Source organism: Pongo pygmaeus, chromosome 13, assembly GCF_028885625.2.
Source record: "Pongo pygmaeus isolate AG05252 chromosome 13, NHGRI_mPonPyg2-v2.0_pri, whole genome shotgun sequence".
Taxonomy (NCBI): Eukaryota; Metazoa; Chordata; class Mammalia; order Primates; family Hominidae; genus Pongo; species Pongo pygmaeus.
Window position 1 is genome coordinate 43651664 of NC_072386.2, and position 72089 is coordinate 43723752.

A 72089-nucleotide genomic window follows, 5' to 3' on the forward strand; every position below is an offset into this window, starting at 1 on the left:
TTTAGCTTCCCCATGTAAGTGAGATCATATAGTGTTTGTCTGTCTTTTTCAGGCTTATTTTACTTAGCATAGTGTCTTCCAGGTTCATCCATATTGTCACAAATGATAGGATTTCTTTTTTTTTTTTTTAAGGGTGAATAGTATTACATTGTGTAAGTATACCGAATTTTCTTTATCCATTCATCCGTTGATGGACACTTAGGTTGATTCCGCATCTTAGCTTTTATGAATAACGCTGCAATGAACATGGGAATGCAGATGTCTCTTCAACATACTGATTTCAGTTCCTTTGGATATATACCCAGTAGTGAGATTGCCGGATCTAATGATGATTCTATTTTTAGTTTTCTGAGGAACTGCCGTAGCATTTTACACAATGGCTGTACTAATTTACATTTTTGTCAACAATGTTCCAAGGTTCCTTTTTCTGCACATCCTTGCCAACACTTGCCATATTTCGCCTTTGAGAATAGCCATTCCAACAGTTATGACATAATATCTCATTGTGGTTTTAATTTGCATATCCCTGATGATTCATAATGTTGAGCATTTCTCCTATGTCTGTTGGCCATTTGTATGTCTTTTGAGAAATGTCTATTCTGGTCTTTTGCCTATTTTTAAAGTAGAGTTATTTGATTTCTTGCTATTAAGTTGTTTTAGTTCCTTATATATTTTTAATATTATCCCTGTATTTGATATTTGGTTTGAAAATATTTTCTCCCAATCTATGGGTTGTCTCTTTGCTCTGGTAATTGTTTACTTTGCTGTGCAGAGGCTTTTTAATTTGATATAATCCCATTTGTCTATTTTTGCTTTTGTTACCTGTGCTTTTGGGGTCATATTGACAGGATTATTGCCCAGACCAATGTTGTAGAGCTTTTGCCTTGTATTTTCTTGGAATAGTGTGGCAGTTTCAGGTCTTGTGCTCAAGTCTTTAATCCCTGCATTAGGTATGAGATAAGAGTCCAGTTTCATTCTTCCGCATGTGGATATCTAGCTCTCCTAAAACTACTGCCCTTTTTTCCATTGTGTGCTCTTGGCATTTTTGTGTCTGTTTTTATGCCACTATGAAGCTGTTTTGATTACTAGAGCTTTGCAATATATTCTAAAGTTAGGTGGTATGAGGCCTCTGGCTTTATTCTTTTTGCTTAAGACTGCTTTGGGTATTCAAAGTTTTTGGTGCTTACATACAATTTTAGGATTTTTTTTCTATTTCTGTGAAACTATTACGAGTATTCAGATAGAGATTACATTGAATCTATACATTGCTTTGGGTAGTATGGATATTTTAACAGTATTAATTCTTCCAACCCATGAACATGGGATATTTTTTCATTAATTTGCGTCTTATTTGATTTCTTTCATCAATGTTTTATTGTTTTCAGCATACAGATCTTTCACCTCCTTGGTTAAATTTACTTCTAGATGTTTTATTTTTATTTTACTTGATGCCATTCTGAATGGGATTGTTTTCTTAATTTCTTTTTTTAAATTATTATTATAAATATTTATATTTATATTATAAATATCTCCTAATAGGAGATATTAGGTATATCTCCTAATGCTATCCCTCCCCCTCCCTCCACCCCACAACAGTCCCCAGAGTGTGATGTTCCCCTTCCTGTGTCCATGTGTTCTCATTGTTCAATTCCCATCTGTGAGTGAGAACATGTGGTGTTTGGTTTTGTGTTCTTGAGATAGTTTACTGAGAATGATGATTTCCAATTTCATCCATGTCCCTACAAAGGACATGAACTCATCATTTTTTATGGCTGCATAGTATTCCATGGTGTATATGTGCCACATTTTCTTAATCCAATCTATCATTGTTGGACATTTGGGTTGGTTCCAAGTCTTTGCTGTTGTGAATAGTGCCGCAACAAACATACGTGTGCATGTGTCTTTATAGCAGCATGATTTATAGTCCTTTGGGTATATACCTAGTAATGGGATGGCTGGGTCAAATGGTATTTCCAGTTCTAGATCCCTGAGGAATCGCCACACTGACTTCCACAAGGGTTGAACTAGTTTACAGTCCCACCAACAGTGTAAAAGTGTTCCTATTTCTCCACATCCTCTCCAGCATCTGTTGTTTCCTGACTTTTGAATGATCGTCATTCTAACTGGTGTGAGATGGTATCTCATTATGGTTTTGATTTGCATTTCTCTGATGGCCAGTGATGATGAGCATTTTTTCACGTGTCTTTTGGCTGCATAAATGTCTTCTTTTGAGAAGTGTCTGTTCATATCCTTCACCCACTTTTTGATATGGTTGTTTGTTTTTTTCTTGTAAATTTGTTGGTGTTCATTATAGATTCTGGATATTAGCCCTTTGTCAGATGAGTAGGTTGTGAAAATTTTCTCCCATTTTGTAGGTTGCCTGTTCACTCTGATGGTAGTTTCTTTTGCTGTGCAGAAGCTCTTTAGTTTAATTAGATCCCATTTGTCTATTTTGGCTTTTTTGCCATTGCTTTTGGTGTTTTAGTCATGAAGTCCTTGCCCATGCCTATGTCCTGAATGGTAATGCCTAGGTTTTCTTCTAGGGTTTTTATGGTTTTAGGTCTAACGTTTAAGTCTTTAATCCATCTTGAATTAATTTTTGTATAAGGTGTAAGGAAGGGATCCAGTTTCAGCTTTCTACATATGGCTAGCCAGTTTTCCCAGCACCATTTATTAAATAGGGAATCCTTTCCCCATTGCTTGTTTTTGTCAGGTTTGTCAAAGATCAGATAGTTGTAGATATGTGGCATTATTTCTGAGGGCTCTGTTCTGTTCCATTGATCTATATCTCTGTTTTGGTACCAGTACCATGCCGTTTTGGTTGCTGTAACCTTGTAGTATAGTTTGAAGTCAGGTAGTGTGATGCCTCCAGCTTTGTTCTTTTGGCTTAGGATTGACTTGGTGATGCAGGCTCTTTTTTGGTTCCATATGAACTTTAAGGTAGTTTTTTCCAATTCTGTGAAGAAAGTCATTGGTAGCTTGATGGGGATGGCGTTGAATCTGTAAATGACCTTGGGCAGTATGGCCATTTTCACGATATTGATTCTTCCTACCCATGAGCATGGAATGTTCTTCCATTTGTTTGTATCCTCTTTTATTTCATTGAGCAGTGGTTTGTAGTTCTCCTTGAAGAGGTCCTTCTTGTCCCTTGTAAGTTGGATTCCTAAGTACTTTATTCTCTTTGAAGCAATTGTGAGTGGGAGTTCACTCATAATTTGGCTCTCTGTTTGTCTGTTATTGGTGTATAAGAATGCTTGTGATTTTTGTACATTGATTTTGTATCCTGAGACTTTGCTGAAGTTGCTTATCAGCTTAAGGAGATTTTGGGCTGAGACAATGGGGTTTTCTAGATATACAATCATGTCATCTGCAAACAGGGACAATTTGACTTCCTCTTTTCCTAATTGAATACCCTTTATTTCCTTCTCCTGCCTAATTGCCCTGGCCAGAACTTCCAACACTATGTTGAATAGGAGTGGTGAGAGAGGGCATCCCTGTCTTGTGCCAGTTTTCAAAGCTTTTTCAGGTAGCTCATTGTTAGTGTATAGAAATGCTACTGATTGTTGTATATTGGTTTTGTATCCTGCAATTTTCCTGAATCTACTTACCAATTCTAACAGTTTTTTTTTCTTTTCTGGTGGAATCTTTAGAGTTTTCCATGTATAATATCATAACATCAGCCAACAGTGACAATTTCCCTTCTCCCTTTCCTACTTGGATGCTGTTTATCTGTCTATTTATCTGGCCTAATTGTTCTGGCTATGGGCACATGGATATTTTGATTAGCCCAAAAGTTCACAGATTTCCAAAGGAGTAGAATTTGATTGGTGAAGCTGATTCTTTCACTGGTATTTTCATATTTTGCATGCGATGGAGACTTTCATATTATTATTTGTCATCTGAGATATGACAAACCAGGAGGGTGTGGTATGAACAATATGGAGTACTGAAATGCATTAAAAAACTAGAGCAGATTGATGCTTGCAGTTCCAGAAGATCATTTTGGGTGATTTGTGGAATGGCAAATGGAAATTACGCCACCTCAGTGCTTGGTTCCCAGGCTAGGGCAAGCCTGTTATAGATGTTATTCACATTGCTTTCAAAGTTGAAACTTCAGTGCTAAGCAAATTTTGGATTAAAATAAGATATTAGTGGGCAGAAGAAAATATGTCATTCATTGGGCACTTACTAAGTACCAGACATTGCTCTAGGGCTTCAAGGTCCAATGCAGTAGCCACTAGATACATGTGGATATTAGGCACTTAAAAGGGGGCTAGTGTGGCTGAGGAATTGACTTTTAAATTTTGTTTAATCTTGATTATTTTAAATTTAAAACACTGATATTTGGTTCAGTTTTTGGAAAACTTTAAGTACTTTTGGAACAACTTGGGTATGTGAATCTGTTTTTTCAACTGAAAATCTTAAGAAATCTAAATATAGATCAAGCATTTCCTATGAAAATTTAGTGTCCAAATTGAGGTGTATTATAAGTGTGAAATACACACTGGCTTTTGAAGACTTCATAGAAAAAAAATGAATGTAAAATATTTCATTAACATAAGCTTTTCTACTGACTGGGTTTTGATATGATAATATTTTGAATATATTGGATTAAAGAAAATATGTTGTTATAATTAATTTTCCCAGTTTCTTTTTGCCTTTTTAAAATGTGGCTACTAGAAAATGACATATGTGGCTTGCGTGATATTTCCATTGGACAGTTTCTTTCTAGGGGCTTTTACATATGACATTTTACCAAATCATTAAAATAACCCAGTATGGTAGGCACTACTGTTCCCATTACTATAGGAAAGGCAATTGAGTGAGGCTCAGAAAAGTTATTTAAGTCTCTCAGGTGTTACATTTCTTACAGAGCAAAGCCAGGATTCAAATCCAGGTTTGGATAGCCCCGTTTCTTCTTTGTTTCTACTCTGTTGTGTTGTTCCTGGCTGCTTTCTTTTAGGAAAGCCATGAAGAGCTTGCAGTTCTGTCTTGATTCTTCATAATAAATAAGACTTGATGAACCTATTTATGAACAGGAGGCAGTTTGAAACAAAAATTACCTTCTCTTCAAACGGTAACTGGAAGAATATTTGAGTTCTTGCAAAATGAATGAACAAAACCCATTTACGTGAACAGAGTTTTACAAATTAAGACAAGAACATATTTGAAATGTTAGAGAGCAATTTGCCTAGCCAATGGGCACTGATTATTTAGTTTAATATCTTGGGTTGGGTTTCTTTGTTTTGGTTTTTTTTTTTTTTTTTTTTAAGAGAATTTGAAATTGTGGGACCATTCGGAGATCTAACATCTCTGATGATGATGATGATGTGATTCTTCTTCTTCTTCTTCCTTTTTTAAAATAATACAAGTAAGGTTTCATTTACAAAGATGGTGTTGATTAAACATTAGAAATTCTCAGTATTGCATTTGTTATATTAATAGCATCCAATATATAATCATTACAAAGAATGCAGAGACCTGCCTGGTTTTTTGATGTGATTAATTAAAAAATAAGCTTCCTCTGCTTTCTACTTTGTCACTTTTTCCATGTAGCAGGAGTTAAGGAAGGACAAAGCTTTCCTCTATCACTTGCACAATTGGTGATATTAAAATGGCATAGACTTGATTTGAGAGGGACTATACCCTAAATTGAAGGAACGAAGCAAACTGTTCTCTGAAGATTCCCAAGCTCACTGACCCAGTGAGGGAAAAATGTGTTCACAGAGAGTGAGACAACTATGCAGCAAATCATCTCTTCCAGGGTGTTGGGAGCCAGCTACAAAACTTGAAAACAGACTCATCTGTTCTGCACCTGCCTGAGTACTGGCCTTTCCTGGACTAGTTAACTTGCCTTGATCATGGCAGGATTAGGCAGGCTCAGAACTTCAGTGACACTTCCCTTTGAGGAAATGTCATAGGACCTATGACAAAAACCAAAAACAGGTGACTGTAGGGCAACAGGTCCTCCTCTGCCTGGAAGGTTTGCTTGTCAGCCTCCTGATGTCACCTCTCTTGGCTATATTCCCCATACCATCACCCAGGGTATAGGGGAGAAGGTGTTCTTGCCAAGACCACATGATTGGCATTCTCTACCTGGCCCTTTTATCTTTCCCCAGTGCTGGCCCTCCCCCACCCTGCCTTTGCACTCAGCAGAGCACAAGTCTGCTTGAGAGCCTTGCTATTTTTACTTCTCTGTGAGGGGATCTCAGGTTACAAATTATATACCGATGAGGTAAGTTACAGGTATGTAGACTCCTGTTTCTAATTTAGCTTGGCACTGGTTTTGAACATTAAACAGTCTCTCAGTCCAGCTCTCCCTGTTTCCACTCTCCTCCCATCTTTGGCATCACGTTCCATCCTGATTCTGAGGGTTGCTTTCCTTTCCTGCTGGATCTCCCAACGTTCGGGCTGCTTGCAAAGAGGAATCAGGGGAGTTTAGTTTTGCATAGGGTAAAGTTCTATGCTTGTTCCCCAAAAACTTGGCAGTGGCAATGCTATTTAAACACACAGGCCCCCAATAGGTGAATATTTGTAAAATATTTTAGAGGCTTTCAATTGCTTTCACACATATTGTCACAATTAAGTCTTGCCTGAAAAGATTGGAATTACTGCAATTATCTGTAATTTGCAGATGAGAAAATTAGGGCTCAAAGAGGTTAATAGATTTGACTAAGAGTCCATGGCCAAGATGAAGTTCAGAAGTGATGGATACATAAGGAACAAACTTCTGGTGGAAGGTCCTTTCCTCCAACCTCAGGAGTCTGGAAAAGTGGAATCCTTCCCTCCTTCTTCCTTTGCTTTCTTCCTTTTTTTCTTCTTCCCTCCCTCCTTCTTTCTCTCCCTCCTTCCTTCCCTCCCTCCTTCCCTGTCTTTCTCCCTCTTCCTTGTTTCTGTCTATTCCTTCTGTCTTTTTTCTTTATCTGGGTCCAGACTAATCTCTCGGGTTTTAGGTTAAAATGGCTCTTCCTGAAGCCACCCGTGTGACAAGCACACCCTAAGTTTTCTGCATCGTCTTATGAATTTGAAATTTAGTATGAATTTGGTTGGAATAGACGTGTTAGAGAGAAGGTGACATCAGCATTAGATTAAAACACTAAATGGGTTTTTAAGAATCAGAATGCAAATGCCTGCTTATTTCTGTTTCTTAAATACTTAACATGTCCACAAACACAATTAGCATTTAAACAATATTTTCATGTTAGCTTCAATAACCCATTGTGGGACTTCAAAGTGCTTAAATGGCACTCTACCTATCATTAAGGTGTTTATAATAAATAGAAGAAATATTACAGAAAATTTTGAAAATAAAGCAAAACTATTCCCAATCCGATTTTTGCTATTTTCTCAGCAGCTCAGAAAAATTCCTAGGTGGGGAGAAATGGCTTTAATTTGCATATCTAATTTCAAATTGTGGCCATTGTATTTTCATTATCTATCTCTTTTGACATGTCTGTCAGTAACCTACTTGTTATGCACACAGACACGTACTCGTACACATGCACCCAGTGTGGCATCTCATTATTCTGGAAGCTCTCAAGATGCCTGTTTTATATTGTTAGACTGTAAGATTGTGAGCTGCTTAAAGGCAGGAACAATGCCTCTTATTTCGTTTCACTTACTCATTTCGTTTCACTTACTCATTTCCTTATTTCTGCTAGGGTTGTGTTGTCTATGCTGCATAGCAGAAAGAGCAGGGGGTTTATGCATGGGTCAGACAAGTTTCTTTCTTTTTTTGTGTCTCCATTTCCTCATCTGTAAAATGGGGATAAAAACATAAGCCTAGGTGATAGGGTTGTTGGGAACACTAAATGAGAGAATTGCGGCATATAGTCACTGTTCAACAAAGACAGACATGTATGTTTAATATTTTATGTAAGCATACTTTTATATCCCCCCACATTAATTTACACTTGGTACTTACATGGCTAACTCCTGAACAGCCTCATTCCTCCTCATGCTGCCCCTAACACTCAAGCACTGAGTAAATTTTTTTTCACATGAATGAAGCAATGACTTAATAACGGTGAAAGTGTTATACTGAAGCTTTTAATTGATGGCTTTCCCTTCCACCACAGGTCAAGATAGTACTTGGGGGAAGGGAGTGTGTACTGTTTTTGAGAGAGGCTGAGGATTTGACAAAGGACCTCAGAGAGCACCAAAATAAAGATAACCCAAATGGAGAAACCAGGACTAAAGAGCTATTGAATTTCACATGATTATGTCAATGTTCTCTTTTCCTCTGAATCATTTGAAGCTTTGGAAGGAAATTTTAGACATAAATAACTTTAATTTGTACTCTTCTTATGCTCAATTATAGCATGGCATCATTTTTGATGAATACTTCATCCAGACTGATTCATTTATTTCTAGTAGAAAGAAGGAATGGGTGCGACTCTTGCTCATTCATTATTTTTTCCCTTATAAGGAAAACAAAATAGTTTCATAATTAGGGGATTTTATTGTTGATATTATGATTTATTACATTTCTCATATGTATGTTCTTAACTTTTTTGAGGTATAATTTAGATACAATACGTTGTCCTACTTTGCATTTTGATGAAGTTGACAGTTGTGTACAGTTGTGTAACCAATATCACAATCAGGTAATTTCCATTACTTCAAAAGGCTTTTTCTTGTCCATTTGCAGTTGATTACCTCCACAGATGATTACTATGCGCAGGCAGCTACTGATCTGCCCTCTTATCACCTTTGTGCTTGACTTGTTTCGCTTAGTATGATGCTATTACGATTCAATCATGTTGGTGCATGTACCTGCAGTTTGTTCCTTTTCATTGCTGAATATAGTCCTTAGTATGGATATGTCACAATTTCTTTTTGGTACTAGTTGAATGATATTTGTGTTTCCAGTTTTGGCTTCTTAATAATGCTGCTACTATCATTCATATATACGTAAGTTATTTTGACTCAAGTGACACAAAATATTTGTCTTGGATAAATGTCTAAGATAAGTAAACATTTAACTTTTTATAAGATACTGCCAAAATGTTTTTTCCAAAGTGATTGTATTACTGTGCAAATGAAACCAGCAAGATATGAGATACTAGTTGTTCTACATCCTCACCAACACTTTGTATTGTCTGCCTTTTTAATATTTGTTTCCAGTGAGTGTGTAGTGATATCTCATTGCAATTTGAATTTGTGTTTCTCTAATGCCTGGTGGTATCTTTTCACACATGTATTGGATGTTGATCCTCTTTCGTGAAATGTCTGTTTAAATCTTTTGCCCATTACAAAAATTCAGGGCTGTCTTGCTATTGAGTTGTAAATATTCTCTATATGTTCTAGATATAAACTTTTTACCTGATGTGTGTTTTGAAAATATTTTCTCCTAGTCTGTGTCTGGCCTTTTTTCTCTCTTAACCATGTTTAAGAGCTCATGTTTTTAAATTTAGATAGAATGCATCTAGTTTATTTCTTTCTTTTATGTTTGTATTCTATATGGCCTGTTTAAGAAATATTTATCTTACCCAATATCACAAAGATTTTCTCCTTTTTTTTCTTTTAGAAATTTTATGATTTGGGCTTTTACTGTTAGGTCTATGATCTATTTCATAATACTTGTTTTTTTTATATGGTGCCACAGGTGGGGGAAAAAAAGGGCTTGGGTTTTGTTTTTTTTCCTTGTGGGAAAAGTAGTTGTTTCAGCACCATCTTTTGGAAAAAACTTCCCTTCCCCATATAATTACTTAGGGGCAATTCAATTTTATTTATTAACAAAGGTACTTTGATACTACTTCTGAATTCTGTCTCATTGATCTGTATGTCTTAGGTCAATATCGTACTGCTTTTATAAGTGTAGCTTTAAAGTAAGTCCTAAAATCAGACAAGGTAAGTACTCCAACTTAAAAAAAATTTTTGCCTATTCTAGGTCTTTTGCCTTTCTATATGCAGTTTAGAACCAGCTTATTGATTTCTTCCAAGAAACTTACTAGGATAATCATGAATTGTTGCATCTATTAAAATGAAAAGACATTCGATCTAGTTAGATCTGTATTTTATGATTCATTTTTATTAATCTCCTTAATATTGTGTTCCTCTTCCTTCTTTCTAGCTTTTTGGAGATTATTTGAATATTTTAAAATATATTATTTATTTTTTTCATTGGGTTTTGACTATATGGTTGTCAGTAGTTGTGATGCTGTAGCATAGATATTCAAGATGTTATCCATTGGAGAAACAGTGATTGCAAAATAAAAAGTTTAACCTCTAAAAGACATTTTAAAACTTGAATAGGTAGATTATAGACTGAAAGAAAACATTTCAAAATATGTACTGGCAAATTATTTGTATTCAAGATTTATAAAAAAGTCCTACAATTCTATGATAATATGCCAAAATGATCTGATAAAAAGTTAGCAAATGATTTGATCAGATACTTCACAAAAGAAGATCCATGAATAACCAACAAACATAAGAAAAAGCTTTCCACATCATCAGGGAAGTGGGAAAGGCAAATTAAAACCACGATGAAATACCACTACATACCCACCAGAAAGGCCGAAGTGAAGAAGATTGACATCAAATATTAGCAAGGATGTGGAGTAACCAGAACTCTTAGACACTGTAGGAATGTAAAATGGTATGATCATTTTGGAAACAGGAACCATCATTTTCTATAAAACAAAAGATACACCTAACCTTTGATTAAAAATTTCCCAACCAGGTAATTTCCCAGGAGAAGTGAAAATATATATCTATAAAAAGACTTACAAAAATGTTCACCGTAGCTTAGCCAACAATGGATTCAGCTCGTGTGTCTGTTAATAGGAAAATGGATAAACAAACCGCTGCATATCTATACATTAGAATATTGCTCATCAATAAAAGGGAACAAACTATTGATACACACAACAACATGGATGAACCTCAAAAACATGCTGAGTTGAAGAAACCTCACACAAAAATACAAGCTGTAGGATTCCATTTATACAAAGTACTTGAGCAGGCAAAACTAATCTATAATGGTATAGAAAACAAAAACAGTGTTTGCCTGAAGGGGTGAGTGGTGGGTGAGAATAGACTTGGATGGGACCTGAGGGAACTTTCTCTAGAGATGTAATGTTCTGTATCTTGACAGGGTTTGGGGTTACATAGTTGTATATCATTTGTCAAAGCTCATTAAATGATATACTTAGAATTTATGCATTTCATCGTGTGCAAATTTTACCTCTAAACCTATAAATAACTGTACATAAAAAATCATTTGGTTAACATTCTGTGTATTTGATATTAAGGAATTATTGTTAATTTTTAATGTCTGTTTTTTTCAACATAATAACAAACAACCATAACATCTCAGTGGCATCAGCAATAGGCATTTATTTCTTGCTCATGTGTTTTTGAGTTGCTTGGAGTGGCCCTTCTTCAGGCTTTTGTTTGTTGGGGTGGCTCCAAGCTTCAGATAGGAACCAGGTTTTCTCCATGTATTTCCTATCTTTCTTGGACCAATGGTTGGAGGCATGTGCCTTTCATGTAAAAGCAGGAACATGTACAGGTAAGCCCAGTCATATAAGCACTTTTCAAGTTTTGCTCGGATGATGTCCACTAACAACCCTGTGATGAAAGCAAGTCACATGTTGTATTAGTCCATTTTCATACTGCTATGAAGAAATATTCAAGACTGGGTAATTTATTTTAAAAAAGAGGTTGAATGGGCTTACAGTTCACGGCAGAAGGTGAAGAAGGAGAAAAGGCACATCTTACATGGTGGCATACAAGAGTGTATGTTTTGCAGGGGAACTGCCCTTTATAAAACCATCAAATCTTGGGAGACTCATTCACTATCATGAGAACAGCATAGGAACCCCCCCAACCCCATGATTCAGTTACTGCCCACTGGATCCCTCCCACGACATGTGGAGATTATGGGAGCTACAATCCAAAATGAGATTTGGGTGGGGACACAGCCAAACCATAACACTCCACCCCAGCCCCTCCCAAATCTCATATCCTTGCATTTCAAAACCAATCATGCCTTCCCAGCAGTCCCCCAAAGTCTTAACTCATTTCAGCATTAACTCAAAAGTCCACCATCCAAAGTCTCATCTGAGACAAGGCAAATCCTTTCTGCCTATGAGACAGTAAAATCAAAAGCAAGTTAGTTACTTCTTAGATACAATGGGGGTACAGCACTGGGTAAATACACCCATTCCAAATGGGACAAATTGGCCAAAATGCAGGGGCTACAGGCCCCATGCAAGTCCAAAATTCAGCAGGGCAGTCAAATCTTAAAGCTCCAAAATGATCTCCTTGGACTCTGTCTCACATCCAGGTTACTCTGATGCAAGAGGTGGGTTACCATGGTTTTGGGCAGCTCCGACCCCTGTGGCTTTGCAGAGTACAGCCCTGCTTCTGGCTGATTTTATGAGCTGCCATTCAGTGTCTGTGGCTTTTCCAGGCACACAATACAAGCTGTTGGTGGATCTATGGTATCTGGAGGACAGGGGCCCTCTCTTCACAGCTCCACTAGGCAGTGCTCCAGTTGGGACTCTGGGGGGGGTTCCAACCCCACATTTCCCTTCTGCACTGCCCTAGCAGAGGTTCTTCATGAGGGCTCCCACCCCTGCAGCACACCTCTGTCTGGACATCCACGTGTTCCCATACATCCTCTGAAATCTAGGCAGAGATTCCTAAACCTCAATTCTTGACTTCTGTGCACCCACAGGCCCAACACCACATGTGTGCTGCCAAGGCTTGGGGCTTGCACCCTCTGAAGCAACAGCCTGAGCTGTATGTTGGCCCCTTTTAGCCATGGCTAAGACACAGGTTACTAAGTCCTGAGACTGCACAAACCAGCAAGGCCCTGGGCCTAGCCCACAAAATCATTATTTCCTCTTAGGCCTCCCAGGCTGTGATGGGAGGGCCTGCTGTGAAGACCTTTGACATGCCTTGGAGACATTTTCCCTATTGTCATGGCAATTAAGCTTTGGCTCCTTTTTACTTCTGCAAATTTCTACAGCTGGCTTGAATTTCTCCTCAGAAATTGGGTTTTTCTTTTCTATCGCATTGTCAGGCTGCAAATTTTCTGAACTTTTATGCTCTGCTTCCCTTTTAAACATAAGTTTCAATTCCAAACCATATCTTTGTGAATAAATAAAACTGAATCCTTTTAAGAACACCCAAATCACCTCTTGAACACTTTGCTGCTTAGAAATTTCTTCCGCCAGATACCCTTAATCATCTCTCTCTAGTTCAAAGTTCCACAAATCTCTAGGGCAGGAGCAAAATGCTGCCAGTCTCTTTGCTGAAGTATAACATGAATCACCTTTGCTCCAGTTCCCAGTATGTTCATCATCTCCATCTGAGACCACCTCAGCCTGGATTTTTTGGTCGAAACCATTCGACAAGTCTCTAGGAAGCTCCAAACGTTTCCACATCTTCCTGTCTTCTTCAGAGCCCTCCAAACTGTTCCAACCTCTGCCTGTTACCCAGTTGCAAGTTGCTTCCACATTTTGGGGTATCTTAGTAGCAGTACCCCACTCCTAGTACCAATTTACTGTATTAATCCATTTTCATACTGCTATGAAGAAATACCTGAGACAGGGAAATTTATTAATACAAAAAAACAGGTTTGATCAACTCACAGTTCCACGTGGCTGATAAGGCCTCACAATCATGATGGAAGGTGAAGGAGGAGCAAAGTCACGTCTTTCACGGCAGCAGGCAAGAGATCATGTGCAGGGGAACTGCCATTTATAAAACCATCAGATCTTATGAGACTTATTCATTATCATGAGAACAGCATGGGAAAAACCCACTCCATGATTCAGTTACCTCCCACTAGCTCTTTCCCATGACATGTGCAGATTATGGGAGCAACAATTCAAGATGACATTTGGGTGGGGACACAGCCAAAACACATCATATGGCCAAACTCAGATTCAAGAAGTAGGGAAATACTTGATGCCAAATCAAGATATGGATGAATAATACTAATAAGAGGGGGTGTGTTAAGAATTAGGACCTTTGATTCAATCTACCGAGGTGTTATCATAGTATTATGTTAAAGATTTTAAAGTAGTCTTTATTTTTGGAAATACATGCTAAAATATTTATGGGTTAAATGATAGATAGCTGGAATTTGCATTAAAATAATCTGAAGAAGAAGAGGGTGGAGGTATAGAGGAAAATATTGGCTAGGAGTCTATAATGATTAAAGGTAGATGTGTGCCCTGGAGGGTTCAGTATACCATTCTTTGTACTTTTGTATATGTTTGAATTTTTCATAATAAAATATTAAATAATAAACCAAAAGAAATCATGTGTGAAATTTGTCACTTTTATATGTGAGGAAACAGGTTATGAGAGGGTGTGCTACTTGTTCTTTGATGAGACACCTAGTTATTGGCAGAATGAAGCTAGGATCCAAGCCAATACTTTTCATTAATGTGGCTTTTGGTCATTTATTTGGTAATTTCTCTAATACTTAATACTAGCATCTGGCAAAATGTTGTGGATAAGAAGATAAAGCTTTCTGTTCCCGAAAATCCCCTAGTCTAATGGGTCAATGTAGATCTAAATAATTATAATAGAAGGATAGGAGTAGAGTCAAATGCTATAATGAGGGTATACACAAAATTCATGGGTACACAGGAGAAGGCATCTCTAAATTTTATTGAGAAAATCCAAGAAGACTTCATACATGAGGTAATATTTTGATCAAAAATCGCAGGACCGGTGAATAAGCCAGAGACTGCATTGTAGGCAGCAGAAGCAGCCCACACAAAGGTGATGAGGTGTAAGACAGCATGGCATTTTGGCACTTTAGGGGAATTATATATGACTCAGTGTAGTTAAACGTTAACTTCAGTGTATGTATCGAGGGGTTCTGGGGAAAACAGGCAGGAATGATGAGGCTGGACTTACATGCTATGCAAAAAGTTGAGAATTAATTATTTGGATCAAGGTTGCCTCGCCTAATTATAAGAATCACCTGGGGCTCTCATTAAAATATAGGACCTTAAGTCCTAGCTCTGATCTAATGAATCAGAACCTCTAGGGGAAAGAAAATTTTGGGAAACATGACTTGGGAACTACTGAAGAATTTTAAGCAGAGGAGTGATGTGTTCAGATTTGCATGTTAGAAGGACCACCCTGACAGCAGTAGAGAGGTTAGACTGGTGAAAGGTAGGTGTACAAAGCTAGAGGTATGAAGATGAATCAGATGGCTGCTGCAAGAGTTCATAGGAGGTATAATGAGTTCCTAAGTCATGACAGCAGAAATAGTGATTGAGAGGAAATGATGTTACAGAGCTAGGATTAGTAGGCTCCAATGAGTAATTGCCTCCAGAGAGTAAAACAAGTGGATTCTCCTTTAAATGTCTCACTTGATGGGTGGTAGGATAATGTTCCTGTTGACTTGCAGACAAAGAGTTCAAGGATTCAGGATGAGGTGGTATAGCAGGCTAGATAATGAACTCATTTTGGGTCTTGTACAGCCTGAAGTACTTATCAGACATATAAAGAAAAGTGTCCAGAGAGCAGGTCTTGATTTCAAGAAAAAAATGTTAGCTGCAGATAGAAATTTAGTGAGCATCAATATGAAAGTCTCAGTTAAAACTCTAGGTTTCCATTAGATTTCTCAGCTAGATGATGTAGTTTGAGAATGAAAGAAGTCAGAACCCAGGAAAGCAGCAGCATTTAAGGGAGAGACAGAAAGGAGATTTGTTTAGAAAGAGAAGGAGAGGGAAGTATAATGAAAATCAGGTGGGCAAATAATCACAAATGAGTATGGAAATATGTTCACTGGATTTGGCAAAAACAAAGGTTGGTGTTGGCCTTACCCAGGGCAGTGTCAGTGAAATATTGAAGGCAGAAACTATAGTTTTGGGTGGAGAACTGAGTAGGAGTTGAAGAAGAGGAGAACAAATGTAGTTAACTCTTTCTAGAAGCTTCTCTGGGAATAAAGTACTGTTCTACCCTTATTTGAGTAGGAAACAGGGCATTTTTGGAGAGGGGTGTGCACAATTAAATATGTTGTCCTTTTCCCTGGCAAGACCTGTGCTTCTTGACAGGTGTTAAGGTTTACTGGTTTGCATGTTTGAAATAACTGATAGGAATTCCTTTTAGTCCTTGTGTTGAAAATTCATTAGCTAGTCATTCATTTTAATTTATGGCATGGATTTAAGAGTTTAGAGTAAATTTGTATGAAAGAATCCAGGTGTGACTACAGTCTGTACAAAAGAACACATATATATTGTGTTACATACTTGGGGTGACCATTCTTATGTTGCTAACATTCATATATGTTTGTACATCTCAGGAAGGATATTTCCTATATATTTGTGTAAATTTCAAAACTAATGCTGTACTGGAGATTCATCAGGTCTTTCCCAAATTTTTAAAACCAAAATTTTGAGAGGATAGATTAGATAGCTAGCTAGATAGATATAGATACATATTTTTTAGAGACAAGGTCTCATTCTGTCATTCAGGCTGGAGTACAGTGGCACATCATAGCTCACTCTAACTATGAACTTCTGAGATCAAGCAATTCTCCTCCTTCAGCCTCCCAAGTAGCTAGGACTACAGATATGCTCCACTATGCCTGGCTAACTTAATTTTTTTTTTTTTTTTTTTTTTTTTTTTTTAGAGATGGAGTCTCACTATGCTGCCCAGGCTGGTCTTGAGCTTCTAGCCTCAAGGGATCCTCCCAATTTAGTCTCCCATAGTGCTGGGATTACAGGCATGAGCCACCACACCTGGCCTTTGAGAGAATACTGACAGTGAATTTTGAGACAAGCTGTCAGGAAAAACACATGTTTTATCTTATTTTACTTTAGATTCAGGGCATACAAGTGCAGGTTTATTACGTGGATATATTGTTGATGCCGGGGTTTGGGCTTCAACTGAACCTATGCCCAAATAGTGAACGTAGTATCCAATAGGTATTTTTTCAACCCTTGTTCCCTTCCCTGCCTCTCTGCTTTTGGAGTCCCCAGTGTCTATTGTTTCCATCTTCATGTCCATGTAAGGAAAATTATGTATGTTAATGTTAATTTTTTTCCTCTGTGATAAGATTTTTTTTAAGAGCTCCTGAGGGTCTATGATAAGGTTTTAGAATGTATGTTTATTTTAAAGTTCCATTTTATGTGTTGTCCGTTTAAATCATAACTCAAGCACTTCTTTTTGAAGTGCACTCATGTGCCACATAATGCTGTTTTGGTCAATGACAGACTGCATATATAACAGTGATCCCATAAGATTATAATGGAGTTGAAAGTGTCCTGTTGTCTAGTGATGTCATAACATCATAGCACAATGCATTACTCATGTATTTGTAGTGATACTGGTGTAAACAGATCTACTGTGCTGCCAGTAGTATACAAGTCTGGCAATACAATTATGCACCGTACATAATACTTGAGAATGATGATGAACGTCTATGTTACTGGTTTAGTATTTACTTACTATACTTTTTACTGTTATTTTAGGGTGTCCTCCATCTACTTATTTTTAAGAAATTTACTGTAAAACAGCCATAGGTTGGTCTTTCAGAAGACATTTCAGAATACGTTGTTATTGTAGGAGATGACAGCTCTGTGCGGGTTCTTGCCCCTGAAGACATTTCGGTAGGACAAGATATGGAGGTGGAAGACAGTAATATTGATGATCATGACCCTGTGTAGGCCTAGGCTAATGTGTATGTTTCTGTCTTAGTTTTTAACAAGAAAGTTTAAAAAGTAAAAAAATAAAAAATAAAAATTTAAAAATAGTAAAAAGCCTATAGAATAAGAATACAAAGAAAAGACATTTTCTGTACAGCGGAACAATGTGTTTGTGTTTTAAAACTAAGTGTTATTACAAAACAGTCAAAAAGTTAAAAAGGCTTATAAGGTAAAAAAATTATAGTAAGCTAAGTATAATTTTTCATTAACGAAAGAACATTTTTAGTGTAAATTTCATGTAGCCTAAGTGTAATGTTTATAAAGTCTACAGTAGTGTACTAGATATTCACATTCACTCACCACTCACTCACTGACTCACCCAGGGCAGCTTTCAGTCCTGCAAGCTCCATTCATGGTAAGGGTGCCCTATACAAGTGTGCCATTTTATATTTTTATACCATATTTTTACTCTACCTTTTCTGTGTTTAGATACACAAATACTTACCATTTTATTACAATTGCCTACAGTATTCAGCACAGTAATATGCTGTATAGGTTTATAGCACAGAAGCAATAGGGTATACCATAGAGCCTAGGTGTGTAGCAATCTATACCATCTAGATTTGCGTAAATACACTCTATGATGTCACACAGCAACGAAATCACCTAATGATTTCTCAGAATATATCCCCATCGTCAAGTGACCCATGACTGTACTTGTTTGGTTACAGTTGAGAGAATTTATTACTTTTCTTCATCCCCATCTATCTTAGCAGACATGAAGCAGGATTGAAAAAAAAAGAATTCTCATTAAAGTCTATTCTGAAACTTGTCAACACTGCTGCCCTCCTCCCCCTTTTCCCCACATTCATCTGTGAATTTGAGAACATCCATAGGCAGACAAGAATCTCGGGAAATAAATGAAATGCAGATGAGTTGGAGCTGTACTATCATCAAGACTTGTTGTCTGAGTAAAGAAATGTTTTAGGTCAGAGTGGAGAGAAGTGGACCCTAAGAGGAATGTGATGATCCTTTATGGGAAGATGATTGTTCCTGCTGTGGTGGCTACTGCTGTACCTGGGATGGGTTAGTGGGGCATGAAAAAGAAAAAGACTACCACAAAATGGGGTTTGGAATGGAGAGTTAAGAAAATGATTAAAAGTTTATATTTTCTACAATATGAATATTAAGAGGATCTGAAAATGCCTAGAAATAAATAATAAAGTATAAGAAATATTTTCTCAAGTGCACAGCTAAGCCTGTAGAAAGGAAAACAAGATTTTTGAGGGTCAAAGTCACAAAAAAATATGAAACTAGACTAGTAACTAGGCCGTAAATCTGCAGGTACTCAAAGGGCATTAGCCAATCTTGGTAACCAAGAATCTGTCTTTAAAGAGTCTTTTGGGGATAGAAAGTAAACCTTAGGCTGAGCAATGAAGAGTCAAGACCCTCCTGTATAATGCCAGAAGCTCACTCAGTGTAAGGGTAGGCTTTGAAAATTCTTTCTGGCAAAGGGAGATTAAAAAATTGATCTGTCCTGGTCAGAGATCTGGATAGCTGAAAAAAGCTCACCACACCACTTGCAAGGTTTCTGCAAAGTCAAGCCCAAGGCATTAACATAAAGAGGTCCTCAGTTGCAGTGCTCCTCAGACATTTGGAGAAACCAAACAAAAAGCCTTTCTTGGAAGTAAGAGCCCTTAACTTAGTATGGTAAAGATTACTACAGATAAGGCCCCATGAATAAAAACTCACTAACAGAAATTACAAAACACAAATGGGTACAAGCCATCATGAACAAGAGTCAGCAGAACCTGTAAATTTCAATAATTGACACCCAAGATTTCAGATACTAGAATTATTAATTTCAAAATGTTACGTATGTATGGACAAAATGTTGACGGAAATAGAAACTAGAGCTAATAACATGAAAAAGAAACAAGGTATTATGAAAAATGACAGGCAAACATAATAGGCATATTTGGATAAAAAATACAAAAGTAAAGGAAAATATAATCACAAAAATGAAAAGTCTGATGGAGAGTTTAAGCAGTAAATTGGTCATAGCTAAAGACAGAATTTGTGAACTGCAAATTAGATCTGAATAAATCACCAATAATGATACACAGAGAGAGGCAGAATGATGGAAAAATGACAGAAAGAATAAGAGATGGAGAAAAGAGTGAGAAAGTCTAATATATATTCAGTGAGAATTTAGAACAAAAGAGTAGAGAGTCCAGGAGTGGTAATATTCAAAGGGATAATGGTTGAAGGTTTTTAGAATTAATGAAAAATTTAAATCCTTAAATTTAGAAGGTAGAAGAACTCCAAGCAGGATAAATACAACTGCAGAATATGAGACAGAAAGAAATGTTTGAAACAACTTAGGAAGAAAAGATGAATTACCTACAAAAGAATAACTGACTGAAAACAGACTTTTGAGTAACGGCAATAGAAACCAGAAAACAGTATAATAGTATTTTCAAAGATCCTTCAAGGAAAATTTAATTCCAGCATAACTATTACTGACAAACAAGTTGAAACAAAGCATTTCTGGACAAAGAAAAATTGAGCATTTAATACCAACAGACATGTACTAAAGGAAAAAAAGGAACATTGTAGGATATACAGCAAACTTCAGGATGAAGAGAACTGAATCCACAAGGAAGGACAGAGATGCAAAATGGAGTAATGAACAAATAGATTGGGAAATCATATAAGTAAATGTGATCAAACATTAGCTGGATAAAACAACTAAGACCATCACAGTGACCGATTGTGGAAAAAAACATTATAATTAAAAATCTGGATTAGAATGCAAAAGGGAGTAATTAAGTGTTCTGAGAGCTTTTGATCATTTGGGAAGAGAGTGAGCTTAACTTTAGTTTGTGTTATGTGAGAATGCATGTTGAAATTTTAAGGTAACTCCTAAAATAATAGAAGTATTTGATAATACTTTTAATGTGCTAGAGGGAAATATGTAATAAATATGTCAGTGAATTCAAAATGAAGCACAAGATGAGGGAAAAAAAGCATGTACAAAGAGGCTAAGTAGAAACTGCAAAATAAGATGAAAAAATTAAATCCAAATGTCCTAATCATAATAAATATAACAACACACAGATTTTCACGTTGTATTTTAAAAATTAATAACGCAGGCTCAAAATATCTAAAACAAAAATTGGAGAATTACAAAGCCACTGTCAAATTCACAATTAAATTGAGAGAATTTGAGGCCTGTATCCTACTAATTGGTAGGTAAAACTAAAAAGTAAAAAAAAATAAAAACAAAAATATGGAAAAATACAACTAAGAAGCTTGATCTGATGGTCATATATTGCTGGCCCTTGAACAACACAGGCGTGAACTGTGCGCATCTACTTATACGTGGATTTTTTTCAACTAAAGGTGGATTAAAAATGCAGTGTCCACAGGATGTGAAACTTGAGTAAACCAATGGCTGACTTTTTGTATATGTGGGCTCTGTAGGGCTGAATTCTGGACTGGAGTAGGCATGGATTCTGGTATATGTGGGGGTGTCCTGGAACTAATTTCCCATATCTATTGAGGGGCAACTGTATAACAATTGAAGAATAAATTTTTTTTCTCAATCACATAGGAGATAGTTGTGAAAATTGATTATATACCAGGCCACAAAGCAAGTTTCAACAAATTTCAGAAAACTGGTATCATACTAAATGTGCTCTTTGATAATATTAATTAAAATTCAAAATCTGCTAGAATAGATAAATTGGAAAAGATTGAATGAAAAGAGAGATTAACAAATGGTAGGGACAAAACAGCTAAATTACTAAAAGAAGGTTTTTCAAACAAATGATAGTATGCTTAAAATTTTATGTTAATATTCTAAAAATTTGGACAAAATGGATACTCTCATATAAAACAGAATAATGAATAAATATACAAACATTAAAGTAATTGAATCAGTAGTTGAAAATCTACAAATTCCAAATATACACACACACTAACACACACACAAACAAGTACAAAAAGGGTGTCCAGTTTTAGGAGTGAGTTCTACAGGACTTTCATGGCAGAGATAATTACAATCTTTCACAAATACCTACTTTCAAAAATAAAAAATGGGAACCTCCCCACTTGATAGTTAAGTCTAGTATAAATTCAAAAAGCTAGAGACTGACTCTGGAACCAATATTAAAAGTAAAACAACTCAGAAAATATGCATAGCAAGGCCAAGAGATTCATTATGCTTTGAATGCAACTTTGAGAGAAATAGAGCATAAAATTCAGGAAAAGCTATTATAAGGAAAAAGAATCAGAATTTTACCTCCGTATACAAAGATCGTATTTCCTAAACAACTTAGAGAGTGAAAAAAGTCATTGTCGTGGGAAATAAAGAATAACTAATGATAAAATTTAGCTAAAAATAAAACCTCACCACATGTTAAACTTGTTTACTGATGCATTGAGACAGAACGGAAAGTAGGGAGAGGAAAAGTGTGTTTTTAAAATAACATAGTATGAATGAGGTATCTTAACTCAACACTATATGCAATTATCTCTTCTAATCTTTACTAAAGCTTTGAAGTAATTAACGTCGTAATTTTTCAGATTAGCAAAAGGAGGCTCACAGTTCCAAGCTAGCCAGTAGTAGAACCGAGGTTAACTCAGTCCTAGGCTGTTTCAGAAACACCATATTTCATTCTTGACACAAGATGACTCTTCAGAACATATCAAATTTTTCTTAACTTGGATCAAGCTGAGTAATATGAGCCCATTTAACTAAAAGTAACACTATTTTGTGCCTAAAGCAGACCCTTAAATTATCCCTCTTAAAAAGAAAACAAAATATAAAATGTCCTATTTATTAAAAAGTATAAAAATGAATATGTACTACTTGAAGAATAATGATAAAATGAGCACTTGTGAAACTATCACCCAAGAAATAAACTGTTCTTGGTACCTTTGAAGATGCCTGCACATTCCTCCTTCCCAGCACCTTCAACACCTCCCAGAAGTAACCAGTATACAGACTTTTGTGCTAGCCTCTATAATTTCTTTATAGCTTAACCATATGTAAAGATATCCTAACAAGATACTATTTATTCTTAGGATGATATGCAATGCTTAATTCTGTGTTGGATCTCGATCCAGAAAAAAAAGAAGCTTATAAAGAACATTTTTTTGTGACAACAAGCAAAATTTAAATCTGGAATATGTATTAGATAATAGTACTGCATCAACAATGTTCAGTTTTCTCATTTTGTTAAATGCACTGTGATTAAGTCATAGAAAGTCCTTGTTTTAGAAAGCACTCTTGAGTGTTTATAGAAAACAAAATTAAAATAAATACATGGAGTACAAAGCACAAACCTAATTCCCTCCATAAGATGAAGGTTCATCCCGAGAAAAGATGAATTGAACAGAGTTGTTCCCTGGCAACCCCTTTCTGAGAGTTTACAAGACTCTATTCTGGAAAAGTTGATGCAATTATGAATGTGTCCCTGCCAGGGTGAAGGAAGGGGCAGTTTCATAGGCAGATAGATTGGGAGGGGATACAGGGACTCAAGGTTCTTGCACATGGCTATAAAGCTGTACAGTTTTTCTACTGCACAAATCTGGTAGAATGGCAACCAGATGGGAGTTGGAGGGTGTGCCGAAATTCAGCCTAGAAATTTTCCCCAAGAAGTAGGCAATAGAAGGGGTTTATTTTGCAGTGTATTTATTTTGCAATGTATCTGTTTGAGGAGGTATTTTTTAAAGAATTTTCATGAATGCTAACTTCTTGCTGAGCTAGTTCTGCTAACCTCTTATTAGCTCTCAAACAGCTTTCAGAAAGTTGTTATTTTAGCCCTTTCTGACTGTTCACTTCTAGATTCAGGGATCCCTTCTGCTTCTATATCCTGTACCTTTTGAAGATTGTTGGGTGGCAGGAATGACACTGGTCCTCTGCTTTCTCCACTGTCAGCTCAGGGTTTGGCTCTCTTGTGTTGGCTAAGTCAGGGGCCACTGGACCGCCTGATTCCAGTTACAAAATTTGGTTGCTATGTTTGCTCTCTTGTTCTCCCTGTCCTTGAGATGTGTCTTTAAAAAAATCCTTCAGTGAAGTTTTAGATGAAGCAATTGGAGAGGCACATTTCAGCCTTACATCTTAACATGGAAACCTCTCAGATATCTAGTACAGAAACATAATCACTGGTTTTTATTCTTCCTTTAAAATCTGTGTGTCCTGCAGGAAATAAGGTGCAAGAAGGTGAAGAATGGATTAGTAAAGCTCCAGTGATGAAGTCTTTAGATGGAAAAAAACCAAATTCTCGATGTCTGTCTCTGCCTTTCCGGGTAATAAATGCTCAGTTGTATATTTGACAGCCCCATGGCTCTCTAGTGCAGAGCTGATTAGGACTGGAAGCAGCCCAGGTGCTCCACTCTCATCAGGAATTAGAGTCTAGAATGATCCGGGTTATTCTAAACCTGTTATATGTGGGCAGTGTAACCTTAGTGCTATGGTTTGAATGTTTTCATCTCCCCCAAATTCATATTGAAATCTTAACTCCCGAGGTGATTATATTAGGAAGTGGGGTCTTTGGGTAGGTGATTTCCTAGTCAGAGCCCTGTTATTGCCAATTTGAAATCATATGCATTTGATGCACTAAAATGTGAAATCCAAAAAGACCCCTAAAATTTGTTAAAGTGAACCTTATCCCAAGAACCTATAAAATAAAAACTTTGTATTAATTTCTTTAGCAAACAGCTTATTAATATTTTATAAACTTTATAGGGCCAGTCCACAGTCATGAAATTCAGTGTTAGTCTAAAAGCAATTGAGTTCAGTGTCAGAGGTGAATGATCTCAGTTTACCACTGAGAATTATTTATACTTTAATAAAAAGTTTCTCAGTCTAGATTAACCTAGTTGATTAGAAAGTTATGTTAATGAAGGAAAAATTAGGAGTTTAAAAAGTGTGTAAGTTAGTTTTCCTTGCATTCACAATCTTAGCTGTAACTTCTGGAACTGGCCAACCTGGCTGGATTCTTTTACAGTTATTAAACTGTACCAGCTGTGGTGAGGCTAAAGGTGGAGAATGAGTGTGAGCCAGTGCAAGAAGTTCATGCCTTGCTGATGTAAATCAAAGGTTTTATTCATTCCTTTCTTTATTCACTCATTGCTTTATTCAGTAAACATACTGAACAACTTTTCTGTGTTGAGTAGAGTTTTATACCATGATGTTATATAATTCTCACAAGAATTTCATTATCTCCTTCCTCAGGGTCTGAATGATTGAGAAAACCCCAAATCTGTGCTGTATGGCAAAAGGTCAAATAAGAATTCAAAGCCAGGTCTTCTGACTCTAACTTCAGGATTCTTTTCCCTATATAATGGTAATCAGCTAGGAGATCACCACTGAAATAGCTTGATTATTTTATAAAATACTGTAATTCAGAAAACATAAACAAAATTTGTTTTATACTGATATATATTTTATTAGATTTACTGAAATATGTTTAGAAATGTTTTGTTAATACACAAAGGAAATTGAAATTCTAAATAATTGCCAACAGAATAGTATTTTACTTTAGTCTCTGCATTCGTTCATTTTGTGTTGCTATCAAAGAATACCTGAGGTTGGGTAATTCATAAAGAAAAGAGATTTATTTGGCTCACAGTTCTGCAAGCTGTAAAGGGAGCATAGTGCCAGCATCTGCTTGTGGTAAGGCATCAAGAAGCTAACAATCATGGCAGAAAGTAAAGGGGGAGCCTGTGTATCACATGGTAAACAAGGGAGCAAGAGAGGAAGGGGGAGGGTCCAAGACTTCCTTTAACAACCAAATCTTGCATGAACTCATCACTATGGGGAAGGCACCAAGCCATTTATGAGGGGATCCATCCCCATGACCCAAACACCTCCCACTAGGCCCCACCTCCAGCACTGGGGATCACATTTCAACATGAGGTTTGGAAGGGAAAATGTTCAAACTATATCATTTCACCCCTGGCTCCCTAAATCTCATGCCTCCTCACATTGCAAATTATAATCATCCTTTCCCAGTGGTCCCAAAGGTCTTAACTCATTTTTAGCGTCAACCCAATCAAAAGTCCAAAGTCTCATTTGAGACTCAAGGCAAGTTTCTTCCATCTATGAGCCTGTAAGATTAAAAACAAGTTATTTAAGTCCAAGACACAATGGTGGTACAGGCATTAGGTAAACATTCCCATTCCAAAAGGAAGAAATCAACCCAGAAAAGGAGGCAATCGATTCTACAAAAGTTCAAAATGGCAGATTAGACAATAAATCTCCAAAATAATCCTTGACTTCGTGTCCCACATCCAGGGCACACTGGTACAAGGGTCGAACTCCCAAGACCTTGAGCAACTCCACCCTTGTGGCTTTGCAGCGTACAGCCCCCATGACTGCTCTCACAGGTTGGGGATGAGTGTCACCTGCAGCTTTTCCAGGCTCAGAGGGCCAGCTGCCAGTGGCTCTACCATTCTTTGGTCTGGAGGGCAATGGCCCCCTTCCCACAACTCCACTAGGCAACTGCCCAATGGGAACTCTGTGTGGGGGCTCAAATCCCACGTTTCCCCTCAGTACTGCCCTACATGAGTCTCTCTGCTGGTGCTGTGTCCCCAAAGAAGGCTTCTTCCTGGAAATCCTGGCTTTCCCACACACACCCTCTGAAATCTAGGTAGAAGCTGCCAAGCCTCCTTCAGTCTTGCATTCTGTGTGCTTGCAGGCTTAACACCACATGGAAACCACTAGAGCTTATGGTGGCTTGAGTTCTCCAAAACAGCAGTCTGAGCCATAGCTGGGGCCCTTTGCACCATGGCTGGACCTGGAGTGGCAGAAGGGTAGTGGGAGCAGTCTCCCAGGTGGCAGGGGGAAATGGTGCCAAGGCTTGGTCCCTGAAACTATTCCTTCCTGCCTCTAGGCCTATGATGGGAGACTCTGCCTTGAAGGCTTCTGAAATGCCTTTGAGGCCTTTTTCCCATTGCCTTGGCTATTAGCACCTGGCTCTCTTTTAGTTGTGCTCATCTCTCTAGCAAGTGGTTGCTCTGCAGTCTGTTTGGAATCTTCCCCTGAAAATGCACTTTCCTTTTCTACCACATGGCCAGCCTACAAATTTTCCACAGTTTAATCCTCTGCTTTCCTTTTAAATATAAGTTCTAACTTTAAGTCATTTATTTGCTCCTGTATCTGATAATAGGTTGTTGGAAACAGCCACACCACCTCTAGAATGTTTTACTGCTTAGAAATTTCTCCTACCGGATACCCTAGACCATCATTCTTAAGTTCAGCCTTCCACAAAGTCGTAGGTTGGGGACAAAATGTAGCCAAGTTCTTTGCTAGGGCATAACATGGGTGACCTTTGCTCCAGCTCCAGCTCCCAATAACTTCCTCAATTCCATCCGAGATCTCATTGGCCTGGACTTCACTGTCCGCATTTCTATCAGTGTTTTGGTCACGACACTTAACAATTTTCTAAGAAGTTCTAAGCTCTCCCTTGTCTTCCTGTCTTCTTTTGAGACCTCCAACTCTTCCAATGTCTGCTCATTACCCAGTTACAAAGCTGCTTCCACATTTTAGGCATCTTTATAGCAACTCTCCACTCCTGGTATCAATTTTCTGTGTTGGTCCATTTTGCATTGCTTTAAAGGAATGCCTGAGACTGGGTAATTTATAAATAAAAGAGGTTTATTTGGCTCACGGTTCTGCAGGCTGTTCAAGAAGCATAGTACTACCATCTGCATCTGGTGAGGCCTCAGGAAGTTTACAATCATGTTGAAAGGTGAAGTGGGAACTGGCACACACATGACAAGAAAAGGAGCAAGAGAGTGAGAGGAGAGGTTCCAGATTCTTTTTAACAACCAGATCTCATGTGAATTCATTACTACAGGGAGGCTACCTGGTCATTCATGAGGGACTTAACCCCAGGACTGAAAATTCTCTAACTAGGCCCCACCTCCAACATTGAAATCACATTTCAACATGAGATTTGGAGGGAACAAACATCTATACTATATCAATCTCTAAACTTCCACCAAAATATATTCTTCAACTTAGTGGGAGAGATTGTAACTGTATCATTTTTACATGTTGGAACATTATTTTCCTCATTTTTTTCCCCCAAAATAGTTTCATTGTCTGTTTTATTAAGAATTATACTAATGATAATCAATTTTTGTTGTTAAAATGATTTTTAGAAGAACCTATATTTAGCTAACCAAATATCAATTTCCCTTCATGTGATATTAAGCTACTTTCAAAATTTATTAAAATCTATTTTAATAAAATTACTTTTATTAAGATAATGTCATAGGAAATGTTACAAGAATGAGGCATGTATCAACTTTTACCAGGCACAGTAAGCAAAATTATGAATTTTGTCTTTATTTCAGTTGTCATCTCTATCTGATTTAACAATGCAGGTCTAAATTTCCTGATTTTTTTCCTCATAGAAATACTAAAAAGATAGATGATCAATAGATGGATTATGTTTTAACTAGACAACTTGATTCTAAAGTCCCTGAATATTATTTTTCCCGAAATAATGCTGAGAATGAAAATGAGAGGGTTCTACATCTATCAGATATTAAAATTTATATATCTATAATAATTAAAACAGCATAGTCCTGGAATACAACTATAAATCAATTAGGGAACACAAAATCTATAAACCCAAAACGCATAAAATAATTTAGTATATACTCAATGTGGCATTTAAAATTCTAGAGTGATAAATGGTCCTGAGACAACTAGGTAGCCATTTCACATAAAAGGAAATTTATATGGTTTGTAAACATATGAAAAGCTGATCAACATCATTTACAGTAAGAGAATTTCACCTATAAACTTCATGATGATGAAAACATTGACAAGGATGTTGGGAATCAACACACTCATTCACTGCTGGTGGGAATGTAAACTAGTCCAATTTCTATAGGCAATTAATCCAAATTGATTAAAATTTAGGATGAACATGGCCTTTGACACAACAATTATATTTCTGGGATTCTGTTAAAATTTATCTTTGGAAGGTATACAGGAAACTGCTAATAGTGTAGTTGCTATTTCCTGTGAGGAAAAATGGGTGTCTGGGGGCAAGACAGTGAGTGTGTTAGTCTGTTTTCATGCTTCTGATAAACACATACCTGAAACTGGGTAATTTATACAGGAAAAGGCATTTAAAGGACTTATAGTTCCATGTGGCTGGGGTGGCCTCACAATCATGGCAGAAGGCAAGGAAGAGCAAGTCACATCTTACATGGATGGCAGCAGGCAAAAAGAAAGAGAGCTTGTGTAGGGAAACTCCTGTTTTTAAAACCTTTAGATCTTGGTGCGGTGGCTCACACCTATAATCCCAGCACTTTTGGAGGCCAAGGTGGGCAGATCACCTGAGGTTGGGAGTTCGAGACCAGCCTGACTAACATGGAGAAACCCCATCTCTACTAAAAATACAAAAATTAGCTGGGTGTGGTGGTGGGCACCTGTAATCCCAGCTACTTGGAAGGCTGAAGCAGGAGAATTGCTTGAACCCAGGAGGCAAAGGTTGCGGTGAGCCCAGATCACGCCATTGCACTCCAGCCTGGGTGACAAAAGCAAAATTCTGTCTCAAAAACAAAAAACAAACCACCATTAGATCTCCTGGGAATTATTCACTGTCATGAGAACAGCACAGGAAAGACCCACCCCCATGATTCAGTTATCTTCCACTGCGTCCCTCCACAACACATGGGAATTATGGGAGCTACAAGATGAGATTTGGGTGGGGACACAGAGCCAAACTATACGAGTGAGTGAGTTTGATTAATTTTTTTATTCTTTGTACTTTCATGTCTTCTTAATTTTATCCATATACACATGCATGCAATCCAATTTAAAAATAAAAATACGGAAAGCAAAACATTTGTTTCTTCTATTTAAGTTTTAGTCAAACACAAATTTACCATGCACAGTTTCAGTTTTACACTTTATTCATTGTTTTCCTATAAAGTCTTATTTTTTTCAGATTAAGTTTTTTAATTTTTAACAAATTTTACTAAGTACTATTTTTGTTATTTTTATTTTGTGTTAGTTGTTATTATTAGTTAAGCTAAAAGACTGATACTTTTGTTTATTTCTTGGCTAACCTCTGAGAAAATTGTGAGGAATTCCCCTCTGGTATGTCCTGTCATCATCATTGGCAAAATGGACAAAACCCAAAGAATTCTGTTAGCTTCAAAATAGTGAGGTCAAAATTGGAATGACAACCTCCCTCTTTAAGATAACCTTGAATGTTACTGTGAAAGTCATCTAAATAATGTTTTATTTCTTTCTAAGGGCTCTTGCGTAACTCCTTTCTTTCATGTTTTGTGTGTAAGTGGAGGGTTTGGTGATGAAGACAGATCAGGGAGTAAGATATTGGATATACTTCTGCTTCCCTGATTAAGGTATATCAGTGCTTACCGTTCTCAGATATCTGGCAGCATCCACTATCTCTCAGCAAACCAGATTCTACGTGGTGGTCCAATCAGAAGACTAAAATTAGGCCACCAATTCCAACCTCCATTGTGAGAGAGGTTCTTGTTTCTAATATTTGAAGATGTCAATAATTAGAAAAGTTGATATAAACACTCCTGTAGACATTTGCAAAGTTTAATTATACTGGGCATTTCCACTAGCTTTTCTAGATCTAGTAACCCAGAGTAGGGCTAGATAATTCATTATGTTCCTAAAAAATTAGAGGAAATGAACCTGTTTTTTATAGTAATGCCTACTTTACACCAGGCTTTGGGCTGAACAGGCATTGAATTTAAAGATAAGAAAGACATGTCTCTGCATACCAAGGGACGTTGGCATTCATTTAATCCCTGCCTTTTCCTATTGCATTGCCAGGTAGGTGGATGAAAATCATTGTGGTTACTTGTTAGATTTTTCACATAGATCCCTGAGACAAACACTCCAACTTTAGAGAGCAGCTTAAGAAAACTTTTTTTAAACCAGCTAATGGTGAATTTCAGTCTTACAGTTCCCTCTGTATCGTGTGCCATCACAATGCCAATTTGATTGCTAATTACTCTGCATTATCCCTAAGCCAGGTACAAACATTTTTAATGGCATGCTCTTTGTTGTAATTTAGGGGCAGTGACTGCTGTCTCTCTCTGTGTACTTCGGAACATTTCTTTCTGAGCCTATAAAGTGTTTGGCTGGCATGCAGGGGCCTGAGGAAGCTTAAGGAGAAACCTCGTCCCATGACACATAATCCTACCACACCCTGAAATGGATAGATGGTTGGGTCATGCCAGTGTGCACACACAGACTGGTAAGTGGAAGATTAGCCAGAATTGTGAAAGATGCTACCATACAGCCACCCAGTTCCGCCAAAGGAGAAGGTCACTTGCCAACGGCAAATGTAAATGGCCATGAATGTCTTGTTCTCTTTCTGTCAAAGTTGGTTCTGAGCACTGAGAGGAGAGACAGCTTTACTCGCTGCTGTGTCTACTTTTAATTCTATCTCTGTCTAATGGAGTGTCTGTATTTTTGGGTACATGATTTTTCTATACCTGAGATGAATAACTCATTCTCAAGGAGCCTCAAAGCAAAAGTTTAAAGATGATTAAAAAATAACTTTGGCTTCTGATCTCCTGATAACTGGAATTCTGTGATAGAGAGGAATTAAAACCAAAACGAGACCCGGCTTTAGGGATTCCCCTTACACCATTATACTGTCATGGAAGGCTCAGGATAACCAGGCTAACAGTACAAAAAGTAAATAATAAAGTAGGTCAATTACAAAGCTAGAAGAGTTTTATTTAGCATGACATTGATCACATCTTGAATCATCTCCCTGAATCTCCGTATTTTTCTTTTTTGATTAAAAACAGAATAGCGTTCTTGAAGAATTGTTTTATCTACACTTCTGTAATTGTTCTCTAAACAGAGAATTGTTAAGAAGGACCAGTTCCCTAGCAATATGTGACCTTTCTAACTGTATTTCATGTCATCTCATGCAGGCCGTATCTTCTGTAAAATTAGGCCTCCACTGTGTTTCTCATTCAAGATTGTTCTTTATTATTTTCCAGATTCTCTGGATGGAGCATTTTCTTTATAAACAACAGATTTGTGCTCATCTGTTGTGGATGCTCTTGGTGCTCCATCCAGACCTCCTTTACCAGGCTGATGCATGAACACTCTAGCTTCTAAGAATGTTCACTGTTAGCTTATAGATTCTCCTTTTCTACAGTCACCCTTGGCTAAATAGGAGCCACTATATCCTTTAGTATACATTACCAGCTTATAGCCATTGATTAAGGGAAAACAAAAGTCAGCCCTTGTCTCAAGATAGGGCCAATTCTGAAGTGAAATTCATGCTCCAGAGCTCCCTGTGGGGCCAGGCTACAGTTGGTTTCTAGCTGGGCCACATGCATGCTTAGCTTGTTTTTGCCTTATCCTGCTGCCCTCACTTCTCTTTCCCTGAGAACACTAACACAAGAGTCCCTGTCCAGGCTCTGCTTCAAGGGAACCTGCCAATCATCATCACTGTAAACATTTAGGGCAGGTGGGTAGGAGTCTGGGAGTGGTAATGGGATTGGAGGGGGTTTAGCACATAATTTACCCTAATAAGTGTTTGCTAAATGAGTGGATTTTCCAGGCTTGATGCTTGGATTAAAAGTAGCACAGCTATCTTCAAAAGATCTATTTCTCAAGCAGGGCTAGGCTCCCTGATTCACTCCTGGATTGGAAACAAAATAAGTAGGAAAATTTCATAAGGCTTATTGTCGAATAGAAAGACATTGACAATTGTTAACGATGTTAATTAATCAACAGGGATTATTAAGTGCCAGCTTTTCCCAGCATGTGACTAAATACCCAGGTCTGTGGTACTGTGATGAAGAAAATAACCTCTTTTATCTTATAAGTAAAAATAATAATAATAATAATAATAATAATTCATGTGGAGATAAAACTCAAATGAAACAATGAAATTATAAGACTGTGTGTTCACATGATAAAATGTACTTCATAGGTAATAAGTTCCAAAGGAAATTCAGAGAAGTAAGAAATCAATGTGGGCGTTTGTGAGTTAGGCAAGTCTTGGAGGAATAGGTGTGTGTGGGAGGGGCAGGAGAGAAGACATTCCAACTGGGAGAAGAGGTAAGAGGAAAGGTGTGGAGACAGTAATGAGGATACTACTATTTGCCAGGAGATATAAAATGAGAAAATAAGTTCCCCCTGAGTTCACTTCCTTTTTATATTTCCATCCCATTATCCCATTTCCATTTATTCTTCATTCATTTGTTTATTAATTCAGTAATCAAATATTCTTTGAGACCTACACTGTTCCAAGAACTGCATTATATCTTAGGGATATGGGAATGAAAAGAATACCCATCATTGTTCTCAAGGAACTGACAGTCTCCAGAGAGATAAAATTAGCAAATAGACAATTACAATACAGGGTTGTCATGGTACTTTAAGAGTAAGCATAGGGTGCTAGGAGAGAACAAAGGAGAGGCATGGAAGCCAGACTTGGGGGAAGGTCTAAAAAGGCTTCCTGAAGAAGTGACATCTTATTGGAGACATAAAGGGTGGGTAGAATTTAGCCAGGTGAAGGAGGGTGCAAGAAAATAATTGTGGGGATGCATGGTGCTTTGAGGAAAGTGAGGGGTGCAGTACCACTGATGTGTGTGGAGGACAGAAAGACCAAGGGTGGACAATAAACAGGGGCCAGATCAGGGACCACCCTGTAATTAAAGGAGTATGGACTGCATCTTTAGGGCCATGATAACCATTAGTTGACTAAAGTATTAAAATTACTTGATCAGATTATTTCTGAAACATTACTTTAGTTGGAGTAGTTTGAATAGGTTGGTCTCGACCAAACTGGATGCTGATAGACATGTTAAGAAGCTTTGTTATGCACATGGCAAATGATGGTGGGAATGGAGAGAAGTGAAGGTAAAGTGACATAAATTGGAGTTTTATTGGTTTTGGCAGAAGAGAATAAGAATGTCAAGAATAATACTGAAGAATTTACATTAAGCAACTAGGGTGGGGAGTAATGGTATCTTCATCAAGTTAGGGAGCATGAGAGGAGGAGTGAGTTTGGGGAACAGATGATTACTCAGTTTTTGACATGATTGGTTTGAGAATCCTGGGGATAATCAAGCAGAGATGTTGAATAAGTGGGTCTGGAAGTTAGAAGACACTTTTGGGGTGGCAATATAGATTTGGGGTTTCTACTAATAAACCACTCACTTTACTGTCATCCTATTTTGTTTAGTGGTACTGACACCCTCTTATTTGCTCAGGTTACAAACTCATATTTCCCTAAGGGGTCCATGGATGGGCTTCACAGGATTCTTGAACCTCCTTGAAATTGCATGTACAATTTTGGGTATAAGGGAATAAGTGCCTTTTTCTAGTACCACTGAGATGTAGAACTTTATGGAATTTGCAGGAGGTTGCTTGACCTTCCTCTTGTCCCCCCAAAACAAAGAGAATCCAAAGTAACTTGGGGTCTTTGTCTCTTTTCCTCTCTTCTTTATATTTACTCATGCGTCATGTTCTTCAGTCTTATCTTTGAAGTCATATTTATATCCCTTATCTTTCCTCATTGCTAGCCTCCTAGTTCAGATCCTTACTGCTTGTAACTTTAAGAACTTTTATTGGAATTCCTCAACTTTCTAATACATGTAACTGCATATTTTTTTTTCTCCAAACTGCTACCAACTATGTTAGTTGAGTTCCCACCTTTATGGGCAGCAAGAAAATTTAACTTTGTCAGCCCCTCCTGGTAATCATCAGCTTAGTTTACTGATTTTTTGCAATCCAGTTATTAAAATCTCAGACTCTATTCAAAACATCTTATCTTTAATTAAATTAGGTATGACTAGGCTGCTAGAAGCCGATTGAGGAGGAGTAGAGTGTAATTGGTTCTTTACCTCTTTTCTTCTGATCTCAGGCAACTGTTCTGCTGATGGGGGTATCAGAGAGGTCAGGGTGACTGAAAAGAAATTCACTCATGTGATTGCCAGCATGTTGAAGATGGCAAGCTGGCAATCTTTTCTTTAAAGTCAGCCAATACCTGGTCTAATTTCTGGGTGGTGGTAACCAGCCTCCAGTTACATAGCATTACATCTTAGGTGGTCTTCGATGCCAGCCGGCAGTCTTATGGAGGTAGAACAGCTTCCTCCTCTCCCTCCTGGTGGGTGGCTCTCAGTATCATCCTCACATCAATCCATCATTCATCAGTATGGCCCACCCATACTGGTGCCCACCCCTTATTTGGTGACCTGGGCTAGGTCCACAGGAAACTTGGGATCATTGATACACCTGCCTCAATTTGTAGGAGACTGTGAGGGGGTAGCAACCTTAATATACTAGGACTTACTCATTTACTCTCTCTTAGGATTCAACACTCAAAATATTCTATGCATTTTCTTGGGACTGTTAACTTTCAGGTGCAGCAAAGGTTCATAACAGTCTTCACTTCCTAATGATGCTTTCAGATTTCGTGAGTGATTCTCCAGGGAACATCTGGCTTGGTTGGGCACAGATAAATAGCCAAACTGCTTCCCTCTCAGCCCCATTCCACATGGAGAGAAGTAAATACTGATTCACAAACTCAACTCTTCCCAAAAGATGACTCCTTTTCCCCTCTCTATTTCCTTCAGGGGGGCTGCTCTACTGATTCTTCTGAAAGGTCACCTTGTCAGCAGGTCCCCAGTCAGGGATGTATGGCCTTGTTGTTTTTCAGCTTTGAGGTGCCTCTACTTGGTAACTCCCTAGGAAGGAGTCTCAGTATGTATCACAACTTCATGTTACCATCTTTTAACTGGTAACCATGATACAATTTCTTGTCTCTCTCACATATTTTTCCTAAATGTTTTAACTTCGATGATTCCCCAAGGTTGAGACAAGTATCTTCAGACTGGCCTCCACAGTCCTTTAAAATTGTGGCCTCCAAGTACCTTTGCAATCTCAATTCTTACCATAAGCTCTTTGAATAATATGGGCAATAATCAAACAGATCTTGCCCTATCATGTTTCCATGGTGTTGGTCATGCCTTTCCCTTTGCCTGCAACATCCCTTCTTTAATTTTTATTGAAAATTCTTCTATTCATTGTTTAGGTCAACCTCCCATGTCATCTCCATAATGTCTTACCATTCTTTCAACAGGAATCAATCCTGTCTATGCCATTTGCAGCATGCTTTTACTTATCTGATTCTTTGACATCATAAGAAACAGTGAAGTGGCCTAGCAAGGTGCCTTAAACATAGCAAATGTTCAACAGTTCAGTTAGACTAAAATGACAGGGGAAGTGCGGTCAGATCATGTGGGGAGTCTTAAATGACTAAATGACCTTGGATACTATTTCAGTTGATTTCTATTAAAGACTTGGGAAAGCCAACTTTCACTGATTTTTGCAATTTATGGAAATGCTCCCATTGCAATAGCTTGTAAGCATATTGCCAAAAAACTATAACAAAAAATTCAACTCACGAATTGTGACTGTCTTCCTGATAGGGTGCCCTATGCTTGTTAGTATCTAGAGGACAAATGAAAACCATGTGCTCTGGATCTAAAACACAATCAACAAGTGGGGACATGGAGTGTAAAAGAAGATGAAGTGTGGGTGTCCCCCAGAATTAGCACCATGCTTGATACCAGGACTCAAACTGGGCAGGGGTCAGGGTTGGGCGGGGGGGGTGGGGGGGGAAGTGGGTGTTGTCACTAGTTTCAGCTGTGGAGTGGTGAGGAAGGAGAAAACAAGGTAACTAGGACCAAATTCTGGTAGGGGGCAATTAAGTTCAGATGGATGTCTGTTGGTGGCTTGAGCATCCAACATTATACAGCCATGTGGCTGGTGCCATCAGGCATCTGAGCAACTGTGCTCTAACAAGCGGTGTTTCTGGATAAACTTTATCTTCAATGGTGAGTTTAGGCAGAGGGCTTCAAAGAGGGCTCAGGAACCTCGGAGCAACACCCGAAGTCTTTGGCTACACTAAAAAGCTGTGATTTATATAAATAAAGGCATAGATGTTCTTTAAACAGCTCACTTGACATGCCTGAACCTTATAAACAATGAGACTAACATAAATGTATGGTGCTCTAGAAATATTTGGAAGATCATCTTGACACACCTAAATTCAATTTGGCTTGCTAATTTTTAAGAGCCAGATCTAATACCGTACATACATTACCCATTCCACAAATATCAACCACATATACCTTCGGCCATCCCCACACCCATTGGATATGCACACAGCTGTCCTCACATGATCTTACACCCCTCCAACTCATCTATACCTACAAACAGAAGCACGTGCCTATCAAATGCACACATCTTCACCAAACCTTGGGGTCCTACAAACTTTTCTTCTCCTCCAGCCTATGCTGAATTATGCAGCTGTTTTAGGCCATTCTCTGACCGACCAGCTATACTCTAGGTGGAACAGCTGTGGTTATAAACTTGGCCAGGACTTGCTGCCAAGAGCCAGTTAGAGGTGGTTGAGTGAGCACTATTGAGAGTAGCTGTGGAATGTAGGTGAAGCCAGAGGATAGTGGGCAGCTGATGTCCCTTCTTTAAGAAGATGCTCCCCTCCCTCCGCAGTGGGATGACTGAGGGCAGCTGTGTGCTGATGATGCAAAGAAAATGAGATGGTAGCGCTTAGCTTCAGAGGCAGCAGCTGCTGTGGTCTGGAGGGCACCACCAGGTCATCCCCAGAGGGTAAGCACTGCTCCAATGCCCTTGTGTAATTGTAGGAAGCGGTTGGCTCTCCCATCTCTGGTTAGATGGCATTAGCAAAGTTTGTTGAGTTTCTTTGAGGGCCAGTGTGTGATCATACATGTGTAAGAACACGTTTCCTCATACACATTTATTTGTACACATAGACAACTGGCCTTGGGGATAATTTTTTTTAAGACTTCTGACTCGCAGGAAAAGCTGGGAGTTAGCAGGGATTGGCTAAATGTGTCTGATTCCCTTGCTCACAGCTTCTTCTTGCCTGTGAAGCTAATGCTTTCACTCTCATTGAGAAGCAAGATCCCTCAGTTGGAGAGCTTTGTTTAGGTCATCTCTCACCACACTCAATGTTGTCCTCTTGCTCCAGCTTATTCCAGGCCAAAGGAGACCAGGGAAGGCAGGGACCTTTATTATTGTTGGGACCCATTTGATATTTGGAGCCGATAAATGAGATGTAGCCAATAAACGAGTCAGCAAAACCCAGCTTTGGTAATTAAATACCAATTGCAGTCCCAAGCTCCAAGGTCACTTACCTTTAATGCAAGAGTTCACGTTTAGTGAGATTATTTTTTAAAAGACTCAATGAGTTGTAGGTTACTACTACTTTGAAGACCCCATCCTAGGTTTTTTGATGTCTTATTCTTCCCTACATGACCAGTGTCCTTCAATAGTTTCTCTGTTAGGCAGACCTCCACTAAGTGGCTCTATCCAGAACAATCTCCCACTTGCAATGTCCCAGAGGGCTAATTATCACCAATAGTACTGTTGTGACTACAGAAAGACCTGTGGCTGCAGAAAGACCCAGGCTTAGTAATTAAAAACCATCTGCTCAGCATCCATTTATCTTTGGCACTCATCTCCCAAATTTAGAGCCCTTAGCACCCTTTCCTTCATTCTATCTTGCACCCCAGTTGACATGCTCCCTCTCTGATCCAGAAATGGGATTGGACATATCTTTGATTTCACTCCTACTTGGCCATCTCCTCAGCAACAGCTGCCTTCTCAGCTTGACTTCTATCTCCATATTTGCTATGGATAAATCCATAAACTGAATGCATCTGTCTCTAGCAGCTGGAAATTATGATCTCCCACTACGTGATTCCCTTCTTGGATGGGAGTTTGCATGAGAAACAGCTTAAAAATTATTTGTATTGCAGAATTAACCCTTTTCTTCAATAGCTCCCATCAAAATTCTTCTCTCACTGTGGTATTTGGAGGGCACTAGTTGAATGCACTTGAATGTAAGAATTCATACTAAAGTATAAATGACTACTAGGTGGTTAATCACATTTATGGCTCCCTGAAAGAATTATTTCAGAGGAAAGCAGCTTCATTCTGAACTGAGACATGAGAAGACACTTTGCCAAATTCTCAATCTCTACAGGATCTGCCCCAACACATACCTGGTCTCCTGATATTATTTTTATTTGCTTTCTTCTTCCACATAATGCCTGCTTTTCCGAGGACTGAGATCATAACCCTCAGTATAGCCACACTCTTTCACTGCCTTCAGGGTGAAGCCTACATTTTTACTTGGGGCCCAAACATAGAAATTCAGTCTCCCTAGTTGCCACCCCTCTGATATTCCTAACTTACCAATGCATTAGATCTTTGGGAAGTGTGATGAGGTGGATTCTCTTCCTCTCCAACAAGCAAACACTGCCCGATTCACATTGTCAGTGTTTGTTCATAGAACCATGCCATTTGCTCATAAATATCAAATTTCATAGGAAATGTTTTTCATGGGCCATTTTCCCTTTCTGCATAAACTCATTATTAAAGAATATAAAGGATAGTTGTTTATGCTCTTTTATTGGTGATCAAGGTAATTATGATAATTACAATATTTTGAACATATCTCATTTAATTGTCATCTTAAACCCTCAAGATAGTAATTATTTGCCCTATATCATGGTTAAAGAAATTGAGGTTTAGACATATTAAATAATTTTCCAAAAGTCATGTAGTCAGCCTGTGGTTGTTTTAGGGTTCAGATGAAAGTCTCTTCCAAATTCTAATTTCAAATTCTGTGTTCCTTCCACTGAATCTATATGGCTAAGGATGATCTCTTGTAGTGAAATTTTTCTCCCCTCAAAGTTGAAGGCCATTTTAGCGACTAATGGGAACTTTTCTCTTCATTCCTAGTACTCCTCAAGTTTATAAAGTAAGGATCTTTGGGACTGGCATGACCTCATTATGGCTAACCAGCTAGCTCCCCTCAGCCCTGTTTTTTTCTGCTGGTCACCAGTAAGTGAGACAAACCTGTCTTATCAACCACAATTGTTATTGCACCTACATTGAAATATTATATATGCATGTTTGTGTAGTTTTTATATTACGATGTTTCGACATCTTAAAAATACTTTCTTGCTGAGAATAGCTTGCCCTGTGGTGGAGGTAGGGGGCTAGCCAATTTTTAAAGACCGCTAGGACTCTGCTGAGCATGACTTCAATATGCAAACTAATATAGAGCCATCCCTCCTCTGTCCAGATTGTACACTCTAGGAGGCAATATTTTTCTGCCTTAATCATCCCAAGGCCAGGTACCAGACAACTAGGACCACCACTATAGCTTAGAGCCCACCAAAACTATTCAAACTAGCCAATCTGAAACGCTTTATGCTGCATTGCCTTGTCTTTCCCTTGAAAATCTCAGTTAAAGGCTCTTGTCTAAACTTTCCCCTCACTCCTGTCTTCTGCCTCCTGCTCACCCTGGTGTCTTTCCCACATAGCACTACACGGTGTGCTGTGCCTCCTCTCTCTAGGATCTGTGAATATAATAAAGTTTCTTCTTTCCTGAGCCTCTCCTCTCTCCTCTTGTGGCCACACTTGACTGACCATTACATAAAAGAAGACAAAGCAATTTCCTACAGAATTGAGGATGTAACTTGTACTTCTCTTTGGCACAGGGGAGCTAACAGTTTATTTGATAAGCAGAGAGTGAATTGAGTCTGAGAAGTTAAAAGTAAATGTAATGTACAGTTTTCTCCTGATCTGTGGACAGAACATAAGCTTGGAACATGCAGCTGGGAAAAATCCTAAAGTATGGATTCCCGATTTGTGAGTTTGTGAGACTATAGAATAAATACTGTGATGGTTGTTACTTAGTGGCAGCTGATATCATCTGCCAGTTTTGCATATATTTCTCTTCATTTTCTAAGGCAAACCACAGATGTTTTATCCCTTGCAATTGCACCTGCAGACCTAAAACCAGTTTAAAAAAAACATACACACATACACACAACAGGATAGCAGATGTTTCAAAATTGGAACAGTTATGTTTGTTATTGGACATGGAAAAAAAACCCCACCAAAACTATTCTACTTTTTCTTTGTCTGTACAAATCCCAGGAGGTAACTCCTCTTCTCAATATGGTACAAAGACTAACAGTCCTGACTTTTCATTTCCCCTAATCCAGGGGGCAGTTTTGACATTTTATTTACATAAAAGATGATGGGTTTTATTCTAGCCCTGAGATTCAACTCACCTTTAATAAATTGTCCCACAGTATTCCTGACCCACTAGCATAAAATAAAGGAATGCTTTTAAGTCATATGAGGGCACCGCATTTGCTGATGCAAAAATGTGTTACTCTGATAGGAAAGTTAATTAAGCAATAAGACATGACATGACGTGAATTATTGTGTAATAACTCATGCCTTTGGTGTAGCTAGGCACAAACCTGAAGGCCAAGTACCCCTACAGCATCTGGGCATGAATTATGCTACAATAATTCAAGCCCTGAAGCATTCCAATGAAGCAGGGGGTTGGGAGCTGGGGAAGAAAACGAAGGACAAAAATTGATCTCTAATAAGTAAGAGGATGAATAGGAGTTGTGTTTAGAACTGCATATGCTCCCCCTAAAGCAGTGCATTTATGACAAGCATTTGAGGATGAAGGACACTGGGATTCTTTTTATCACTTCTCATAGCTTTAAGAAAACACTACAAGCTTCCAACTCAGGGCCTGGTACCATATGCTGAGGAAAATGCTTTGCTGGAAGTATGGGCACTTGGGGTTCAGCAACTGCAGTGGATTCTTGTTGACACAAAGTGGGAAATAACTCAGCTCTCAATAACTCTGGAAATTTCTCGTTCTGCCCTCTGATTCTGGGGAAATAAATATCTTAAGAATCAGAATTCATGGGTCATGGGATGTGGGGGTCCAGTTACACAAGTCTTCTGATCCATGAAAATACCATTTCCCTTGCTTCCCTGTATCCCACATTAAATTGGGGTCAGGTTTTGGCATCAGAACTAAGGAAATGAAGAAGTCCTGGTTCCCCAGCCTTTCATTTGACATGAAGAACTAAAGACAAACCATATAGAAGCCATAGCACAAAGACTGAAATATAATGAACCTATTAGGTATCACGTCCAAAAAGTGGGAGCAAAATTAGGTCCACAGAGAGATTTTTCTGCTTATTTTCTTCCCTTTCATGGGCATACTGATTTGATGAATGATGATGTACCTAACAAGTCCCAATTAGTGGCTATGGTCCTGTTAATCTCACAGCTAGATGATAGCTTGACAGCCAATCAGATCACTCTTTGTTAAAATCCAATTTAATTAAAAAAAAAATCTACAAAGGAAGCAGCATTTTCCACCATTTAAATGTTGACGCATAGAACTGTTGAGATTGACAAGAACGTGTCCTGTCCAGCCTCACTCAACTCAAGCTGCACGCAGAACAGCTTTACTTCTTCCCTCTTGTTCTCCTTCTTTAACCTTCAGACGCAGACTGTATGGAGATGAGCAGTTCAGCAAATCTGCGACTTCAGATCTTACAAGTTTGCTGGTAAAATTCCAAAATTCATAGTCAGACCATGCCTCCCTCCATAAGACTAACATATGGTATTAACAAATTTTATCAACACTGTATAAAGGGAACAGCTCCAGAATGTGTTTCTGTTATTCTTACAGTTACTCTGTTGCCTTTCAGCATGGCACTGATATTGCCTCTCTTTGGTCCTGTTTGAAATGCTTATTTTAACATTTATTTCTTCTCTTAAATGGCTTCATCCTGGAATTCCTTCTTTATTTGGTAAGTTGCAATTCAGCCTCTTTGTTGAGCAAGTGGAGATCTCATAATTTCCTATTTATCTTGTAAAAGTTTACAGTGTATTTAACAAATACTCCCTGAGGGAAAAAGCGCTTTTTGATGCACAAAAAGTAGTCTACAGCAGGGGTCATCAAACTTTGTGTAAAGGGCCAAGCAATAGATGCTTTCAGCTTTGCAGTCCTGTTGAAACTACTTCACACTGCCATCTTGGCATAAAAGGTGCCATAGACGATATGTAAAAGAATGTGCTAGCCTGTGTTCCGATAAAACTTTATTTACAAATATAAGCAGCAGGCCGAATTGGCCTGATAGCTGTAGCTTACCAACCCATACTGTAGACAGTTCAAGGGAAGGGGGCCAATTCTGTTCCCTCACTTTAGATTATGAATTCTTAAGAGCTGACAGGAGGGTATGAAGGCAGGGAGGTTAGGGAGGTGGGCAATTCAGCTGTATAGTAAAAGATAAAAAATCTGGAACCAGATAGGTGAGTGATTGAATTTTGATCCAGCCACTTTCTCCTGTGTGACTTTGGGAAAGTTATTTAACTTCTCTGAGCTTCACTCTCCTCATGCTTATACAGGCAATCCTTAACTAGGGCAGAGGCTGTTAACTATTCATAAACCTCTGTATCTCCTTCGTGGGCTCAAAGCTAGACTATGTTTCCCAGCTTCCTTTGCAGCGATGAGCTTCTATGTGGTTAGAATCTTATCAGTAGAATATGCAGAGAGGGTGTGTACCAGTTCTGGTCTAGTGCATTTAAAACAGTGGGACTCCTATGTCCACACTCTCCATCTTGGTGGCTGGAATCCAAACTTGGTGGTGTAGCCTTCAGCGCATGTACAAGACAATGCAATATGGGATCTGGAGAGACAAGAAGGAAGGGGTCTTATCTCTGAATGGCTGCATGGCACAGCACTGCCTCATGAACGGAAACACTCATTAGGCTGTTTTGTGAGAGGAAAATAAACATTGTTCTTGAAACTCCTCATTTTAGTGTTTTCTTGCTGCAGCAGTTTAGCCTAAAGGAAACAATGCAGTATCTAACATATGACTATTACAAACCTATAAAATAATTCATGTGAAGTGCTTGGTATTTAATGGGCATTCTATAAAGGAGAGAGAGCTTTTATCTGTTTCCTTATTCAGGAGGGCTATGGTAAATTGGCCTTCTCATATCCATTTTTCTTCATTGAGGTAAGAATAATCTTTGCAAAATACAAAAGTGATTATATCATCATCCAGCTTAAAATTCTTAACAGGCCATTTCTTGCTGTTAAGATAAAAATTAGAATTCTTACCGTAAATTTCAACCTTCCTGATCCGGCCCTTGCTGACATTTGCAGGCACATCTCTTGCCACTGTTGCCCTAGATCTTTCAGCTGGTCTCTCTGTTCTCCTTGCAGTTATCTAGACATGCTATACTCTTCCCACACAGTTTCCTTCATGCTACGTCTGGAAGGTCCCTTCCCCATGCAACCAAATCTCTTAACTAGAGCATATTATTTCTGATTTCTGCTCAAATGCTTTGGGGAGGCTTCCTTGATGCCAATTGTATGTTTTTATTTACTAAAGGTATTATATACCCCTCGTTTCTAGCATGGATCTCAATTCTGATGGGAATGTGTAATTATTGGAAGTCTCCCACACTAGACTGTAAGCACCTTGACACAGGAATCTACATATTTTTGATCATGATTAAATCTCTTTTAACAACTCCCAAGAATTTGAACAAATGTTGTGCCAGAGAAGTTGAATCTATAAGTGACATTTTATATAACATAAATTAACAAAAAATTAGAGTTATTTACAAGAATGAAACTATAAAAATAACAGAAGAAATTACAGGTAATTTGCAAAACAATCTTTGAATGCGGAAGCCTGCTTGAGCAATTATATTTTATTATCTGAAACTAAAATTTCTAATACAAGAATACTCACCATAGTAAAGGCACAAAAGCATATTTACAAAACACATTAGCATGAAAGGATAATTTCCTTGATATAGGAAGAAAATTATAAATAAAACAATTCCAGAGAAAAGTAGAAACATGAATAAGTAACACACAGAAAAAAGTAGTTTATAAATATATGATAAGACATTCAACCTAACTTTAAAGCAAAGGAAATTAAAATTATATTTTCACCAATCATATTAGCAATGACAAAATTATTGATGCTTTCTTAGGGTAAAAATGAATCATTATATACTGATGGTAAAAATAAAAATTGTTGTAAAACCTCTTTGATTCTATTTGGCAATATCTGTGAAAATTTTAAATGCACACATCATTTGACCCAGTAATGTCACATCTAAGAATTTGCTCTGAACTGTGCTATATGATTGTTCTTAAAAATATATATGTATATGTGTATATGTATAAGCATATTGGTTGCAGCATAGATAGCAGTAGCAATACTCTGGAAACTGCCTAAATATTCATTAAATTAGCATAAAATAAATGAATTGTGGTATGAACATACAGCTGAAAACTATATTAACATTAGAAAAGATGACATAAATGTATCAGTATAAAAAATGCCAACTATCAGTAATTAAGAAGAGCAAGTGACAGAATAATGTATATGCTATGATGCCATTTATATGAAGAACATACTTACAGATATATAAATATAATGCATGCACATATGTGTGGAATGGGCGGAAAACATGTGATTTTGAGCATTCGCAAGTGACTACCTTGGGGAATGGGTGTGTTAATGGCAGGTAGGTGGGGTGGGGAGATGAGGGGTGTGGTGGAAAACTCCCTTTTGCTTTCTAGAACTCTGTATACTTTACTTTTCCTTCAAATATATTTTTTCACTATAAAAATTTAGAACTTTGCTAATTAAGCAAAGAGTGGTAACTTTCAGTTATTATTTGTATTTGATTTCACATTCAGCCATTCTTTGACAATTTTTGTGCTATTTAAATTATAAGTTTTCAGTGCATTTAAAATCTATTAAAGTCTTATACCCTTCCCCTTTATTCCCATTAATTACTCTCTGAAATTTTTGCTCTTCTATTCTTTTAGGAAATATTAAAATCATACTGTCAAGTTTCCCAAAAATTCTGTTGATATACTGATTGAAAAAACAATAAACTTTGGATTTTTTTCAGAAATATTGATTTCTTCTCCATTTACATAAATCTTTTTCATGAGTGTTGGTAAACTTTTAAGTGTAAATATTACACACTTCTTGAAGCTTACTTGTAAGTATTATAAAATATGGATTTATTTGGGGTTTTGTAATTATTATTTTTCCCATTGCATTTTCTAACTGGTTTTTCATGATTGACAGGGAACCTACTGCCTTTTTCATTCTTTGTTTTGAATCTGACCATCTGGGTAAAATTGCTTATTAGTTCTTATAGTTTTCAGTTGACTCTTGGATTTTCTGTGCAGGAAATACAGGCATCCACAAATAATGATTTTTTGACTCTTCCAACCAATAGCCATATCTTATTTCCTTTTGTTTTCTTTTCTTATTGTCTACAACAGTGATTCTCAGAATTCGTCTTTGCAAATTCCACAGAGCCAATTGACTCATACAGAAAGCTTTTGTTAATTTTGGCAAAAATTGTGTACCTTTAGTCAACCTATGGTTGCAACTGATAAATGAACATTCGAATGTGACTGTTACTTGACATTTTTCTTTACATACATTACAGTGAAAGACTAACATGAAAAAATGAAGAAGTATGTTGAAACTTCTCTTAACTGGCAATAATTGCGGGATCAAATGCATTTTCTAATTCTGGAAAAATATTCTTCAATTTTTTGTGCTTTTCTCAATGTAATGACTACTTTCACTTCATACTTTTAAATTTAATTTGCATTATTAACATTTTCTTCATCATTTCTAAAAGTCTAGGTCAAAAGTCAACAAACTATGGCCAACAGGCAAAATTTGATTAAATGTTTGTTTCTGTAAATACAGTTTTACTGGGGCATAGTCACACTCATTTGTTTACAGATTGTCTGTAGTGGCTTTCACACTACCACGGCAGCTCTGGCTGAGAGATTATATGTCCCGCAAAATCCAAGATATTAATATTACTTGGCCCTTTACAGAAACATTTTGCCAGCCCCGATCTAGACAATTTACAAAACAAAACCTCAAACCCTGATTTTTACTGTTTGCCAATTTCAGTGCTGTAAGTATTCACAATCATGAGCAATTTCAAGCCACCGATGTGAAGTCACTGAAGGCAGAATTGGGAAGATAGTGCAGAGTACATAATTGTGTAGTATTCCTACCATACTGATGCAATAGTGCTAAATAGCTCCACCAGCTTAGACAATAGTAACATATAGAAAAAATAATTAGGTAGCAATACATTTTAAGTATTTATCATCTTTTATTTTAATATACTTTGTAAGTTTATGTATTTAATTTTTAAATAATGTCTGTATTTAATAACTGACTTACAAAATCCCTAAATTTTTCACAACTCGCTTCTTTCAGAAGCCGGTACATGCCAGCTCTAGCACCTCGCTGTCTGAAAGGCTTTTAAAAATAGATTGAACCACCCCCACTCCGCCCTCACCCCCAGAGTTTCTGATTTAGTAGGACTGGAGTGGGGTCACAGAATTTGCATTTCTAACAGTTTCCCAGGTGATGCTGATGCTGCTGGTCCAGGGAATCAAACTTTGAGACCCACAAAAACATTATATTAAGCAATAGTGGGATCTGCCTTTGTTTGATGGGTAGTCGAACTCATGTTAAAGAAGTACAGACAGATTTTTTAAATGGCTGGAAATTTTGTATTGTTGTTACTACTATTAATCCAAAATTGATATTGAATTTTATCAGTTGGCTACTGCTTATCTTTTGAGATGATTGGTTGTTTTTCCTTTTTTGATCTATTTATACAATGTTTTTACTAAAATATTTCACATTAAGGAACTATCTTTTCATTCCTGGCATTGTCTACAATCATAATGGATTGTTTTATTACTGCAATTTGCTTATTTAGGATTTTTGTTTTTTATTGCTAATCAACAGTAACATTCATAATGTTCTTGCTACTTCTGTGTTCTTTCTTATAAGGTTTTATTTTCAAGATCACACTGGCCTTTCAAAATTAATTTTAAAACTTCCCATCTGTTTCTATGAGCAGAAGTAGATTTTATACAGTACGGAAATTACGTTTCTGGAAAATGTGAAAGTCTCATTGGAAGGCACATCTGGTTTAGAAACATTTTAGAAGACATTCTTTGTAATATTTTAAGTTTCTTCCAGGTAGTATTTCAGTTCACACTGTATCCATTTGGATTTAGTTTGAATAAATATTACTTTTCCATAAATGATCATTTCATCATGATTTTCAATATTTTTAAACACCTGTGAATCTGCTCTTATTTACTCTGCCTTCTCCCTAATTTTATAAATGTATTTTTTCTTCTTTTTTTCTTGACTAGATTTGCTATTTTGTGGTAATGTATTATGTTACTTTAAAAAATCTGATCTTAGATTTACTTATCTATTCTATTGTTCTATTTTCTAATTTGCTTCTACTTTTCTTATCATTTCTTTTTATTTTCTTAGGGATTTTGGGGGTATTTCTTAATCTCTTGAACTGAGAGTTTAATTTTAACTTTTGCTATTTAAAAACTTAATTGTATAAACTTACAGCTTAAAAAATTATACTGAAAACAAGGTAATAAACACCCCAAAGTTATCATTTCCTGATTATTTTACTACATTTTATTACCTATCCTCTTAATAGATTTACATATATTGTATCTATGAGGTGAAATATTATGCTGTACATACATAATCACTATTACATTGTGAATAACAGAAAAATTGAGGAGTTTTTTCTCATGTTCAAAATCTATTATTGTTCAGTTCAGCAAAAGAATTTGTAATTGAGAATCATGGAAAGTTTTTCTATGTGTCTTCTTTCACTTTTGTCTTTACTCATTAACATAAATATAAATAAAGTATTAACAAACATTCACGTTTGTCCTACACTCCTTTGTCAATTACAACCACAGATTGGCTACAGATACAAGAGTTAGGCAAATTCCAATTACTGCATTATTTGAGAATCAATTAGCCCTGCGAAAGTTACAATAAAAGAGTATTTTATATTTTCTTATTATATGTAAATTGTGTGCAATTCAGTCTTTATAGCAGTAACAGTTGTAATAAACTTATGTATGCATGTATTTTTTTTTCTGGAGAACCAGTTATTAAACATTTGCCGGTACACTACTGATACCTAGGTAGAGTGAAAGGAATGAAGAGGTAGCATCTTCTAAGGCTCTGTTGTGTGTGTGTGCCATTTTCACATGCTTTGAAGCACTTTCATATTTACATTGTATTTTGCTGTAAAGGTAAATTGTGCTATAACATTTATTTTTAAGTAATTTAAGTTAAGCGTAATTATAATTATGAACTCAAAGTTTAAAAAATTGAAGAAAATGGTAGAAAAATATATTGGGTAAAACAAACTTTATTGTGTCTTATATACAAACTAATTCTAAATTTTTATTATATAAACTTGTTTTCATTCTTTAAGAATATATTCTATCTGTGAAATTGTTTGTATGATTTGGGTTGGGATGAAATGTATCATATCTGTATTAGTCCATTTTCACACTGCAGATAAAGGCATACCAGAGACTGGGAAGAAAGAGAGGTTTAATGGACTTACATTTCCACGTGGCTGGGGAGGCCTCACAATCATGGCAGAAGGCATAGTGGAGCAAGTCACAGTTTTTTTATTTTAATTTTACATTAAAAAGATTTTTATTAGTAAGTGTCAGGAGTAGACTGGGAACTGAATTTTACAGAATTGTTTTTCTTTGCAAAAGATAATTTTATTTATTTTTAATTATACTTTAAGTTCTGGGGTACATGTGCACAATGTGCAGGTTTGTTGCATAGGTATACACGTGCCATGTTGGTTTGCTACACCCTTCAACTCGTCATTTACATTAGGTATTTCTCCTAATGCTATCCCTCCCTCAGTCCCCCACCCCCCAACAGGCCCTGGTGTGTGATGTTCCCCTCCCTGTGTCCATGTGTTCTCATTGTTCAGCTCCCACTTATAAGTGAGAACATGTGGTGTTTAGTTTTCTCTTCTTGTGTTACTTTGCTGAGAATGATGGTCTCTAGCTTCATCCATGTCCCTGCAAAGGACATTAACTCATCCTTTTTTATGGCTGTATAGTACTCCGTGGTGTGTATGTGCCACATTTCTTTATCCAGTCTATCACTGATGGGCATTTGGGTTGGTTCCAAGACTTTGCTATTGTGACCAGTGCTGCAATAAACATACGTGTACATGTGTTTTTATGGTAGAATGATTTATAGTCCTTTGGGTATATACCCAGTAATGGGAATGCTGGGTCAAATGGTATTTCTAGTTCTACATCCTTGAGGAATTACCACACTGTCTTCCAAAATGGTTGAACTAATTCACACTCCCACCAACAGTGTAAAAGTGTTCCTATTTCTCCACATCCTCTCCAGCATCTGTTATTTCCTGACTTTTTAATGATCACCATTCTAACTGGCGTGAGATAGTATCTCATTGTGGTTTGGATTTGCATTTCTCTAATGACAAGTGATGACAAGCATGTTTTCTTAAGTTTGTTGGCTGCATAAATGTCTTCAGAAATGTCTGTTCATATACTTTGCTCATTTTCTGATGGGATTGTTTTTTTTTTCTGGTAAATTTGTCTAAGTTCTTTGTAGATTCTGGATATTAGCCCTTTGTCAGATGGATAGATTGTGAAAATTTTCTACCATTCTGTAGGTTACCTGTTCCCTCTGATGATAGTTTCTTTTGCTGTGCAGAAGCTATTTAGTTTAATTAGATCCCATTTGTCAATTTTCGCTCTTGATGCCATTGCTTTTGGTGTTTTAGTCATGAAGTCTGCCCATGCCTATGTCCTGAATGGTATTGTCTAGGTTTTCTTCTAGGGTTTTTATGGTTTTAGGTCTAACATTTAAGTCTTTAATCCACCTTGAGTTGATTTTTGTATAAGGTGTAAGGAAGGGATCCAATTTCAGCTTTCTGCATATGGCTAGCCAGTTTTCCCAGAACCATTTCTTGAATAGGGAATCCTTTTCCCATTGCTTGTTTTTGTCAGGTTTGTCAAAGATCAGATGGTTGTAGATGTGTGGGGTTATTTCTGAGGCCTCTATTCTGTTCCATTGGTCTGTATCTCTGTTTTGGTATCAGTACCATGCTGTTTTGGTTACTGTAGCCTTGTAGTATTGAAGTCAGGTAGCATGATGCCTCCAGCTTTGTTCTTTTTGCTTAGGATTGTCTTGACTATGCAGGCTCTTTTTTGGTTCCATATGAAGTTTAAAGTAGTTTTTTCCAATTCTGTGAAGAAGGTCATTGGTAGCTTGATGGGGATGGCATTGAACCTATAAATTAGTTTGGGTAGTATGGCCATTTTCACGATATTGATTCTTCCTATCCATGAGCATGGAATGTTCTTCCATTTGTTTGTGTCCTTTTATTTCCTTGAGCAGTGGTTTGTAGTTCTCCTTGAAAAGGTCCTTCACATCCTTTGTAAGTTGGCTTCTTAGGTATTTTATTCTCTTTGTAGCAATTGTGAATGGGAGTTCACTCATGATTTGGCTGTTTGTCTGTTACTGGTGTATAGGAATGCTTATGGTTTTTGCACATTGACTTTGTATCCTGAGAGTTTGCTGAAGATGCATATCAGCTTAAGGAGATTTTGGGCTGAGACAATGGGGTTTTCTAAATATACAATCATGTCATCTGCAAACAGAGACAATTTGACTTCCTCTTTTCCTAACTGAATACCCTTTATTTCCTTCTCCTGCCTGATTGCCCTGGCCAAAACTTCCAATACTATGTTGAATAGGAGTGGTGAGAGAGGGCATCCCTGTCTTGTGCCGGTTTTCAAAGGGAATGCTTCCAGCTTTTGCCCATTCAGTATGATATTGGCTGTGGGTTTGTCATAAATAGCTCTTATTATTTTGAGATACGTTCCATCAATACCTAGTTTATTGAGTTTTTAGCATGAAGGAGAGTTGAATTTTATCAAAGGCCTTTTCTGCATCTATTGAGATAATCATGTGGTTTTTGTCATTGGTTCTGTTTATGTGAGGGATTATGTTTATTGATTTGCGTATGTTGAACCAGCCTTGCATCCCAGGGATGAAACCGAGTTGATCATGGTGGATAAGCTTTTTGATGTGCTGCTGGATTTGGTATGCCAGTATTTTATCAAGGATTTTCACATTGATTTTCATCAGGGATACTGGCCTAACATTTTGTTGTTGTGTCTCTGCCAGGTTTTTGTATCAGGATGATGCTGGCCTCATGAAATGAGTTAGGGAGGATTCCCTCTTTTTCTATTGATTGGAATAGTTTCAGAAGGAATGGTACCAGCTCCTCTTCATACCTCTGGTAGAATTCAGCTGTGAATTGGTCTGGTCATTTTTTTGGCTGGTAGGCTATTAATTACTGCCTCAACTTCAGAACTTGCTATTGGTCTATTCAGAGATTCGACTTCTTGGTTTAGTCTTCAGAGGGTGTATGTGACCAGGAATTTATAGATTTATTCTAGATTTTCTAGTTTATATGCATAGAGGTGTTTATAGTATTCTCTGATGGTAGTTTGTATTTTTCTGTGGGATCAGTGTTGATATTCCCTTTATCATTTTTTATTGCATCTACTTCATTCTTCTCTCTTTTCTTCTTTATTAGTCTGGCTAGCAGTGTAGCAGTGTATCTATTTTGTTGATCTTTTCAAAAAACCAGCTCCTGGATTCATTGATTTTTTGAAGGGCTTTTTGTGTCTTTATCTCTTTCAGTTCTGCTCTGATCTTAGTTATTTCTTGTCTTCTGCTAGCTTTTGAATTTGTTTGCTTTTGCTTCTCTAGATCTTTTAATTGTGATGTTAGGGTGTCGATTTTAGATCTTTCCTGCTTTTTCTTGTGGGCATTTAGTGCTATAAATTTCCCTCTGCACACTGCTTTAAATGTGTCCCAGAGATTCTGGTACATTTTGTCTTTGTGTTCATTGGTTTTAAAGAACATCTTTTTTTTTTTTTTTAATTATACTTTAAGTTTTAGGGTACATGTGCATAACGTGCAGGTTACATATGTATACATGTGCCATGTTGGTGTGCTGCACCCATTAACTCGTCATTTAACATTAGGTATATCTCCTATGCTATCCCTCCCCTTGCCCCCCTCCCCACAACAGTCCCCTATGTGTGATGTTCCCCACCCTGTGTCCAAGTGTTCTCATTGTTCAGTTCCCATCTGTGAGTGAGAATATGCGGTGTTTGGTTTTCTGTCCTTGTGATAGTTTGCTCAGAATGATGGTTTCCAGCTTTATCCATGTCCCTACAAAGGACATGAACTCATCCTTTTTTATGGCTGCATAGTATTCCATGGTGTATATGTGCCACATTTTCTTAGTCCAGTCTATCATTGATGGACATTTGGGTTGGTTCCAAGTCTTTGCTATTGTGAATAGTGCCACAATGAACATACGTGTGCATGTGTCTTTATAGCAGCATGATTTATAATCCTTTGGGTATATACCCAGTAATGGGATGGCTGGGTCAAATGGTATTTCTAGTTCTAGATCCCTGAGGAATCGCCACACTGTCTTCCACAATGGTTGAACTAGTTGACAGTCCAACCAACAGTGTAAAAGTGTTCCTATTTCTCCACATCTTTTCCAGCACCTGTTGTTTCCTGACTTTTGAATGATCGCCATTCTAACTGGTGTGAGATGGTATCTCATTGTGGTTTTGATTTGCATTTCTCTGATGGCCAGTGTTGATGAGCATTTTTTCACGTGTCTGTTGGCTGATAAATGTCTTCTTTTGAGAAGTGTCTGTTCATATCCTTCGCCCACTTTTTGATGGGGCTATTTGTTTTTTTCTTGTAGATTTGTTTGAGATCAAAGAACATCTTTATTCCTGTCTTCATTTTGTTATTTACCCAAGTAGTCATTCAGGAGCAGGTTGTTCAGTTTCCATGTAGTTGTGCGGTTTTGAGTGAGTTTCTTAATCCTGAGTTCTAATTTGATTGCATTGTGGTCTGAGAGACAGTTTGTTGTGATTTCTGTTCTTTTACATTTGCTGAGGAGTGTTTTACTTCGAATTATGTGGTTGATTTTAGAATAAGTGTGATGTGGTACTGACAAGAATGTATATTCTGTTGATTTGGGATGGAGAGTTCTGTAGATGTTTATTTTTTCTGCTTGGTCCAGAGCTGAGTTCAAATCCTGGATATCCTTGTTAATTTTCTGTCTCATTGATCTAATATATTGGGTGGGGTGTTAAAGTCTCCCACTATTATTGTATGGGAGTCTAAGTCTCTTTGTAGGTCTCTAAGAACTTGCTTTATGAATCTGGGTGCTTCTGTATTCGTGCATATATATTTAGAATAGTTAGCTCTTCTTGTTGCATTGATCCATTTACCATTATGTAATGCCCTTCTTTTCTCTTTCGACCTTTGTTGGTTTAAAGTCTGTTTTATCAGAGACTAGGATTGCTTTTTTTTTTTTTTTTTTTTTTCGCTTTCCATTTGCTTGGTAAATCTTCCTCCATCCCTTTATTTTGAGCCTATGTGTGTCTTTGCACATGAGATTGGTCTCCTGAATACAGCACACTGATGAGTCTTGAGTTGATAAAGATCCAGTTTGCCAGTCTGTGTCTTTTAATTGGGGCATTTAGCCCATTTACATTTAAGGTTAATATTGTTATGTGTGAATTTGATCCTGTCATTACGATGCTAGGTGGTTATTTTGGCCATTAGTTGATGCAGTTTCTTCATAGTGTCAATGGTCTTTACAATTTGGCGTGTTTTTGCAGTGACTGGTACCAGTTGTTCCTTTCCATGTTTAGTGCTTCCTTCAGGAACTCTTGTAAGGCAAGCTTAGTGGTGATAAAAATCTCCCAGCATTTGCTTGTCTGTAAAGGATTTTATTTCTCCTTCACTTATGAAACTTAATTTGGCTGGATATGAAATTCTGGTTTGAAAATTCTTTTCTTTTAGAATGTTGAATACTGGCCCCCATTCTCTTCTTGCTTGTTGGGTTTCTATTGAGAGATCCGCTGTTAGTCTGATGGGCTTCTCTTGGTAGGTAACCTGACCTTTCTCTCTGGCTGCCCTTGACATTTTTTCCTTCATTTCATCCTTGGTGAATCTGACGATTGTGTGTCTTGGGGTGGCTCTTTTTGAGGAATATCTTTGTGGTGTTCTCTGTATTTCCTGAATTTGAATGTTGGTCTACCTTGCTAGGTTGTGGAAGTTCTCCTGGATAATATCCTGAAGAGTGTTTTCCTACTTGGCTCCATTCTCCCTGTCACTTTCAGGTATACCAATCAAACGTAGATTTGGTCTTTTCACATAGTCCCATATTTCTTGGAGGCTTTGTTCATTTCTTTTCACTTTTTTCTCTAATCTTATCTTCTCACTTTATTTCATTAAGTTGATCTGCAATCACTGATGTCCTTTCTTTCGCTTGATCGATTCGACCATTGAAACTTGAGTATGCTTCATGAAGTTCTCATGCTGCATGTTTCAGTTCCATCAGGTCATTTATGTTCTTCTCTACACTGGTTATTCTAGTTAGCAATTCATCTAACCTTTTTTCAAGGTTCTTAGCTTCCTTGCATTGAGTTAGAACGTTCTCCTTTAGCTCGGAGGAGTTTGTTATTACCCACCTTCTGAAGCCTACTTCAGTCAATTCACCAGACTCATTCTCTGACCAGTTTTGTTCCCTTGATGGTGAGGGGTTGTGATCTTTTGGAGGAGAACAGGTATTCTGGTTTTGGGAATTTTCAGCTGGTTTTTCCCCATCTTTGTGGTTTTGTATACCTTCGGTCTTTGATGTTGGTGACCTACGGATGGGGTTTTGGTGTGGACATCCTTTTTGTTGATGTTGATGCTATTCCTTTCTGTTTGTTAGTTTTCCTTCTAACAGGCCCCTCAGCTGCAGGTCTGTTGGAGTTTGCTGGAGGTACACTCCAGACCCTGTTTGCCTGGGTATTACCAGCAGAAGCTGCAGAACAGCAACTATTGCTGCCCGATCCTTCCTCTGGAAGCTTCGTCCCAGAGGGGCACCTGCCAGATGCCAGCTAGAGCTCTCCTGTATGAGGTGCCTGTCGGTCCCTACTGGGAGGTGTCCCCCAATTAGGCTACACGGGGGTCAGGGACCGACTTGAGGAGGCAGTCTGTCTGTTATCAGTGCTGGAATGCCATGCTGGTAGAACCACTGCTCTCTTCAGAGCTGTCAGGCAGGGATGTTTAAGTCTGCTGAAGCTGTGCCCACAGCTGCCCTTTCCCCCAGGTGCTCTGTCCCAGGGAGATGAAGGTTTTATTTATAAGTCCCTCACTGGGGCTGCCTTTTGTTCCGAGATGCCCTGCCCACAGAGGTGGAAACTAGAGTGGCAGTCAGCCTTGCTGAGCTGTGGTGGGCTCCTCCCAGTTTGAACTTTGCATTTGCTTTGTTTACACTGTGACCGTAAAACCGCCTACTCAAGCCTCAGTAATGGCAGACACCCCTCCCCCTACCAAGCTCAAGCATCCCAGGTTGATCTCAGACTGCTGCGCTGGCAGCAAGGATTTCAAGCCAATGGATCTTCTTGCTGGGCTCCATGGATGTGGGACCCACTGAGCCAGGCACCCGAGGGAATCTCCTTGTCTGCCGGTTGTGAAGACCATGGGAAAAGTGCAGTATCTGGGCAGGAGTGTACCATTCCTCTTGGTACAGACTGTCAAGGCTTCCCTTGGCTAGGAAAGGGAAATCCCCCGATCCCTTGCACTTCCTGGGTGAGGCAACCCCCCACCCTGCTTCAGCTCGCCCTCCATGGGCTCTACCCACTGTCCAACCAGTCCCAGTGAGATGAACCAGGTACCTCAGTTGGAAGTGCAGAAATCACCCACCTTCTGTGTGGATCTCGCTGGGAGCTGCAGACCGGAGCTGTTCCTATTCAGCCATCTTGCTGGACCCTACGAGTCACGGTCTTACATGGATGGCAGGAGGCAGAGAGCTTCTGCAGGGAAACTCCCATTTTTAAAACCATCAGATCACGTGAGACTTATTCACTCTCATGAGAACACCACGGGAAAGACCCGTCCTCATGATTCAGTTACCTCCCACTGGATTCCTCCCATGACATGTGGAAATTGTGGGAGTTACAATTGAAGATTAGATTTGGGTGGGGACACAAATCAAACCATACCAATGTCTTTTTTTTTTTTTAATTGTGGTATTAACAATAGACAAGACGTGGAAACAACTTAAATGTCCACTCATATATAAATGGATAAAGAAAATATGTGAGGTATGTGTGTGTGTATGTGTGTGTGTGTGTAATATTATATAACCTTTTTTTTTCTTTTTGAGACAGGGTCTTACTCTGTTGCCTAGGCTGGAGTACAGTGGCACAGTGGTGCAATCGAGGCTCACTGCAACTTCTGCCTCTGGGTTCAAGCAATCCTCCTGTCTCAGCCTCTCAAGTATCTGTGACTACAGGCATGTGGCTATAAGACTGGCTAATTTTTGTATTTTTAGTAGAGACAGGGTTTCACCGTGTTGCCCAGGCTGGTCTCAAACTTCTGGCCTCAAGCAATCCATGTGTCTTGGCCTCCGTAAGTTCTGGGATTACAGGAGTGAGCCACTGTGCTCTGCCTCATTCAGCCTTTAAAAAGAAGAAAGTTCTGCCATATTTGACAACATCATGAATCTTGAGGATATTATGCTGAGAGAAATAAGCCCTCACAGAAGGACACATACTGTATTATTCCATTTATATCTTTTTCCATTGCAATTAGTACTTTTTTTCTTTTGAATTAATAGCTTTCCATTTAGAGACAGTTTTCATGAGAAGATTAACATTGATAGTGAGGAATAGATATACATTGAAACAACAAACGCATGTCTTTCTCCACTGTCTGAGAGGGTATTAATATATAGGACTGAGCTTTGGCAACCTTATTTCTCTGGTAAGTGTTAGTGGTTATGGCACTGGTATAGTGCCTGTGGGCTACCTCATGAGCAGGGGTCTAAATGACCTAACAGGGATAGGACCTTCAAACCTGATGTTTTCATGGACCTAAACTGGGTTGTACTCTTGTGAAAAAATATCCCTTTTCAGCTCCTGGTGATCCCAGGGGATTCATCCCTCACCCCTAAAACAAATATTTAATAAGAATCTACTTTGTGCAGGCCACTATCCTTGGCACTGCTGGTCCTATCAACGAACCATATGTTCTTTTATTTACACTCTTGGAGGTGAGCTAACTCCAGTCAGATCTCAGATAATCTTATCTGACTCAACAGTGGAGTAAGGCAAACTAGACAAAAAATTATGGCAGTGTCATAAACTCAGCAATAAAAAGGGTTTTGCTATGTGTGAGGATTCTTATTATTGTGGCTGGTTGGATTTTGGGGGAAGAAGTCCAGCAGACTTTCTCAAACATGGTGCCAGGTGTTAGAGGGCCAAAGTGACATAAGGCACAGTTCCTGAAGAGGAGACAGAAAGATGAATAGTTAACAGCAATACATTATTCTTGATTTTGTTTTTTAATTAAGGTAAAATTACATCAAATCACCATTTTAACCATTTGAAGTGAACAGTTGAGCAGCATTTAGTACATTCCAAATGTTAGGCAACTACCACCAGTATGTAGTTCTGGAACAGTTTTCTCACCCCTGCACACTGCTAATATGTTTTCTATCTCTATAGATTTAAGGTTGGTTGGACTTTCATTCCATACAAAGAATTGTATTAGCAGCAAAAGAGAAGAGGTCAAATTCCCTAAACTAACTGGGTGAGATTGAGCAAGACGCTATGCCTTTTTGAAGTTCAGGTGCTTTATCTACCAAACATAAATAATACCTGATTTCTCTGAAGCTATGAGACAAGATCAGGTGATCCTTAAAGGTTGCTTTGAGCTCTAAGCTTTTTGATTATGTAATTTCATGGTATTTGTGAAAACCACGAATCGATGCTTTGCAATACACTAAAGCTTTATTTGTTTGTAACCTTAGTAATTAAACTCTAGCAGGCCATCACAAGCCTCTCTTTAAACAAATATTCTGCAGTACTTGCATGCACTGCAAAGTATAATGAAAAAAGTAAAGTTCCAAAGTCATCAGAAATCTTTCTGGAAGGACTCTCTTTGTGTTGTTAAGATTTGCATCAGTCATACCATCATATGAAGAGAGAAGGAGACTTGTCATTTTTTCCCTGTACTTTTACTCTATTTTAGTAATAACCTGTAGACATTCTAAACTGCCAACCTCCGCTTTGATCTATTTTTAAGATACTAAAGGACAATTGAGGTTAATAAAGTGGTCCCTCAGTATACTTGGGGATTCCTTCCAGGACTGCCCTTGTATATCGAAATCTGTGCATGCTCAAGTCCCACAGTCAGCCCTGTGGAACTTGCATCTACATAGGCAGGTTTCATGAATACTGTATTTTTTCCATCTAGCATTTGGTTGAAAAATAACAAACAAATATAAGTGGACTGGCATGGTTCAAACCTGTGTTGTTTAAGGGGCAATTGTATAACCAAAGAGAAATATCTGTAAACACAAACAGTCCATGATGTGCTAAAGTAGCAGTCACAGAATTTCAAATACATATGGGGACACTGAAGTAATGAAGGGAATGTTAACACAAAAGGAAAAACCCAGTTGTCTAATTCCTATCATTTTGGTTTGAGGTCAGATGCTGACTTCCTAGCCAGTTTGAGTACAGTTGTAGCACATGGCTGTACCAGCCATTTCTCCATAAGTGCTTGATTCTTCATTTATTGCTACTTTTCTTACTTTGATAGTAGTATGGTTCCAAAAAACATGGCACAAGGGATCGTTCATTGATTGACCATCTCTCACAAAGATGCATTTAGCAACAAGAGCCCTTTAGATTTGTGTGTGTGTGTGTGTGTGTGTGTGTGCTGGAAAATGACCTACAACTCACCCTGTCAAATTATAAGTTTTAAAGATTTCTTAAATGTTCTAAACATTAGCCACATGGGAGGGACTGATCTTGAAGGCCTTCTATTTTAAAGGAAAATAGTTGTCCTTAAATAGAAGAGAAAATGTCTGAGTCCCACGAAACTCATCTCTTTTCTAGTGCCTCATTTTCTCTTTCCTCACTCCCTGCCTCCTTTCTTCTTCAATTTTTTCTTCCCTCTTCTCCTATTTGAAAATTGTCAGAGAGTGACAGACCACATAGGACAGCCTACCTGGTCCTGAAAGTGAAGCTTCCTACCATCTCTCAGCCTTCTTCATGACGAAGTCATATAGGTCCCTGGACTTTTGACCTCTGTCTTCTGAGATGCTTGGAACCCAAATTAAGGGGAGCTTTTCATGAAAATAAACTAGCATGAAGCCCTTGGGTCATTAGTTCTGCCTGGATTGAATATTGCAAAGAGCATAACTCTCCTTCTTTGAAAGGAAAATTCATGAAAAGAAAGTTTTGTAAAGTTCTGGGTATTCATTAAAAGACATGTAAAAAGTCAAATAGACCCTCAATTTAAAATAAACTGCGTAATTTAAGAAAATGTGCCCATAGCATACAGCTCCATGTATGGCTTGTCCTTACTCACTAACAGCTGTGTAGGATTTGCCGTTTCTTCCATGTTTTATGTGATGATAGTGGATGCCGGCTCTTAGCTTCCAACACTGATTGCTATTCAGGGACTGGGATTCTGGATCTGCTCCAATCATGTGGAATCTATTTTGGACATGTCATGTCACACTTGAACTCTAAAATATGCCTATCAGTGAAAGGTTCTGTTTATCTTTCTCTTTACTCAGACTCACACAGAAAATGGAGTTCAGTCCTCACACCAGCGGACTTTGTTTTACTCTAAAACCCTCTTTGAATCCTCAGCAGCAGTAACAGAAACAATTTCTGAACTTCTTGTTATGGTGGTTGCTTTTCCCTCAGCACTCCGGTCTCAGCCTTCTGCTTACAGCTTGCCCTGCTCTTTCATTGTACTCACTCCCTTCTTTGCAAATCTCCCATATGGGCAATTAGGACTGCGATTTACACTGGTTTTCTTCTACTTTGCACGCAGCAAGCAGCTCAGTCCTTTCGTAAGACACACAGCTGTGACTGCCTCTCCAGGGGAGGAAATTTACCACTAAGCATGGCAGCCTGCAAGAGATGCCAGAGAGAACATCAGGGGCGACACTACATAGTCAGAGAAGTGTGCATGGAGTATTGAGAAAGGAGAAAAAGCCAAGAAGGAGAGGTCAGGCTTTGATTCACTGAGAGTCAGGAAGGAACCAAATGGAACAGGAGCAAACACAGGGTCAAGACAGGCCTGTAAGGCCAAACCCTTTTGGGCAGAGGGCAAAATTCTGCATCTCACCTAGAAAGATGGAAAAACAGGGGATTCTCTTTGTACCTTTGTCAAGTTCCAGACAACAGTGTGGTTTTCTTTCTAACTCTTTATTGCAATCAAAGTGAGCATTGGATCCTGGAATTACAGTTTCTGGTAAATTTATTTTACATTCAGAAGACTATTCAATAAAGCTTTTTGATATTGTCTTTTTCTTCTGAGTTCATTTTGTTTTTTTCTTTCCCTGATGAGTGAGCCAAGAATGTAGTTCAGACTTTCTGACTGCTCCAATTTTGAGATTTGAGTCTGATAAAGTTGTCTAGTGTAGACAGGATAGATTTTTTTTTTCTTTTTAGGGAAGGGAGGGAGGAAAAGGAGAGAAGAAGATTTTCTTAAAGCTCTTTAAAAATGAGTAATTTTAGGAGGAAGGCATTGCTTTGCTCTGGAAAGCCTCTGAGTCCTCAAACTTGGATGTCTTTGAAAGAAGACCCCCATATGCAATGTGGCATGATTGACAAGAAATTTGTTTGAAATGACTGAGAGGCTCTTATTAGGCTGGGACTCCTCACCATCTGGGTTTGAGTTTTGATAATGGGGTCAGGCTCTCTTTTGGTCTGTGCGTTGAATAGCTGAGTGTAATTTGTTAGTGATTGTGGCTAAAACGCAAACATTTTTTAGTCACATTCATAGGAATTTGAAACTAACCGCAGTCTTGGGGCACAACAGTGAGAAAACACTTTCCAGCTGCACTACTGTGTTTGGCGACCCAGTTGAGAAGCTCTCACAAAGCAGCCAGTCTCACTTCGGGCTGGACGGGCGCCATTGGAAACAGAAGTGCAACTTTATCACTTGACTTCAAGAAGAGGTTTCCCACCAACATATGGAGACAAGATACAAGACAGATCCCATGGAAGAAGCTGCCCTTTCCCGGTGGGGAGCTTGCATGTAGGATAGGTAAGGAAGGGCGCTAAGAGGCAAAACAGGGGCCAGCCCAACATCTTATACACAAATTTCAGTTGATTTCTGCCTGAATAACAAATGTGAACTTGAGAGGCTTCACATTTACCCATGAGAAAGAGATTAAGCCCAAGTAATCACTCCACAAACCAGCACCTACAAAAACCATTGCTTACCACGACAGTAATCACTCTCAGAACATTCCCCTAAAGGCTTACTGTAGCATGTGCAGAGAAGAGCACCAAACTACTTTTTGTTGTTATTTAAGAATCCCAACAGCCTCTTCAAAATCAGAGGTGTATTTTGAACTTCTGGCTTCAATTTTCATCCTTTAGTTGAGGAAGGGGTGGCGGCTTCAGGTAGGCAATTTGAAGACATAGCATTCAGATCAGCTCACTAGAGAATCTGGGTGCTCCAAGCCCCAGGTGGTCTCAATGGAAGCAAAGCTCCAGGAATAAGTCAGTGAAAAACGTTTTATTAATCATACATTTTTTAAAAGGTTATAAGGGCTAGTAGACTATGTGTGAGGACTAAATCATAGTCCTGGATAGGACTCATACCTTTTTAAACCTCATCAAACTCAGCAGATCATTTATTTATTTTGAAAAATGTGAATAGATGGGATACCACCTTTCAGAGATCACAACAGCAACTCACCGATATCTGTAGCATATGGATTCATTCCTGCTTTTATATTTGTAAATATATAAGAAGCTGTATGATTCAAAAGGTGACTTAGAAGGATTGAAGTCATAACTTATTTTTCTTCAAGTAAAAGGACGTTTGAGAAATACTGGTCAAGAGTAAAATCAGAGAGATGGATGTAGAAGATAGAGACATTGGCTGGGTGTGGTGGCTCACACCTGTAATTCCAGCACTTTGGGCAGCTGAGGTGGGCAGATCACCTGAGGCCAGGAGTTCCAGGCCAACATGGCAAAACCCTGTCTCTCCTAAAAAAAAAAAAAAAAAAAAAAATTAGGGGGGCATGTTGACAGGCATCTGTAGTACCAGCTACTCGGGAGGCTGAGGCATGAGAATCGCTAGAACCCGGGAGGCAGAGGTTTCAGTGAGCTGAGATTGTGCCATTGCACTCCAACCTGGATAATAGAGTGAGAATCTATCTCAAAAAAAAAAGAAAAAAAAAAAGCAGGGGTGGGAGAGAGAGAGAGACTGACTTGATTGAGTTGATCTTCATTGGTATCAGATCTATAATTGTTTTAATACTTTTAAAATTAATCTAGCTTATTAAAATGAAACTATTGAGAATCTTTTTAAAGAAGATTAAGCTTCAAAGATGTTCATTGTAATACTGTGTATAACAGTGAGCATTATGAAACATTTTAAAAGCCCCAGATTAATAGACCATTAATTATACTTTGGTATATACATGCAATAGAATACAATATACTACTCAAAAATTAATCAACAGATATACTATGTACACATCAAAAGAACATGGAAAATGCATTTCCTCTATTGGTGTGTTGAAGAAACAGGCTACCAAATAATAAATACCTGGGTTTAGAATTATATGTATTTTCTACTTTCTTCTTTTTGATGATCTTTGATCATGTATTTTCTCTTTTGATGCTCTTTAGATATCAGTGTTATCTAATATCTCTATAATAATTATGTGTTGCTTCTGTAATATAAAAACAATACATACTGCTTTAAGTTAAAAATTAATGAACACTTTACTTTTATGCATTATTTTATTTTTAACTTATTCCAAAGGAATATGAGAAAGCTAAATAATTTTTTAAGTTTTTTAAAAGATGAAAATGAGTTTATTGAGATAAAGGAATAATTAAAGGGAATAATAATATAACAAATGTATGCCATGTAATTTTGAAATTATTGAAAGTCTACATAGAACTTTCTCTGAATTTCCAAAAAAAAAACTATACAAAAATGTCAAACAGATGTTACATTGTGCCCTGGAGGTATAACAACTACTCTGGAAAAGCACATTGCTCCAGGCTTTGAAGCCTGAAGGAGTTTTCTTTTGTGAATCCTTATATGGAATGAAGGAATAAGAGACAAGCTCATAACCTTTCTAGTAAATTCTAGGCTGATGTTCATGGAACCATTCTGTAGACAGGACTACCTGTTGAACAGCTCCAAAGGACACTGTTCACATCTTTGTCTGTGTGAAGGAGCACAGTGGAATTGTACCCTGTTGCCATACTTGGTGGCCATAAATTAAATTTTAGGCCATAAAATTAAATTTAGGAAACATAGTAATTCTAGAGGGGCCCAACTATTCAAACTCCACTGTGCTGGGTTAGACCAGGGCTGAAATGATGAATCCTGTGTCTTTCAGGAAATGCTTCCTGAATATTTTTTCTCATGACTTAACTTTGGGTACATGTTGAGGAGTTGGAGGGCTAGAAAGAACTGTTTATACTTCACCAGTCAACCCAAGAGGAGCTGGGCCTAAAGAGCGATTCCTAGGCTCAGTATGCCCTGCTGAATGTTGAAGAGTAAAAGACTCAATACAGGCACACCTCAAAGATATTGTAGGTTTGGTTCCAGATCACCACAATAAAGCCAATATTGCAATAACATGAGTCACACAATTTTTTTGTTTTCCTTATGCACATAAAAGTTATGTTTACACTATACTATAGTCAATTAAATGTGCAATAGTGTTATACCTAAAAAAAAATGTCCATGTCTTATTTTTTTTTTAATTTTTTTGAGACAATCTCAGCTCACTGCAACCTCCACCTCCAAGGTTCAAGTAATTCTTGTGCCTCAGCCTCCCAAGTAGCTGGGATTCCAGGCATGCACCACCATGCTCAGCTAATTTGTGTATTTTTAGTAGAGATGAGGTTTTACCATGTTGGCCAGGCTGGTCTAGAACTCCTAATCTTAAGTGATCCACCTGCCTTAGCCTCCCAAAGTGCTGGGACTACACATGCCTTATTTTTAAAATATTTTATCGCTAAAAATGGGAACAATCATCTGAGCCTTCAGTGAGTCACAATCTTTTTGCTGGAGGAGGCTCTTGCCTTGATGTTGATGGCCACTGACTGATCAGGGTGATGGTTATTTAAAGTTGGGGTGGCTGTGGCAATTTTGAAAATAAGACAACAATGAAGTTTGCCTCATTGAGTGACTCCTTTCACAAAAGATTTCTCTGTAGCATGTGATGCTGTTTAATAGTGTTTTACCAATGGTAGAATTTCGTTCAAGATTGAAATTAATCCTCTCAAACCCTGCCACTGCTCTATCAACTAAGTTTATATGATATTCTAAATCCTTTGTTTCATTTCAACAATGTTCACAGTGTCTTCGCCAGGAGCAGTTTCCATTTCAATAAACCACTTTCTTTGCTCATCTTAAGAAGCAACTCCTTATTTGTTCAAGTTTGATCATGAGTTGTAGTCATTCAGTCGCATCTTTAGGCTCCCCTTTATTCTAGTTCTCCTGCTATTCCCACCACATCTGCAGTGATTTCCTCAATTGAAGCCTTGAACTCCTCAAAGTCATCCATGAGGGTTGGAAACAACTTCTTCCAAATTCCCATTAATGTTAGTATTTTGACCTCCTCCCATGAATCATGGGTGTTCTTAATGGCATCTGGAACAGTACAGTCTTTTCAGAAGGTATTCCATTTACTTTGCCCAGATCCATCAGTGGAATCACAATCTATGGCAACTGTAACCTTACAAAATGTATTTCATAAATAGTAAGATTTAAAAGTTGAAATTACTCCTTGATCCATGGGCTAGAGAATGGTTATTGTGTTAGTAGGCAAGAAAATTACGTTAATCTCCTTGTACATCTCTGTACATCAGAGTTCTTGGTTGACAAGGTACATTGTCAATGAGTCAGTGAGTGGTAATATTTTAACATAGTTTTTTTTTTCTCTGAGCAGCAGTTCTCAATAGTAGGCTTTGTCATCTAGGTTCCATTATTTTATTGATAGAGCACAGGCAAAGCAGTTGTAGCATAATTCTTAAGAGTCCCAGGATTTTCAGAGTGGTAAATGAGCATAGGCTTCAACTTAACGTTGCCAGCTGCATTCATTCTTAACAAGAGAATCAGCCTGTCCATTGAGACTTTGAAGCCAGGGATTTACTTCTCTGTAACTATGAAAGTCTTAGATGGTATGGTATCTTCTTCCAATAGAATGCTGTTTTGTCCATATTGAAAATCTGTTGTTTAGTGTAGCCATCTTCATCACTGAGCTTAGTGAGATTTTCTGGATAATTTTCTGCAGCTTCTCCATCAGCACTTAATGCTTCATCTTGAGCTTTTATGCTATGGAGACAGCTTCTTTCCTTAAACCTCCTGAACCAATCTCTGCTAACATCCAATTTTTCTTCTGCAGCTTTCTCACCTCTCTCAGGCTTTATGGAATTGAAGAGAGTCAGGACCTTCTTTTGGATTAGGCTTTGGCTTAAGGAAATGTTATGTTGGTTTGATCTTCTATACAGACCACTATAACTTTCTCTATCTCGGCAATAAGGCTGTTTTGCTTTTTTTTTTTTTTTTAAACCATTTGTGTGTTCACTGAAGCAGCACTGTTAATTTCTTTGAATCATTTTTCCTTTGAGAACCCTCGTACACTGTTGGTGAGTGTATAAATTAGTGCAACCACTATGGAGAACAGTTTGGAGGTTTTTCAAAAAACTAAAAATAGAGTTATATGGTGGGGAGGAGCCAAGATGGCCGAATAGGAACAGCTCCGGTCTACAGCTCCCAGCGCGAGCGACGCAGAAGACGGGTGATTTCTGCATTTCCATCTGAGGTACCGTGTTCATCTCACTAGGGAGTGCCAGACAGTGGGCGCAGGTCAGTGGGTGAGCGCACCGTGCACCAGCCGAAGCAGGGGCGAGGCATTGCCTCACTCGGGAAGCGCAAGGGGTCAGGGAGTTCCCCTTCCAGGGGTGACAGACGGCACCTGGAAAATCGGGCCACTCCCACCCGAATACTGTGCTTTTCCAACGGGCTTAGGAAACGGTGCCCCAGGAGAGTATAGCCCGCACCTGGCTCAGAGGGTCCTACGCCCACGGAGTCTCGTGATTGCTAGCACAGCAGTCTGAGATCAAACAGCAAGTCGGCAGCGAGGCTGGGGGAGGGGCGCCCGCCATTGCCCAGGCTCGCTTAGGTAAACAAAGCAGCCTGGAAGCTTGAACTGGGTGGAGCCCACCACTGCTCAAGGAGGCCTGCCTGCCTCTGTAGGCTCCACCTCTAGGGGCAGGACACAAACAAAAAGACAGCAGTAACCTCTGCAGACTTAAATGTCCCTGTCTGACAGCTGTGAGGAGAGCAGTGGTTCTCCCAGCACGCAGCTGGAGATCTGAGAACGGGCTGACTGCCTCCTCAAGTGGGTCCCTGACCCCTGACCCCCGAGCAGCCTAACTGGGAGGCACCCCCCAGCAGGGGCAGACTGACACCTCACACGGCCGGCCAGGTACTCCAACAGACCTGCAGCTGAGGGTCCTGTCTGTTAGAAGGAAAACTAACAGAAAGGACATCCACACCAAAAACCCATCTGTACATCACCATCATCAAAGACCAAAAGTAGATAAAACCACAAAGATGGGGAAAAAACAGAGCAGAAAAACTGGAAACTCTAAAAACCAGAGTACCTCTCCTCCTCCAAAGGAACGCAGTTCCTCACCAGCAACGGAACAAAGCTGGATGGAGAATGACTTTGACGAGCTGAGAGAAGAAGGCTTCAGACGATCAAATTACTCTGAGCTATGGGAGGATATTCAAACCAAAGGCAAAGAAGTTGAAAACTTTGAAAAAAATTTAGAAGAATGTATAACTAGAATAACCAATACAGAGAAGTGCTTAAAGGAGCTGATGGAGCTGAAAACCAAGGCTCGAGAACTACGTGAAGAATGCAGAAGCCTCAGGAGCTGATGTGATCAAATGGAAGAAAGGGTATCAGCCCTGGAAGATGAAATGAATGAAATGAAGCAAGAAGGGAAGTTTAGAGAAAAAAGAATAAAAAGAAACGAGCAAAGCCTCCAAGAAATGTGGGACTATGTGAAAAGACCAAATCTACGTCTGATTGGTGTACCTGAAAGTGACGGGGAGAATGGAAACAAGTTGGAAAACACTCTGCAGGATATTATCCAGGAGAACTTCCCCAATCTAGCAAGGCAGGCCAATATTCAGATTCAGGAAATACAGAGAACACCACAAAGATACTCCTCGAGAAGAGCAACTCCAAGACACATAATTGTCAGATTCACCAAAGTTGAAATGAAGGAAAAAATGTTAAGGGCAGCCAGAGAGAAAGGTCGGGTTACCATCAAAGGGAAGCCCATCAGACTAACAGCGGATCTCTCAGCAGAAACCCTACAAGCCAGAAGAGAGTGGGGGCCAATATTCAACATTCTTAAAGAAAAGAATTTTCAACCCAGAATTTCATATCCAGCCAAACTAAGCTTCATAAGTGAAGGAGAAATAAAATACTTTACAGACAAGCAAATGCTGAGAGATTTTGTCACCACCAGGTCTGCCCTAAAAGAGCTCCTGAAGGAAGCGCTAAACATGGAAAGGCACAACTGGTACCAGCCACTGCAAAATCATACTGAAATGTAAAGAACATCGAGACTAGGAAGAGACTGCATCAACTAACGAGCAAAATATCCAGCTAACATCATAATGACAGGATCAAATTCACACATAACAATATTAACTTTAAATGTAAATGGACTAAATGCTCCAATTAAAAGACACAGACTGGCAAATTGGATAAAGACTCAAGACCCATCAGTGTGCTGTATTCAGGAAACCCATCTCACGTGCAGAGACACACATAGGCTCAAAATAAAAGGATGGAGGAAGATCTACCAAGCAAATGGAAAACAAAAAAAGGCAGGGGTTGCAATCCTAGTCTCTGATAAAACAGACTTTAAACCAACAAAGATCAAAAGAGACAAAGAAGGCCATTACATAATGGTAAAGGGATTAATTCAACAAGAAGAGCTAACTATCCTAAATATATATGCACCCAATACAGGAGCACCCAGATTCATAAAGCAAGTCCTGAGTGACCTACAAAGAGACTTAGACTCCCACACATTAATAATGGGAGACTTTAACACCCCACTATCAACATTAGACAGATCAACGAGACAGAAAGTCAACAAGGATACCCAGGAATTGAACTCAGCTCTGCACCAAGCGGACCTAATAGACATCTACAGAACTCTCCACCCCAAATCAACAGAATATACATTTTTTTCAGCACCACACCACACCTATTCCAAAATTGACCATATACTTGGAAGTAAAGCTCTCCTCAATAAATGTAAAAGAACAGAAATTGTAACAAACTGTCTCTCAGATCACAGTGCAATCAAGCTAGAACTCAGGATTAAGAATCTCACTCAAAACCGCTCAACTACGTGGAAACTGAACAACCTGCTCCTGAATGACTACTGGGTACATAACGAAATGAAGGCAGAAATAAAGATGTTCTTTGAAACCAACGAGAACCAAGACACAACATACCAGAATCTCTGGGATGCATTCAAAGCAGTGTGTAGAGGGAAATTTATAGCACTAAATGCCCACAAGAGTAAGCAGGAAAGATCCAAAATTGACACCCTAACATCACAATTAAAAGAACTAGAAAAGCAAGAGCAAACACATTCGAAAGCTAGCAGAAGGCAAGAAATAACTAAAATCAGAGCAGAACTGAAGGAAATAGAGACACAAAAAACCCTTCAAAAGATAAATGAATCCAGGAGCTGGTTTTTTGAAAGGATCAACAAAATTGATAGACCGCTAGCAAGATTAATAAAGAAAAAAAGAGAGAAGAATCAAATAGATGCAATAAAAAATGATAAAGGGGATATCACCACCGATCCCACAGAAATACAAACTACCATCAGAGAATATTACAAACACCTCTATGCAAATAAACTAGAAAATCTAGAAGAAATGGATAAATTCCTCAACACATACACCCTCCCAAGACTAAACCAGGAAGAAGTTGAATCTCTGAATAGACCAATAACAGGAGCTGAAATTGTAGCAATAATCAATAGCTTACCAACCAAAAAAAGTCCAGGACCAGATGGGTTCACAGCCGAATTCTACCAGAGGTACAAGGAGGAGCTGGTACCATTCCTTCTGAAACTATTCCAATCAATAGAAAAAGAGGGAATCCTTCCTAACTCATTTTATGAGGCCAGCATCATCCTGATACCAAAGCCTGGCAGAGACACAACAAACAAAGAGAATTTTAGACCAATATCCTTGATGAACATTGATAATAAAATACTGGCAAACAGAATCCAGCAGCACATCAAAAAGCTTATCCACCATGATCAAGTGGGCTTCATCCCTGGGATGCAAGGCTGGTTCAATATACGCAAATCAATAAATGTAATCCAGCATATAAACAGAACCAAAGACAAAAACCACATGATTATCTCAATAGATGCAGAAAAGGCCTTTGACAAAATTCAACAACCCTTCATGCTAAAAACTCTCAATAAATTAGGAATTGATGGGACGTATCTCAAAATAATAAGAGCTATTTATGACAAACCCACAGCCAATATCATACTGAATGGGCAAAAACTGGAAGCATTCCCTTTGAAAACTGGCACAAGACAGGGATGCCCTCTCTCACCACTTCTATTCAACATAGTGTTGGAAGTTCTGGCCAGGGCAATTAGGCAGGAGAAGGAAATCAAGGGTATTCAATTAGGAAAAGAGGAAGTCAAATTGTCCCTGTTTGCAGATGACATGATAGTATATCTAGAAAACCCCATTGTCTCAGCCCAAAATCTCCTTAAGCTGATAAGCAACTTCAGCAAAGTCTCAGGATACAAAATCAATGTGCAAAAATCACAAGCATTCTTATACATCAATAACAGACAAACAGAGAGCCAAATCATGAGTGAACTCCCATTCACAATTGCTTCAAAGAGAATAAAATACCTAGGAATAAAACTTACAAGGGATGTGAAAGACCTCTTCAAGGAGAACTACAAACCACTGCTCAAGGAAATAAAAGAGGACACAAACAAATGGAAGAACATTCCATGCTCATGGGTAGGAAGAATCAATATCATGAAAATGGCCATCCTTCCCAAGGTAATTTACAGATTCAATGCCATCCCCATCAAGCTACCAATGACTTTCTTCACAGAATTGGAAAAAACTACTTTAAAGTTCATATGGATCCAAAAAAGAGCCCGCATCGCCAAGTCAATCCTAAGCCAAAAGAACAAAGCTGGAGGCATCACACTACCTGACTTCAAACTATACTACAAGGCTACAGTAACCAAAACAGCATGGTACTGGTACCAAAACAGAGATATAGATCAATGGAACAGAACAGAGCCATCAGAAATAATGCCACATATCTACAAGTATCTGATCTTTGACAAACCTGACAAAAACAAGAAATGGGGAAAGGATTCCCTATTTAATAAATGGTGCTGGGAAAACTGGCTAGCCATATGTAGAAAGCTGAAACTGGATCCCTTCCTTACACCTTACACAAAAATCAATTCAAGATGGATTAAAGACTTCAATGTTAGACCTAAAACCATAAAAACCCTAGAAGAAAACTTAGGCATTACCATTCAGGACATAGGCATGGGCAAGGACTTCATGTCTAAAACACCAAAAGCAATGGCAACAAAAGCCAAAATAGACAAATGGGATCTAATTAAACTCAAGAGCTTCTGCACAGCAAAAGAAACTACCATCAGAGTGAACAGGCAACCTACAAAATGGGAGAAAATTTTCGCAACCTACTCATCTGACAAAGGGCTAATATCCAGAATCTACAATGAACTCCAACAAATTTACAAGAAAAAAACAAACAACCCCATCAAAAAGTGGGCGAAGGACATGAACAGACACTTCTCAAAAGAAGACATTTATGCAGCCAAAAAACACATGAAAAAATGCTCACCATCACTGGCCATCAGAGAAATGCAAATCAAAACCACAATGAGATACCATCTGACACCAGTTAGAATGGCAATCATTAAAAAGTCAGGAAACAACAGGTGCTGGAGAGGATGTGGAGAAATAGGAAAACTTTTACACTGTTGGTGGGACTGTAAACTAGTTCAACCCTTGTGGAAGTCAGTGTGGCGATTCCTCAGGGATCTAGAACTAGAAATTCCATTCGACCCAGCCATCCCATTACTGGGTATATACCCAAAGGACTATAAATCATGCTGCTATAAAGACACATGCACACGTATGTTTATTGCGGCATTATTCACAATAGCAAAGACTTGGAACCAACCCAAATGTCCAACAATGATAGACTGGATTAAGAAAATGTGGCACATATACACCATGGAATACTATGCAGCCATAAAAAATGATGAGTTCACGTCCTTTGTAGGGACATGGATGAAATTGGAAATCATCATTCTCAGTAAACTATCGCAAGAACAA